The sequence below is a fragment of the Bombyx mandarina genome, chromosome 10 (assembly GCF_030267445.1).
Source record: "Bombyx mandarina strain Sakado chromosome 10, ASM3026744v2".
Taxonomy (NCBI): domain Eukaryota; kingdom Metazoa; phylum Arthropoda; class Insecta; order Lepidoptera; family Bombycidae; genus Bombyx; species Bombyx mandarina.
In genome coordinates, this window is record NC_143217.1 from 11,860,956 (window position 1) to 11,933,044 (window position 72,089).

General features: G+C 37.5%; 1 protein-coding gene across 1 annotated transcript; it reads left to right on the top strand.

Annotated features, from left to right (window-relative positions):
* Positions 1 to 19,017: 19,017 nt before the first annotated feature.
* LOC114243174 (dynein light chain Tctex-type protein 2B) lies at positions 19,018 to 22,088 on the top strand. The gene is made up of 3 exons (XM_028174567.2): positions 19,018 to 19,194; positions 20,586 to 20,738; positions 21,425 to 22,088. Exons 1-3 carry the CDS (start codon positions 19,018 to 19,020, stop codon positions 21,659 to 21,661), a joined length of 567 nt encoding a protein of 188 aa, XP_028030368.1. The 3' UTR covers positions 21,662 to 22,088.
* The last annotated feature ends 50,001 nt before the right edge of the window (positions 22,089 to 72,089 follow it).

The following is a 72,089-nucleotide window of genomic DNA, read 5'->3' on the forward strand; positions in this document are numbered from 1 at the left end:
TTCATATTTATTTCAGGCCTACGTCGTTTCAAAATTTAAACTTTAATACCATACACATATGGTCTTTAATAGTTTTCCGCTATGTTTGTACATTTTCAGCTTAAGTAACGTAACTATTTCTTCAGTTACAAAATCCTTTTGTGTTTACGCATGTAACAAACAACCAAATTTAACATTATTTTTGAATAAGACACAAAATCTATTATTTCGGTCTTGAAAATTTACAAGCATTCAGCCTCGCTGCACTAAACTAGCATTGGAGCCGAAGTTTTATGCGACCATAACGACTAGAACTTTACAACCTTCGAAGGAAGTAAATAATAATAATAAACATCCACAAAACGAGGTACGAATCTAATCGTCATTACTATTTCAGGGAGCCTGTCCAAATCCGCGCTTCGCCGGCTGAGTTGCAGCCCCGTTGGGATCAAATCTACTTCGCAATTCATTTATTATTCAACCTTTCCTCAGGTATGAATGTTCATTAGACCGAAAATAAATTCGATGGGTTTTTGTGTCCACAGACCTTTTTAGATGTAAGCGGAGATCCCTACGCTGCGTAATATTTTGGATGTGGACGACGAACTAGCTCGCACCGGTACACCGTGGTAGGAGTGTGATTTCTGGAAACACAAGCAAATCCGTAGCGTTCCGTGGTAGACATGTAAGGAGTGGTTGACTTCAGAGCGATGAGATGCAGTGCTGTCATCCATACAACCATCCATACATATGCAACTTAAAATAATTTCACTTTGATACAAAAAAATGCGATATTTTTGTTATATATACGAGTCTATATATTTTTTATTTTTTATTATATTATGTATGTTTTGTGTTTGTGAAAAATTTCATCCAAATCTCTTCAACGTGATTTTTACGTTATTTTATAACAACATACGAAATAGTAATATTTTTAGTATTTGCATGTATGTATGTTTTTTCGATTTTCACGAATCGTAGATATAAATTAAACTATTTTCACGCCTTACTGCGGTAGACGCTTCGAATAATTTACAGATTACACAGTTTATTTTTTACAATATAATCGACTAAACTGTAGAAAAGATATCTTGTCATCAAGATTTCTACATCATACTAGATGTATTGCTATGTCTATGTTGCTATGGTTGTAATTAGATAAGTCCCAAATAAATATTAGAACTGTATAGAAATTAATCAACAGCAGATGTTGCTGTAACTACTAGAATGACTAAAACGTAGATTATTTCAACAGTCCAAAGCTAAACACAGGTTAAATTAAATACAAACTTAACACAAAACTACGTGGATCAAAGCTTAGTACACGAGTTAAAGAGAAACAGACAGTCCAGTATTTATGTTGGATAAAAAATATGTAAAAAGGAGGAATGAGAGAGAGAGAGATAGAGAGAGAGAGAGTATTCTTTATTGTACACCAAAAAACAAACAGTGCGATACATTAAATACAAAAAAGTACGGGAATGTTGAAATAATGAAAAACATTTGAGACCAACACAGTTCGGGTCACGCGTTCTGCATTTATGAAAACTCGTTTCTTCATAATTGGTATTTTCAGTTCGTTCGCTGTTCGAACGATTGATTTATATTACGCTCGATTGAAATTGATTGCAAGCTTCAAAGTAAATTCGGGGAAATTATAGACCAAAATTAATCGGTTGTAGTTAAAAATTTTGGCAATTAAATGAAAACATGTTTTGATGAAATAAATCTATATCTATACATAATTTAATTTACTGTTACACTAATGTTAGCAAAACCTTCCGCAAATAATGAAGAAAATTGTGACTAATTTTATGTAACCATTTAGTGTTGTTTTACGTGAATATGACATTACGGCATTGACGTCCGGAACGTGATTAAACAAGAATAGTTTTATAAGACATTTTTAGTATTCTTGGTTGCGTGAAGGATAATGAGGCAGATGTATCCAAGAGATGATCCAAGGATGCAGGCAGGTGCACTAATTTTCCAAACACAACATCACTTTTTTTTATTAGGCAACAAAATGATATGGTCAAACAGAAGGACTTCTTGCGTCACTTACGATTTATATACACTGAACTGAAAACATGATTTAGACATAAACTGTCGCCATATATGGGCAAATGAAATGTCTACCCGGTGTTACGGCCTGGCCACGGGGATCGGCGGTGCGAACAGCGAAGCGGTGGACGAGGCGACCATTCGCGCAGCACCGTTTGCAGGCCACGGGTACTCACGTTCGCCGCCGCGACTAGTAAGGAAGTCCGACAGCGAAATGTCTATATCGAAATTATTTCGATATTGCTTACAAATTAATAGTTTTTTGGTTCAGGAAAAGATTGTGAAGTACATGATTTGAATAAGAATCGGAGTATACCTATAGATGGAGAATTCCACAAGAAGTACGAGAAATACTTTGGGTGGCTAGACTTCCAAATAGCTGGTCTAGCTAGTATTTCAGCAAATTTTTTTTTATTGCTTAGATGGGTGGATGAGCTCACAGTCCACCTTGTGTTAAGTGGTTACTGAAGCCCATAGACATCCACAACGTAAATGCGCCACCCACCTTGAGATATAAGTTCTAAGGTCTCAAGTATAGTTACAATGGCTGCCCCACCCTTCAAACCGAAACGCATTACTACTTCACGGCAGAAACAGGCAGGGTGGTGGTACCCACCCGCGCGGACTCACAAGAGGTCCTACCCCCAGTAATTACGCAAATTATAATTTTGAGGGTTTCATTTTTATTACACGATGTTATTCCTTCACTGTGGAAATCAATCGTGAACATTAAAATTTGTTGAGTACGTATTTCATTACAAAAATTGGTACCCGCCTGATATTCGACTACCGGTGCATCGCTCAACACCGGACGCCTTATCCGTTCGGCCACGAAGAGTTTAAAAATATAAAAAAAAAATTAATAAAAAATATAAAATATAAAAATTTCGGCGTTCATTTTTCGCGGCGAAAACAACTAAACTCATTTAATCACTGCACTATTCGCCGCGACTACCGCTCGACTCCGTGGCTTGCGCCGTCCTTATTCATGCATTTGTTTTGCTCGCCCGCCGCATCGTAAGTCGCCCGCGCGATTCGCTCGGTACATTCCGCCGGTCGCTTCGCCGGCCGCCGGTGCGCGTGGCTTGTTAGGTACATTTCTATGCTCTTATTTTAGTCGCTAGACGCTTCGCCGTTCGCACCGCGCGAATATTCGTATCGGCGAATGTCCCGTGGCCAGGCTGTTAAGTTAAGGCGGGTACCAATTTTTCTAATGAAACACGTACTCTACAAATATTCACGATTGACTTCCACGGTGAAGGAATAACATCGTGTAATAAAAATGAAACCCGCAAAATTATAATTTGCGTAATTACTGGTGGTAGGACCACTTGTGAGTCCGCGCGGGTAGGTACCACCACCCTGCCTATTTCTGCCGTGAAGCAGTAATGAGTTTCGGTTTGAAGGATGGGGCAGTCGCTGTAACTATATCTGAAACTTTATAACTTATATCTCAAAGTAGGTGGCGCATTTACATTGTAGATATCATGGGCTCCAGTAACCACTTAACACCAGGCAGGCTGTGAGCTCGTCCACTCATCTAAGCAATAAAAAAAAAGAGTTTCAATAGTACGAGTATTGTAATAACATCGTTTTTGTTCTTAAGTCGTATGCATGAAATTCGTGACAGACATAGGCGTGTTTGACGGTGCTTAGCCATGGAGGTTTACTTTAATTACTTCTGTAATTGAAAGTGTTTGACTTTCGCACTGAGACAAAATGGTAGTTGTCCCATAATTAAAACTTTTTATAGTTACTTCATTCGATGCAACTTTACCGAATAGATCCCGCTAATTTTACATATTAGTGCATCATTACATTTTATACTTAGAAGTGGAAATAAATTATTTTCGAATTCAGATAATCATTATAATTTAAATCAAAGGCGTTCGAAACGGCTGGACATAATTTGATTAACCGTTTTTAAACTTTCGTAACTGTTCAAATGAAGTTCTTAGAGAAACATTGTCCCCAAAAACTCGGAAAATACACTCATCGATAAAAATAAGTTGAAATCGTCCGTCGGTTTAGCCTGTAACAAATATAGAAATATGAAAGACTAGCTGTACCCGTCTGCTTCGCTGGCCATTTAAAATGAACATTATTTTTTCTCACCCCCACAAAGATTCTCATCATTAACGCCCCCGCAACTAGTGTAGGGAGTCCAACACTCATATAAATATTAGCCTATCCATTAAGTACATATATTTTCTACATGGATACCAAGTTTCAAGTCAATCGGATGCATGGCACAGTAGTTATAACGGAACTCCGTAAAAGTCGTTGTGGCCTAACGGATAAGACGTCCGGTGCATTCGTGTTGAGCGATGCACCGGTGTTCGAATCCCGCAGGCGGGTACCAATTTTTCTAATGAAATACGTACTCAACAAATGTTCACGATTGATTTCCACGGTGAAGAAATAACATCGTGTAATAAAAATGAAACCCGCAAAATTATAATTTGCGTAATTACTGGTGGTAGGACCTCTTGTGAGTCCGCACGGGTAGGTACCACCACCCTGCCTATTTCTGCCGTGAAGCAGTAATGCGTTTCGGTTTGAAGGGTGGGGCAGCCGTTGTAACTGTAACTATAATTGAGACCTTAGAACTTATATCTCAAGATGGGTGGCGCATTTACGTTGTAGATGTCTATGGGCTCCAGTAACCACTTAACACCAGGTGGGCTGTGAGCTCGTCTACTCATCTAAGCAATAAAAAAAAAACCATTGTAGATTTATATATTAGTAGTATAGATAAAGGTAACAATTAACCCTTCTGTAATTTTACTGGCTGTATTTCAGTCTAGAAAAGGTATTACAGTTGAATGCACCCTGGATAACATAATACGAGATGCACCGACCGCTGAACAGTGCAACTCAGTCATCGACCCTGAAACATTACGTCACAGAACTTTAAATAAGCTACCAACCAGCTAGTTCATTTCCACGACGCTCGTTATATTTCGAATTAAATTCTGATTAATATTATTATGACATTTAAGGACAAACCGAATCAATATTCCACTCGCTTATAGCTTATAGTATATAATAAGAGGGATCAGGATACATTTCATATGCACTTCCGACGTATTTGTGGTTATTTTAGTCATTGCCCGTACTGCACGCTAGCTCTGTGTCGAAAGACGACCACGCGTGTATTTTTCTTGGAAACCCCATCCCGTCTATTTGAATTTAAACTATAATAGCCGTGACGCAAAATTTACAGATATCATTACGGATCCTCCCGATCCATTAACGGTGCTTTTAGGTACCACAAGCACCGGTCGCCGCCCTTGTCGAATCCGTCGCTTGCGACGAAGGGCTTGACGAGCGATTAAGCCATAGACAGAGCCCACTGAGTTTCTCACCGGATCTTCTCAGTAGCTTGCATTTCCGATCTGGTGGTAGATTCTGCGAAACATTACTCTTACTAGGGCCAGTGTTAGCTAGTGTTAGTTAGTGTTAGGGGTTGGTGCTTCCCGCTGGGGGTTGGTGCTTCCCGCTTCCGTAGGTTTAACCCGCGATTCCCTACAAGTGACCCCTGGGTGGTGCTAAACGAGAGCCGAAAACATAACCGGTGGTAGGACTTAGTCCGACTGGCTGGCGACCACCCTCCAACTAGAGTCCGCCGCCAAATAGCCTAGCTGTGTTCCGACGTGTGGGTTGGAGAGCCAGTTCTATCCCTTCCCTTTCCCCTTCCTTGTTGGGGGTGAGTCCTGGTTACGCCTGGAACTTGCGGAGCAGGCGTGCGTGCGAACTCGTGGGGCGTGATTGTTTGACGGGGTATAGGGAGACCCAGTGAAACGGTATCCGCTGCCGCCCGCCGGTCAGTAGGGGACCTGAACCCGGGTGTCTCTACTAAACTCCGCCCCGGGAAGCTGTCCCGCCAACCGGTGTAAAATTCTGTCGTGCGGTCGTCGTGCCGGAGTCGGAGACCGGAGTGGATCCCGGCGATCGCACGCAGAGTGGACTGGGGGCCCTTCCATGCCCTGCGTCAGTCTCTCACGCAACCCGTGGTCGAGCACGTACTATGTTCCGCGCTTCATTCAGGTGTTGCCTCGATCTCACCTCTAACATCCTACCTCTCCTAATCCTACTCTCCCGAAATATAACAACTTAATTAATGAAGTCGAAAAAAAGAAAAGGGTTTTACAGGCGGCTCCCCATTCCACATTTAATGTGGATTTCAGCAATGTCAGGGGCCTACATAGCAACCTTGACGCCGTACACCACCACCTTGAGACGGCGCAGCCTGCCCTGCTTTTTTTAACGGAGACGCAGATATCTGCTCCGGATGATACCTCATACCTTGAATACCCCGGCTACGTATTGGAGCACAACTTCCTGCGTAAAGCCGGGGTGTGCGTATTCGTCCGGGCTGATGTCTGTTGTCCCCGTCTTCGGGGCCTCGAACAACGGGACCTGTCCCTCTTGTGGCTGCGCGTAGATCACGGGGGCCGTAGCCGAATCTACGCGTGCCTGTACAGGTCCCACAGCAGTGATGCAGGTTCAGCTCTGTTTGAGCATGTGCAAGAGGGGACTAACCGCGTGCTTGAGCAGTACCCATCTGCGGAGGTGGTGGTTCTTGGAGACTTTAACGCTCACCACCAAGAGTGGTTGGGGTCCAGAACCACTGACCTCCCGGGTCGGACTGCCTACGATTTCGCCTTGGCCTACGGCTTCTCCCAGCTGGTGACACAGCCCACCCGTGTCCCAGATATCGAGGGGCACGAGCCTTCTTTGTTGGACCTTCTGCTGACCACAGATCCGGCCGGATACAGTGTGGTGGTCGACGCTCCGCTTGGATCGTCTGATCACTGCCTTATTCGTGCTGCCGTTCCACTCTCTCGTCCTGATCGTCGAACGACGACCGGGTATCGAAGAGTTTGGCGGTATATGTCAGCAGATTGGGATGGATTGCGTGAATTTTACGCATCCTACCCATGGGGGCGGTTCTGCTTTTCCTCTGCTGATCCTGACGTCTGTGCGGACCGTCTTAAAGACGTGGTGCTCCAGGGGATGGAATTGTTTATTCCCTCCTCTGAAGTGCCCGTTGGGGGTCGCAGCAGACCCTGGTATAACAATGCCAGCAGGGATGCTGCACACCTCAAGCGGTCCGCATACGTGGCATGGGATAATGCCAGGAGACGTCAGGACCCTAACATCTCAGAGGAAAGGCGGAAATATAACGCCGCTTCCAGGTCCTACAAGAAGGTTATTGCCAAGGCGAAGTCGGAGCACGTTGCTAGAATTGGCGAGCGACTGAAGAGCTATCCCTCTGGGAGCCGTGCTTTTTGGTCGCTCGCCAAAGCTGCAGAAGGAAACTTTTGCACGTCTAGTCTCACACCACTACGCAAGTCCGATGACAGTCTGGCCCATAGTGCGAAAGAGAAGGCTGACCTTCTGGTCAAACTCTTCGCCTCGAACTCGACTGTGGACGACGGGGGTGCTACACCACCGAACATCCTCCGGTGTGATAGTTCCCTGCCAGAGATCGGCTTTACACAGTGTGCAGTCAGGCGGGAACTCCGACTCCTGGACGTCCATAAGTCGAGCGGGCCAGACGGCATCCCTGCAGTGGTTCTGAAAACGTGCGCCCCTGAGCTGACGCCTGCGCTAACGCGTTTGTATCGCCTCTCTTATTGCACTAACAGGGTTCCGTCTTCATGGAAGACTGCCCACGTCCACCCTATCCCCAAGAAGGGTGACCGGTCGGACCCATCGAGCTATAGGCCTATCGCGATAACTTCCTTGCTTTCCAAGGTGATGGAGCGAATAATTAATATACAACTCCTGAAGTATCTGGAGGATCGCCAGCTGATCAGTGACCGACAGTACGGTTTCCGTCACGGTCGCTCAGCTGGCGATCTTCTTGTATACCTTACTCACAGGTGGGCTGAAGCCTTGGAAAGCAAGGGCGAGGCTCTTGCTGTGAGCCTTGATATCGCGAAGGCCTTCGACAGGGTCTGGCATAGGGCACTTCTATCGAAGTTACCATCTTACGGAATCCCCGAGGGTCTCTGCAAGTGGATCGCTAGCTTTTTGGATGGGCGGAGCATCACGGTCGTTGTAGACGGTGACTGTTCTGATACCATGACCATTAACGCTGGCGTTCCACAAGGTTCGGTGCTCTCCCCCACGCTTTTCATCCTGTATATCAATGACAAGCTGTCTATTGATGGCATGCATTGCTATGCAGATGACAGCACGGGGGATGCGCGATATATCGGCCATCAGAGTCTCTCTCGGAGCGTGGTGCAAGAGAGACGATCAAAACTTGTGTCTGAAGTGGAGAACTCTCTGGGGCGAGTCTCCGAATGGGGTGAATTGAACTTGGTTAATTCAACCCGATAAAGACAAGTTTGCGCGTTCACTGCGAAGAAGGACCCCTTTGTCATGGCGCCGCAATTCCAAGGAGTATCCCTGCAACCTTCCGAGAGTATCGGGATACTTGGGGTCGACATTTCGAGCGATGTCCAGTTTCGGAGTCATTTGGAAGGCAAAGCCAAGTTGGCGTCCAAAATGCTGGGAGTCCTCAACAGAGCGAAGCGGTACTTCACGCCTGGACAAAGACTTTTGCTTTATAAAGCACAAGTCCGGCCTCGCATGGAGTACTGCTCCCATCTCTGGGCTGGGGCTCCCAAATACCAGCTTCTTCCATTTGACTCCATACAGAGGAGGGCCGTTCGGATTGTCGATAATCCCATTCTCTCGGATCGTTTGGAGCCTCTGGGTCTGCGGAGGGACTTCGGTTCCCTCTGTATTTTGTACCGTATGTTCCATGGGGAGTGCTCTGAGGAATTGTTCGAGATGATACCAGCATCTCGTTTTTACCATCGCACCGCCCGCCACCGGAGTAGAGTTCATCCATACTACCTGGAGCCACTGCGGTCATCCACAGTGCGTTTCCAGAGATCTTTTTTGCCACGTACCATCCGGCTATGGAATGAGCTCCCCTTCACGGTGTTTCCCGAGCGCTATGACATGTGCTTCTTCAAACGAGGCTTGTGGAGAGTATTAAGCGGTAGGCAGCGGCTTGGCTCTGCCCCTGGCATTGCTGAAGTCTATGGGCGACGGTAACCACTCACCATCAGGTGGGCCGTATGCCCGTCTGCTTACAAAGGCAATAAAAAAAAAAAAAAAAAAAACACCCGGTTTGAGCCCCGTGAGCTTACCTACACGTCAAGGAGGAACTGATATAGCCTTGAGAGTCTATCAGAATAGGTAGGGAAAAAAACACAGCTACGCACTTCTGAGGTATTTGTGGTTATTTTAATTTTTGCCCATACTGCACGTTAGCTCTGCGTCGAAAGACAACCAACCACGCGTGTATTTTTCTTGGAAACCCTATCCCATCTATTTGAATTTAAACTATAGTAGCTGTGACGTAAGAGTGACACAGAAAGGTTCATCAACTTATTCCTTTTGTGAAGAATCAATGAACTCTGGAGCTATCTAGAACTTATGCATTAAAGCTATGTTTATACTTTACAGTGCATTCGCGTGCAGTGCATTCGCTTTGCTGCTTTGAGTAATTTTACAAAGGTTGGATGTTCAAAGATGCATGAATATGTGATTGCTTAGAATTACCATCTCCGCAAGTAAATAGTTTCCACGAGTAATTTTCTAAGTACTCCAACTGAATATATATTTTTTATAAAATATGCTAGTAAAATCACGAATCTACTAACAAATTGTATCCAACCGAGAGTTTTCGTGTAGAAAACAAAAATGCTGCATGAGCGTGCTCGCAAATTCTGTTATACAAATAATAGGTTATATAAGAATAACTACATAATTTTATTTGAAGTCGTCGTGGCCTAAAGGATAAGACGTCCGGTGCATTCGTATATAACGATGCAACGGTGTTCGAATCCCGCAGGCAGGTACTAATTTTTCTAATGAAATACGTGCATAACAATTGTTCACGATTGACTTCCACGGTGAAGGAATAACATCGTGTAATAAAAATGAAACCTGCAAAATTATAATTTGCGTAATTACTGGTGGTAGGACCTCTTGCGAGTCCGCACGGGTAGGTACCACCGCCCCGCCTATTTCTGCCGTGAAGCAGTAATGCCTTTCGGTTTGAAGGGTGGGGCAGCCGTTGTAACCATAATGAGACCTTAGAACTTATATCTCAAGGTGTGTGGCGCATTTACGTTGTAGATGTCTATGGGTTCCAGTAACCACTTAACACCAGGTGGGCTGTGAGCTAGTCCACACAACTAGGCATTAAAAAAAAAAACTTATGAAGTTGCCGTAGTTACGATACTGGCCGTTTAAAACATAATCTATGTATGTATGGCTAAAAATAAATTCTAAATTCAAATAGATTTTATTTTAAAAATATGGAATATCATTTCCTATTTCTTTCATTTGTTTATTGATTAGTGTTTTGTTTTCACTAAAAATTTAAAATTGGAAAATTTGTCGAGAATAGACTTTTCATCTACCGTCTCATTCGTAATAATGACGTAACATTGGTAGGCTTTGGGTTGGGTGTGCCTCAGCCTTTGCTGATGTTCACCTCGTTTGCATTCAGTGGCAATGAAAAAGTACGATTCTGAATTCCCCTTAATATGTCAATTTTATTCTCTAAGTGTCTTTTTGTCTTATCCTTCCTAATTCTACTTAAAAATCAGACTAATCCAAGCTCTAAATTTGCCAAAAAGGGTCGATTTCTGACTAATCGAAGACAGAGTTTAGCGTATTGGGAGAGTCCGATTTCCGGAAATGGCCAGATATGCTTATTAATAATAAAAAAGTGGCTGATCGAAAACGCAAGACAAACTTCAAGTTTATATACATTAGAATTAGCTCTAACCGTGATTTTGAATATTATTAGGTTTTCCAATCCTCAGTGCTGTGTTATAAGATTTTCAATAACATGTGCTATGTTATCACCAATTACGGAATAATTACAAGAATAACAACTTTAGAGTAATTTAGATATATATATATTGTATTAAAATAACTAATAATAATAACTGGGAACAAATCACGCACGGCCATCCGCCCCCAATTATGGATACCCTGTCTTATGGGTACCAGAGACTGATAAATAAATGTATATATGTTTAAATTTATACATATATAGATAATAAACACCCAGACAAAGACCAAACAAACCTGTACATAACATAATGTTTGTTCGATGTGGGAATCGAGCTTACGACCCTCGACGCAACAGTCAGGACCGCTATCTACTACACCACCGAGTTAGTCGGTATTGAAAATATCATGTCGTTTCATATATTACAAAAATTACACATTACGTATTTATATTAGCAACGGCTTCTTAATTTCAAATGAGTCTGTGACTTTAGGTAAGCTGACACCGAGAGTCTGGTTTCCATTACGTTTTGCAAGAGACCGTACTTGTGAAGGCCAGAATCGTATAGCCAATTACTGTTCTGGAATTACACGCTTTCCTGCTATGTAATGGTCACTTAGCGTTTCATATGTTTAACGTATTTGGTGTGTTAATTTGACATGAGATTACTAGGTCAGATTATTTTGATTTAAATACCTTCGTTTTTGGCAGAAATGTAACTATACCGATACATAAATGATTTCTGGAAATGTGTGCAAATTTTAATTTTATTGTGAGTCATTATTTATCCTGTAAATTTAATTTAATTTAGTTAGAAAAAACTGAATCTGCAAGATTTGAAGTTTAGACAATGGTCATTGTGGAAAACCCTAGGTTGAGCCTATGACTAACGGTGAATACATTTTGGCTTATTAATTATAATAATTTAGATTAATTAAATAGACCAAATCATTAGATTTGGTCTATTCGATTTAATTAATCTAAATTTTATTATTTTCGTTTGCCTATTTTTTACTACAAGCAGAAGAACTGACAACCTCGCTGTTCAGAATAAAAGGCTATAAATATTACAAAATGCCCATCTTAAGCCTGCCTTTACGAAAGTGAAATCTCAATTGCATCGGAATAATTAATGGCAGTGCTTTCCTTCAAAAGCAAGTCTTTCCCACTGGTAGGCAGGTACGCTTAGCAGATTCGCATCAAAATAACCAACGGTGCTAAAAACAGGAAATAGAGGAATCTGTAATACATAAATCATTATTATTGGCTCAACAATACCGTCTGGACTATTTATTTACTTGATGTCGGATTTCATTAGACTAAAGCTTGCTGTATCAACATACTGTATTGTAGATTGGGTTTTAAACGGTGGGACAGTTGTTATAAAATACATTAAATACTTCAACCTCTTACATCCAGGTGAGGCAGTACTCCGGATCTATTATTGGCTTCAGTGACCACTCAACATCGCACCCTAAAAGACATTGAATGTACAAATTTGGGTTTTAGACGCTTGCTGTAATGCTTGTTACCTTATTCTGTCAAATTAGGTCCTTTTGCATGATGTTAAGTAATAAGAAAACCAATATGTTTAAACATGTAATGGAACGCAATGTGTCATTGACCTTAGTGTTGTCAAAGTATCGAAACTAGATATCAATGTAATAATAGTAAATATTTTTAAAGATTTACTTTAGTTGCTTACAAGCCTAGGCAGAATAGCTCACGGTCGTTAGTTTGGAGTCTCAGTTACATTGACATTGTGGCATCAAATCAGAATAGTGGCTCTATTTTGGGAGGCGTCACTTCATCCCCTACCACTGATCCTCAATTTAGGTATCAGGAGGAGAAATATAGGAAGTAAAGTGAAAACATATGACTTGACTTCATTCAACGACGAGATTTAGTTGACGATGGAGGCCGTGGTCATCTTCTGAAACGGTACAAACGGTAAAACCACTATTTTGTCTACTATTATACGAGATCCATGGCTACAACACAGAATGCTTTAAGGCAGGTCAGTTCGGTCGTAAATCTGTTAGCTCAATGAATGTACAGATAATAAAACTCAAGTAGTTTTATTCAAAATAGAAGAATTCCAATGTTATTACATTGGCAACACTATTTTTCGGTCAAAGCTCTGTGTTACGTAACTACGATTCATGTTTGCATCCACTCGCGTTGAATAACAAACACTTTTGTTTTCAATTTTAAAATATTGTAGTATGTATTTTACGTTATATTAAAATAAAGTAAAATACATAATGGAGCATGCGAAGTTTTGCATCATGCTATTCGAACTAAATTCAATCGAGACAGTAGATTAGAGTAAGATAGCTTAGGTATATGTAGTATAAGAATTTCCTACAAAAATACATATCGACGATTGAAAGGCTTTAAGTGACATTTTTGCAACTTTCCAGGAGAAAAACTCAGACATGTTTTTTTTTTAAATTGAAGCACCCAGCATGATTCTTTTTAACCATTATTCCTCGCTAATTTTATAGTCATTATCATATTAACTTCTTATCAATTCTTGATGCGATGGATTGAGAATTGATCACTAAACATAAAGATGCACTATTCAACAATGCAAATATAATTTCATGATTGCATATGACATTCTCACTTAAATCACTAACAGACTCACAGAGTGAACAGTGAACATAAAATGAATTCGTACAGAGTAGCTACGGAAACTTAAGTGATACTCCATGTTCGAAATAAAACTTTTACACGTGGATGGGTAAGTTATACAGGCTTACAAACTCTACTTTGCCGGTCAATGCAGAGTATCTCTAAAAGGTCAAAGGGGAACAAGAGAATTTCTAATCCCCGTTTCGATAAATCACCTACTGACGTCACGAAAACAACGCAATACTTTTTACGTAATGTATTTTATTTGACGATCGAATGCTTTAATTGTTATTTATATATTAATACGTGAAGCCGAAACTTTGTACCCTTTTTTACGAAAATTGCGCGGACGGAGAAGTATGAAATTTCGCACACTTATAGAGAATACAGAGAAGGTGTGCAGAATGTTAATTTTTTTTTTAATTATGCATAAAAATACATTAAATCAATAAAGAAAACATTACACACATTACCATGTATTTGACACACACACACACACACACATACTCTTTGTTTATTGTCAAACTTTTGTTATTGCTTATAGTCTGTAGTCAAATTGAGAATAAGTTAATATTGTTTATCTTTCTTGGCGAAATCTGTCACTATAGAAATGTAATAGTCTTTGACAGTAGAACCAGAATAATGTTCAAACTTATAATTTCAATTAATTATAGTCGAATCTCGACTACTGCGGGACCACTGGTGTTAATAATTCGAATTGTTCGGCGGTGTAGTTGTTAGTGCCCCTGGGTCAACGGTTGTCGCTTTCCACGTAAGGCAAATGTTCGTGTCACGAAAGATGGCATGCCGTCTTGTGAGCTCGCTCGGTTTTTTTTATTACCCTTGTAGGCGGACGAGTATACAGCCCACCTGATGGTGAGTGGTTACCGTCGCCCATGGACTTTAGCAATGCCAGGGGCAGAGCCAAGCCGCTGCCTACCATTAAGTACTCACAACAAGCCTCGTTTGAAGAAGAATATGTCATAGCGGTCGGGAAACACGGTGGAGGGGAGCTTATTCCAAAGCCGAATGGTACGTGGCAAAAAGGTCTCTGGAAATGCACTGTGAATGAAAGCAGTGGCCATCACCTGACCTCTATCTGCCGCGAAGTAGTAATCTGAACGATTTAAAGAGCGGGGCAGCCCTTGTACTATGTACTGAGTCTTAAATCTCATATCTCAAGATTGGCGACGACATTCGCGTTTATGTAATGGCTGCGGCAACCGCTTAAGACCGGATCAGCCGTAAAACGAACACTACTTACCAAAAAAAAAAAAAATCTCTTTGCCCCGATGTTTGCTATCGATACATATACGTATATAGATATGTATACATATAAGTTCTGGTTCCTTAGTAGAGGACATCTTAAGCCGGGGTCAGACGAGCATGATAAATTGGGTATTAATTATTTATTTACTTGAAGCACTGTGTATGTAAGCATTGCTTTTTGTTTAATTTTATTGCGTAGATGGGTGAAGAAGCTCACGGTTTCTACTGGTGGTAGGACCTCTTGTGAGTCCGCACGGGTAGGTACCACCACCCTGCCTATTTCTGCCGTGAAGCAGTAATGCGTTTCGGTTTGAAGGGTGGGGCAGCCGTTGTAACTATACTGAGACCTTAGAACTTATATCTCAAGGTGTGTGGCGCATTTACGTTGTAGATGTCTATGGGCTCCAGTAACCACTTAACACCAGATGGGCTGTGAGCTCGTCCACACATCTAGGCAATAAACAAAGAACTGATATGAAGTGATTACTGGAGTCCATAGACCAAACGACAATGATGTTCTCGACTCAACGGCTATTTTACATTTCAAGCCAAAACACATGACTGCTTCACGGCAGAAATATGCAGGATTGTATGTAGTGCTTATTTTCGTAGGCTTAGAGTACACATTACCATCAGTATGTTCTAGATGACGATCGCTGTACGTTAGTATAATATCAGGAAACGGTACTATACTTTCTCCGGTGAATCTATTAATCATCATTTATTAGATCTGTGGGAGCAAATGGAGTCGTGCTTGATCAATACCAAACACACAGCTGACGCTTCCAATTATATTATCAAAAATTAATCCGGTGGCGGGCACTGAATGCGACACTTGGTACTCAACTGTGCCCTTAGCTTTGCTGATGTCCATGAGCATCGGTGATTACTAACCACTATGCTGTACGCTCATCTGTTTTTAAGACAAAAACCGCCAATTAATGGGATACCAATCAGATCACGACAAGTAAAATGAATAAGTATGAAGAGAGACAGAGAGAGAGTGAGAGAGAGTATTCTTTATTGTACACCAAAAAACAAACAATGCGATACATTAAACACAAAAAAAGTACAATTGGCGGTCTTATCGCTAAGAGGGATCTCTTTCAGACAACCATCAGGTGGACAAGAATCATTTGGAAACGAATTACCCGCGGTGTACCAATCCAGTGAAATATAATTATATATTAATACATAATAGGTATATATACATACATACACATAAACATATATCCGTAAATATACCTACATACAATGAATACACAATGTATTAAAACAATAATTATTAAAATTTTAGTAGTAGTAGATTTGTTGATTTAAAGAATGTATCGCTTATAATAAAATCTTTAATATGCGATGTATTCGATTGAATTTTCACAGAAACAAAGAAACAAGATTCCGCCCTTATATTTATTAATTTATTGTAAAAAGCATCCTAGCGGCGAGACCTTGAGAATCGCTATCGGTCAAATCTGCCCCACCCTATACCGGGGGTGAACATTCGTTTAACTGACCTAAGAAAGCGGGTTTCTTTGACGTAGCATCGCCTGCATCTATGTAAGTGAATGCAACTAGAAATTCAATGTTTTATTTTCGCTATCGAGGTCGTTGCCCTTAGAACGACACATTGTTTTGATGGATTCAACTTAACAAGAGAAAATTGTGCGCTCGTTTATAAAAATGAGTTTCGAAGCTTACAGAAACGTATGGATGTTAAATTGAGGATTTGTATGCAAATCTTCCTGTTCGCTCGGTCATGTTTTTACGTAGCTATTCAGCGAGATGTATCACGATCAACATCTTCTGAGAGCGATATTTTTATGACACGTTACACGTAGGTACGTTTCATACTTATCTATATATTAATACGTGAAGCAAAAACTTTGTATCCCTTTTTACGAAAATTGCGCGGACGGAGGAGTATGAAATTTTCCACACTTATAGAGAATATAGAGAAGAAGTGCACAATTTTTTTTTTAATAATGCATAAAAGATACTTTAAATCAATAAAGAAAACATTACACACACTACATATCATGTATTTGACGCACACACGCATGCTTACTATTTATTGTCAAACTTTTGTTCTTGATGTCTGATGTCAAATTGAGTTTAAATATTGTTTGTCTTTGTTAAGATTTTTTATAGTGTAGTCTTGGCGAAATTTGTGATTATAGAAGTATAAAATACAATCATAAGAGGGTACAAACTTCCAATTCCAATTAATTATAGTCGAATTTCGACTACTGCGGGACCTCTAGTTTATATTATTCGCGCCGTAAACATGTACGAAAATGTTTACTTTAATTAATTAATGAAAGTAATCAGTGTGATTACTAAAGATATCACTATCACTACAAAGTATAAAATAAAGTCGCTTTCTCTGTCCCTATATCCCTATGTATGCTTAAATCTTTAAAACTACGCAACGGATTTTGATGCGGTTTTTTTTATAGATAGAGTGATTTAAGAGGAATGTTTGTATGTATAGTAACATCCATTAAATAGTGGAGAAATCAATAATAAATTACAGTTTCCGAAGCGAAGCGAGGGCGGGTCGCTAGTTTTATTATATTAATTCAACTGACGCAGCTCTTGGCCACCGCCACTGATGACTGATATTTAATACATTAAATTTCGTATTTTCTTTGATTTTCAAATAGACGCAATTCATACAACACCTAACGTTTGATTGCGCGTGTCCACGAAAACTATAAAATATTTGAAACATTAGTATGAATAAAATGATAATAATAATAAAGTCGAAATTAAAACAGTAAAAAGCAGTTTTAAATACATTAAAATTAGTAATTTAAAATTATACGTACAGGGTTATGTTAAATTTCAAATAATTTGGCACGATGCCTTTAGAAATAATAGGTTTGTAACAATGTACCAAAAGTCTAAATACAACGGAGCGAGACAGTAGACCTAACTTTAATTAATTATTTAATGTTAAACGAAAACCTGCTAAGGTTTTGGTTGGTAATTAAAGGAGGTAAATTTGTTGAGTACACTACATATATATACATTTAACACAAGAGTAAGTTTATGTGGGTTTGCAAACACGCTGTGGTTACTGTTCCGCGAAGGCCCTTAATTATGTGGAAATGTTTTGAGAAATTTCCTGCTTTGTTGTACTTTGGCGTATAAATAATATGAAAATACCATTGCTGTTTCTGAAGGTTTTAATACGAAATTGAAATAAAGGCAGCGTAAAAATAAATAATATACGAAGTGATACATCTATCTTCTTCTTCTATATATATAAAAATGAATTGCTGTTCATTAGTCTCGCTAAAACTCGAGAACGGCTGGACCGATTTGGCTAATTTTGGTCTTAAATTATTTGTCGAAGTCTAGAGATGGTTTAAAAGGTAGATAAATATGAAAATGCTTGGAAATAAATAAAAATAACAATTTTATTTTTCCTTTGATGTGACCTCCGTTGGACGGATTCATTTTGTTTGTTTAAAACATATGTATTTTATTTATCGATTGAGGCACTACGAAGTCTGCCGGGTCAGCTAGTATGTGATATAAATGACATGTTTCATTTTTAAGTTGAATAGTTTTCATATGGTACGGAAGTTCGCAAATACTACAGCTGTACATCTAGATGCGATTACTTTTATTTAAATTATTCAAATAATGTCATTTTTAACACATTGAAACGTAATTAATACATTTTTGGTCCTTACAAACAATAGTTACAAACTATAGTACTAAAATAAAATATATGTGTAGGTTCTATTAATTTGTCAACTATAAAATAAAATTTTATGTTTTCTATTATTTATTTTCATTATAAATTTATTTATACTTTTTATCTACGTATAGAACAATCTTTCAATAAACTCAATTATTACTTAGGTTCTATTTCTTCGTAACAACAGAGGTATTAGTTCGTTTTAATAGCAAAAAAAAAATTAGAGATAACAAATACAGTGTCTCGTTCACAGAATTTTAATTCTAATCGATTAGAGATTATAAAAGGAATGGTTAAATTCTCTTTGTCAAAAATTCTTCTTGATGTTTTTTGTCGTCTTTTTAAAACTACATTGACACCTTCAGTTTATGGGAATATAATCGGTGTAACCATTACATCTGAACATATTACTTTTTATACAAGTTTTTGTGTATCCATCTTATTACAAGTGCCCTGTGATTTTCTGTGTCGCAGTAAGTAAAATTTAGCCTTATTGGTTTGGGCAAAAAGACAGAAATTTGAAATGGCCGACCCGGAGCTTAAGAAAAGTAAAGTATCGATGATGGCTATGAAGAGTCAGTCGCATACGCGATCACATGCAGCATTCGGTTCTAAATCAATGAGTCGAATGAAAATGAGGAAGGGATCTTTTGGTTTCGCCAGTGTGCCCGGAATCAGACCTGTCGAAAGAACTTCTCAGGTGATAATTGTTAGGTATTTTTTTACTTGTGATAGGGCGCATTGTAAGTACGATCACGAGCAAGTACCAAGATGTATGATGTCGTGGCTTAGGTTTCAAAGGTCAAGACAGTCATTATGCAATGCAATTATAACTTCAACTTCATGCTTTGAGGTGGTGACGTTTACATTTCTATGGACTCTGGTTACCAAATATTAAAAGGGGGCTATCTCATGAAGTTAGTAATTTCACTTTGATTTAAATTTACATTGTAATTATTATACTGAGATTTAAGTCGGCTTATAAAAATCTACTACACTAAGAATCTTGGTGTTGCGAAGTTGTAAATATTACGTACTTAATTGTAAATTAGGTGTTTGTTAGATTTTATTCAACTCAATTGTGGGAGTAGCCTTACCGAAAGTAACTAATGGTGGTAAGAGCTCTTGTGAGTCCGCGCGGGTAGGTAACACCACTCTGCCTATTTCTGTCGTGAAGCAGTAATGCGTTTCGGTTTGGAGGGCGGGGCAGCCGTTGTAACTATACTGAGACCTTAGAAATCATATCTCAAGGTGGGTGGCGCATTTACGTCATAGATGTCTCTGGGCTCCAGTAACCACTTAAAACCAGTTGGGCTGTGAGCTCGTCCACCCATCTAAGCAATAAAAAAATAAAAACTATCTTCTTTTCAAGATTTTATTTAAATGTAGTCGAATTTTCGCGCGTTCTAAACAGACCTTCCACATACATGTCCACGGTTCGAACGAAATATGCTTCTAACTCTTTTGTCCGTAGATCTTGTAGGTTGTATGATACTAAGTTCTCTAATGCTAACAACATCTTTTGTTTGTCGCTTGTAGCATATAGAAATGCTATTTTGGAATATTTATAAGGTGATTTAGTCCAATGAGTATTATTTAGTTTTATAGTGTACTAGCGACCCGCCCTCGCTTCGCTTCGGAAACTGTAATTTATTATTGATTTCTCCACTATTTATTATACATATAAACCTTCCTCTTCAACCACTCTATCTATTAAAAAAACCGCATCAAAATCCGTTGCGTAGTTTTAAAGATTTAAGCATACATAGGGATATAGGGACAGAGAAAGCGACTTTGTTTTATACTACGTAGTGAAGTTGATGTACATAATAATTATGTGCGTATTGTATTGCTTTTGTTTTTTTGGGTAAACTGCCTCTTTTTTTTCTTCTTTTGTTCACTTTCTACTTTTAAGTGATTCTGATGGTGGAAACATGTTTGGTTATTGTTTTAACTATTTTTTTTTAAATTATATGTTTGTATTGTACTGTTGGTTTCCTAGATACATAAACATTTTAATGTATGTGATATTGCAAGTTTTATCGCTAATCAGTAATATAATTTGATAAATCATTTACCGGCTTGTTACAGCTGGCCATAGAGTTTAAGCGTCCACCGTTACTATTCCTGAACACGTACCAACTAGATCCGCACCCGGATGGTATATTTAATGTTCCAAAAGTTAGAAAAATTACAGAAGAAACATTAAATGAAAACTTCACTGGTCATCGCTACAATATGCAGGTATATTTGCAAGATAAAATAGAAACGTAACCTCTCTGATTAATCCATTTCGGTGCAAACTAATTTAAAGACGTGGCCTAAAAATAAGATGTCCCGGTGCCCTCATGTAAGGCGATTCGTATACGTCCGTGGACAGATCATATCTCCGGGTAATCAATTTTAACCAAATACGTACGTTACTTGTGTTCACGAATGATTCCCATGTTCATTAAAAATCGAACTCATGTAATGTATGCAAATGTCTAGTTAGTGGTAGCAGCCTGTTTGTAAGAAAAACCGCACGACGTAGGGTTTGATGTGGGGAACAAACTTTGTATATAACTAAGTCTTACGTTGGACCTCAAGGTAATTTATAATTAACGCCCATTAATTAACACCAGACGGTCTGTGAGCTCGCAAGAGCTGGGCTAAAGCGATATAAAAGAAAACAAAAAATACAGTGGTATTTATGTCCTTTTTTGAATAGGTTATTTTTAGCGACTACCTATTTAATCAAGGTGAGAAAAATAAAGATGTGTTGGTATAAGAAATTTTTATTTTTATTTTAAGCCACGTTTAGCATTCAACAAAACGTATAAATTAGATTTTTATTATAATATCACTGCGTTTAGTTTTATTATAAGATAGTTTTCAAATAATTTTGAAATGTCTTTGAAAGTGTGAGGAATATTTTTTTCTTGTCCTAGGAATCACCAGCGGTCGCATTGAAAATAGCAGGTGAAGTAATGCGTAAAGTCAAAGCTTTGCAATTTAATCGATACAGAATATGTACTGTCGTCACTATTGGACAAAAGCGAGCTCAAAGCTACAATAACGCAGTGTCGTTCCTGTGGGACCACGAAAGGGATAATTACTTCGATGCTCAGAGAGAAGAGAGCACTGCGTTCATACAAGTTACCACGTTCGGGGTTTATCTTGATTAGTTCCATAATAGTTTGCTATGTAGTATTTTTAGTATATTATTAATCTATCTATATATATAAAAATGAATTGCTGTTCGTTAGTCTCGCTAAAACTCGAGAAGGGCTGAACCGATTTGACTAATTTTGGTCTTGAATTATTTGTCGAAGTCCAGAGAAGGTTTAAAAGGTAGCTAAATATGAAAATGCTCGGAATTAAATAAACATAACAATTTTGTTTTTCTTATGATGTGTCCCCCGTCGGACGGATTCCTTTTGTTTGTTTTAAGTTTATTTTATACAAAAGTTTAGGTCTTTTATTTATCGATTGAGGCGCTAAAAAGTCTGCCGGATAGTACGAAATAAATAAATTATTCCAGGAGCTATTATTATTGCTATCGAGTCGTTTTCGTTGTAGATAAACGTTTGGTGTTTGTCTTACTTGTTTTTGCACTTGTAACGCAGCTCTATATGTTAGCAAACAAATAAAATTTATGTATTTTTTTAATATCAATATAATAGCTATTAGATGCTTATGAAAATATGTACGGCACTTTTATTTTGTCTGTGTGTCAGCTTATTCCCGATAATCGCCGAAACGATTTTGACCCAAGTTTCACTGATAGAAAGTTTGTGGTAGAAAAAGTAGCTTAGGCTAAGTGTGTCCTAAAAAAAAAGTTAGGTCTCTTCACAACAAAAAATAATGTTATTAAAGTCATGAAATTGTGAACAAAATCGGTTTTATCCGTCATTCTGGATTACTGTCCTTGTTGTTGAAAATTTCACATTTTTCATTATTCTCATTTGAACAAGAATAGCCGTCGGCAGTTGTCTTAGAAAAATGTCTTATTATAAATGTGTTTAAATTTTTTTAGAAGGTTTTAGGCATAACATTCTTCATTTGTATAATAAATAAGGTTAAAGTCAGAAAGACAAGACATTTTTCCTGCTAATCTCATTTATTGATAATATTATATGTCTCGTGTAATAAAATTTGATTAAACGTTAAAAATCAAGAGCGTTAAAAATCAGGAACGAACATGGTTATAATTGAATAGTCACAGACTAAGACTAGGACTCAACAAAATAAAGAGCCGTTCCATCAGTGCGCAAATAACGTGTGTTGAAAGCTATGGAAGAAGAGAAGAATCTTTGAGAAGTCCTTTAAAGATTTCTTTCATTCATTATCCGATGTGCAAGTGAAAGTAACTGACTTTGATACTAAAGTTATTATCGATAAAATTAAGTATTTTTTAATTTTAGTCAACAGTTATGGTGTTTTTAACGTCCCATGATACAAAAGTATATAAATTGATAGGCAAGTGCCTAGAATCGAGAAATATAAATGTGAGCTATCCACGTTAATGTAGGTTGCTTGCAGCAGCGAAGGCACTTGCTTGACCTAAAATGATACGAAATCTCATGACAGTAAAGTGACTTTTGATTTGATTCGAATTTAAATTTTACTAGACGCCAAATGTTGACTATTACTATAAAAAAATATGCTTATATCTGTCCAATTTGCGGATTGCACCTGTGTACCTGGGGACTATCCATTGTGTAAATAATCCTACTAATAGTAATGCGAATATTTGCGAGAATAGAGAGATGTCAGTTGCTTTTTTATGAAAAACCCAATACATTTTGATGAAATTTCATATCGCTATACATTAGTATAAGGCTTAACAATTATAATACAATGTGATCAAACTATAATAAAGCGCGAATAGTTTAGTTTTTTATAGTGTAGTCTAGTCTAGTCTTTGGCTTAGAATAGTCACAGCGAAGCTTGGTCTGGTTTCACTCATTAAAAAATAAATTAATATTTTAAATTCAAAAAGCTCACGTTTATTTTAAGAAGCTGTAGTCAACCTTATATATACAATGTTAGAGGGAACGGATAATGACAACTATTAAAGTACGTATTGTTTGCATTTAATTTAGGCGCTTTTTAGATACGATCACACATTGTACATATAATATATCGACTTCGTCACGAACGATAAAAAAATGAAAGCGTTGCAATACGTGTCTTCGCATACCGACTTTGTAATGTAAACATGAACCGCGGCTGCACGACTAATTCATGATTCTAACACATTCTAATTAACATAATTTTTTTGTTAACGTTAAATACAGATTTATAAATGCAAATTATTTTGGGGTCAAAATTAGGCAAGCAGTCAAAAACATTATTGTGTTGGTATAAAAGTTATTCTATCTATGGTAAAGGTCAACTGTACGGTACTTGATCAAGATAGAAATTAGACCGAGGTTTAAGACAATATAAGGTATATTATTACCACGGAGCATGGTCGACTAGAGGGATCGTGATACCTGGAGATACTTGAAATTAATATCGGAAAACTATTATTATTGCTTCTTATACCTGGTATCAACTTTTTATCGGATCTCATAGACATTTCAACGCAGATACGCATTTTGAGATATGATATCCAATTCTCAATTTTACGTGTTTTTTTAATCTTTTTGCAACTGGAATGCAAAATTGCTGCGCGCCAGTTATAGCCACGATGCTTGCATCTACCTGGGTGGACTAATTCCTGCTAAGATTTGAATCATGGAATAAATAGGTGCATTGCACTGTACGAATAAATGGGACCTTTAAACCATATTTTTTAAGGACAACAATCCTCTTTATTATTTCTTGAATAATTTACATTTTCGAGTAGTATTATACTATTGCCATGGCGAACGGTTCTCACTAGTATAATATAGATAGAAATTGAAACTAAGCCATTCAAGCGAAAGCAGAATTGGTAACTGTTTAAGATTTTATATGATGCGATAGCAATCAGAGTCTGGTCGTTCGGGATGAGGTTATGAATTTTAAAACGTACAGAATTGAAACAGTATTTTCACTCTTGGATTAAAATTGATTCAACAAGGCTGCTTGCTTAGAAGATGTCTGGTATAGTTTGGTAATAAGTATAATACGTAGTGAACTTCACTGTACCTACACAAAAGAAACACATGAAACCGAAAATAAATACATATGCGAAGGTACAATTGTCAGCGCTGTTATTAAAAGGTACATATGTAAATGTATGTATGTATATGTATGTAATATCACATTAATCCTATCTGAGAGGAAGACATGGTCATGGCGCGGCTTGTGTGCAAGTTGATGAGTACGCAGTGTGAACACCATTGCGGTTCCTTCAAGAAGGCCCTAACCTCATCGGCTTCCTAAAAGTCTCTGGAGGTGTGTGGTAAGTAGCTGTGATGGTTTGATGAGTGAATTCCGCTACCATTATGAAAAATGAAGTATCAGTCTCAGTAGTTTGGGATGACGGCTATTTCACTCTTCAAATCGAAAGGCAAGTCTATTTCATATCAAAAAATGGTTTACTAGTATTAGGACGTTTTCTGAGTCCGCACGGGTAGGTACCACCACCGTGCCTATTTCTGCCGTGAAGCAGTAATGCGTTTCGGTTTGAAAGATGGGACAGTCCTTGTATTGTAAAAGCTGAGACCTTAGAACTCATATCTCAAGGTAGATGGCGGCATTTACGTTCTAGATGTCTATGGGCTCCGGTGACCACTTAATATCAGATGGGCTGTGAGCTAGTGCCCACAACGAAGCAATGAAAAACAGAAAGGCATAGGTGGTACTTTACCAATTATCAATTGCATTATTCCCATCTACTGGCTATACAATAACGCATTATTAATTTTGTTGAACTTGTTTTTAGTTCAATAAATCGGGTTTTGTTTTTTTTACTAATACTCATAATATCTATAATAAAAGTTAATAATTCCAAAATAAAACAGAAACGAATTAAAAGCAACATTGCATTCAACTCATACTAAAATAATAACAAATAACAAAACGGTTGGATCCCGTGCGCGCATCTAGATATCGCTGCACAAAAGCATTTGCATCGAAAACATTCAGACAGAAACAATACAGGCTAGACAACGAAACGACTGTGTAAAATATCGTTGGAACTTAATAACAATAAATAAACGAGAACCGATTAACATTAATATTTAAAACGTGCGCTGTCGATGAACGAATTGAATTTTAGAAGCAATACAAAATTACATAGCGGTACGCAGCGGCTTGGCTCTGCCCCTGGCATTGCTGAAGTCCATGGGCGACAGTAACCACTCACCATCAGGTGGGCCGTATGCTCGTCTGCCTACAAAGGCAATAAAAAAGAAAAACATACACAATTTGCGTATTAATAGTATTTGAAGTTGTATAAAGTACCAGACGTATACAAGAAATACAAAATTACATATATGATTTGCAGATTAATAGTACTTGAAAGGGACCAGAGGTATACTGTTATTCTTTAAATATGTATGTAAAAGCTTGAATATGAAGTTATTTGCAATATTCCAAGATCTTTTATAACGTACAAGATGCCAATTAGAAGACCGACGTCAGCGAAGAATCTAGAATTTTGTTTGTTTTTTTTGACTAACAGGTTACGAACTATTAGGATCCTTTTGTACAAAAATTACGTAGTTCTATTGTAACTTAATACGTATTTATTATACTGAATACACTAATAAATAATAGAAAGATACAATTAGCTAGTGGTTGAATTGATGTACTTAACTTAAATTGAATTGTATTACTTAAATGGCAGTTCTTTTCTTATCAAAACAATGTTTGAGAATAGTGAATTATTGTGAGTTCGCCGAAGTAGTTCTCGCCGGCATTTGTAGAGAAGTGTTTCTTTTGGATGAAAAGATAGATAGGGCACCTGATATAAGACTTCGATCTATTTATTTTATTTATTTATTTAAAAAAGTACTGCCACATCACAAACATTTAACAGTGAAAATAACTATTTAATTTATGGCCTGATGCATGTGACAATAATGGCGTACATAGCATTGGCAATTAATGTATGATCTATGTATGTATGTCTCTAAGTGTGCGGTGGGGGTCGTGGTGAGGACCGGGTATGGACTGCGGTGATCTGCTAGGGCGACGTGTTACGACAGCTCTTCTATGGCAAAACATACACAACTTTATACTTTAGTTCGACGTTTTGATTTTATTACATGCATTATGTAATTGCATTGACTACTTATCTTATCACCCCACAGACGTCCACTTCTGGACATAGACATCCCCAAGCCTCGCCACAAAAACCGGTCCTACGCTGCCTAATAATCCTCACATAATCTACGTTTGAGAAATACTGATCACGAATCTCGATTTGTTTAAGTTTAATTAACACGACAGCCAAGACAAGTACCTTTTTCTACACGCAAGCACTGACACGTACTGCCTGAATTCTATTAAATTAATTGGGTTGTATTTAAACTAATATATTTTACAATCAGTACTTATTTATTTTATTATTATTTGTGATCATAGGTTAAGAAAGATTAATAAGTTAATATTAATAAATGTATCACTATGTCCTGCTAGTAAAGCGTACAAATATTAGGTGTAAGTATAATCTACAATATTGTTTTTATTATTTAAAATAAAACAACATTTAAATCAATAAATAAGCATTGTTGTTTCAATGTCGAATAGTTTCAATGTCGTATCGCTTAGAGTTCGTCTTCAGATAACAAGTTCAATGCTAACCGCTGACCTAATATAAAAACTACTTGGGACCACGAATAGGCACTAGACTCAGAATGTAGGTCAACCACGGTGCTAGTAGGTACACTAGACGGTCATGTTGATGTTTGGCTCTATTAAGTATAATTAAAGTAAGGTACAAATAATAAATACTATTTTTAAAGTTGAAACTCGGGTTTATTTGATACACTTTAAAATGTTAGAATTTTCGCAGGCTGGAAATGAAATAAATATATTTCTTGATATTTACGTATCTTTATAGAAAATTTGACGGTAGTTAGCGCAATACCGAAATGTCCATGAATAACAAACAACACCGATGACTAAGGAGTTGTTATTCACATTGGAAAAATCATTATAATATACTCGTAGTAATATTAAATTGTTTTATAATAGGCAAACTCAAACACAATATGAGATGTGGTGCTGGAGTAGAATGCTCCGGATACCTTGGACAGCGAAGAGAAGCAATCTATCTTAGACTAACTGCAGATCAAGACTAGACTGTCCACACTCTGCCTTAGCCGCGCACTCGAGTACTTCGGTCATATTGCTCGGAAAACACCGTTTAGGAAATATGTTGTCAACTGTCGTCGCTGCGGACTGAACTCAAACTGCAGTATAGGAAGCACTTATTTATTCCACACGCACCTTAAAATCGTATACATTAACGATCAACTGGCTTTTTATCTTTGAACCTTTTAAAAACGTAGATCACAATTTTTTATCATGACATTTATCCCTCAATCTGACAGCCTGTCTTTTTTGTTAGGGATGTCTCCCGTTGCTAGTGCTGTGTTTGTAAAAACCATTCACCACAACCGGATAGCTTAGAGAGACTATTCGTAACTGGGAAGATCGAGGGAAAGAAACAGCGAGGGCGCAGTCCGACAAGGTGGCTCGACCAAATCAGCACCACACTAGAGATCCCATTCCACGACGCCTTTCAGGGGGCCAATGATCGGAGGCGCTGGCGGGACATTACAAGGAGTAAAATCATGTCGAAGTATAATGGTCACGACCCTCAGCAGTGAGGAAACGACGCGAAGAGGATAAAATAGGCATGTGAGTTTGTGTTTTTTGTTATTTAAGGATATGACAGCGGCTGTACTAATGCAATAAAGGCTTCTCATTCACTTCATATATAAAAGCTATTTACGTTGTAATGGCTATTATAGCCTTTATCGTTAATCGGCTGCTAGCTAAGCGCCGGTCTTAGCTATTAAATAAGAATAAGACACTTGATGTATTGACTGCTGTATAAATATAAATGCTGCTGTAATTATTACAGACAAATCTATTTGCGCTAACATTTTAATTTGTTGAAAAAAGTTAAGCATGAAAGAGGAGTGCATGCGGCAGAGATGCGAATGTTGAGATGGATGTGTGGAGTGACAAGAATGGATAAGATAAAGAATGAGTATATCAGAGGAAGTTTGAAAGTGGCCCCGGTAAACAACAAATTAAGGAGCAGACGGTTAGCGTGGTATGGACATGTGATGCGTAGAGAGAAGATGCATGTGACTAGGAGATGTATGGAAATGGTAGTGCAAGGTAGAGGGGGAAGAGGTCGACCGAAGAAGACATGGATGGAGTGTGTGAATGACGATATGAGAGAGAGAGGAGTGAGTGTTGAGATGACGGCTGATAGAAGAGAATGGAAGAGAAAAATTAGCTGTGCCGACCCCACATAGTGGGATAAGGTGGAGAAAAAGAAGATTTTAATTTGTTGAAAACTTCGTCATAAAACTATATATTACATATTATATACATATACTTGATTCCTCCTTTAGGAACAATTTCAAAGTCTGGACTTGATGGCGCTTGTAACTAGAAAACATCTCTCAGTACTAAAATATCTTAGACGTAAGACAGTTATTAATGTACATATTTACCTTCTACGATTACTATACTACTACCACCACTACTACTACCACCACTACTACTGCCACCGTCACTACTACTACTACTACCACCACTACTACTACCACCACTACTACTGCTACTACCAACACCACTACTACTACTACCACCACTACTACTACCACTACTACCACTACTATACTACTACTACTACTATTCATTATATTATTTTGCATACATTATATTATTATCATGTCTCGACGAATGCGTTAGCATTAATTTAGTCGTTCGTGAGCATGAAAATTGAAAAGTATTTGAAACATCTGTAATACGATTATGATAATAATAAAGGCGAAGTTACACCTAAAAGTAGGCTTAATGATAATATGCAAACTCTTTTAAGAGCAATATGGAAAGATCTCTAATAATACTATAGACGGATGACATTTGTACTCATACTTTATTTTGCAATGTGACATGTCCAAACTAATGTCAATGAAAGGTCGGTCTCGGGTTAATTACGTTTAATTTTGCCTCAGAACTTTGTTTTTAACAACTATGAAAAATTTACGTTCCATTACATGGTAATGTCACAATTCGTTTATTTGATAGAAGTTTCTATCGCAGTTGTTTATCGACGATTACATAAATTCAATTATTTGCATCAAGTTGAGAGGTAGGCAGCGGCTTGGCTCTGCCCCTGGCATTGCTGAAGTCCATGGGCGACGGTAACCACTCACCATCAGGTGGGCCGTATGCTCGTCTGCCTACACGGGCTATAAATAAAAAGGCTTGGAAGCTGCGCTTTATGTTTGGAGTTAGCCGATCGCTATTGACACACGAAAAGAGGATGACTAGTTTGTCGAAGCTTTGCAGATTTGACAAGATACCAATTTTCTTGCCTCCAAAAACGGTACTGTAAAGGAAAATAATAGGTTGGTCAAAAAATAGAGTTCAAAATCATGTTCAAAAATTCCGTTACATACTAACATACGTATGTAGCTAATAAAAACTTATTAATATGATATTTGGTTTTGATTGTGTTCTTATTAATAACGCTGCTGTATTTTCCAATATTTACGTTTGTTTTCATTCGATTTACCGAGAACTATCTGTAGAAGATTTCAATAAACCCTTCTATGAAATGAAAACCTGTGAAGCTTGGATAAACTCGAATAACCATTGTAAAAGCAACTCTATTCTTCGTTGCAGACGGATTTATTATTGATAAGAAAAATAACGAATGCGATTTTTTGTAACCTAATAAAAATATTTATATTAATATTTTTCGTATTTACCTGAACACGCCGAGTAACTTTAGGCGGGACCCTATTTGCGAGTAGCTTCTCGAAAACGCTAAATTCTTGTAGATAATTCGAGTATTCGTTTACTCAGAGTATTTTTTATTGAGCAGCAATCGCAATGTGAATGCTGCTTTGTACTTGAGGTCTAGGCAATTTTGTTAATGGTGATATAATTTTTCACTGGTGGTAGGACCTCTTGGGAGCAAGGGCGGATCCAGCTTTGGCGCCAGGAGGGGGTCACATAGTCAAATTTAGATGCGTTCGTTCCCAGACGTTTTCCATTATACAAAGTTATTATATTATATTAAATTAATTAAATATTGAAGGTATGTAGTTACATAAAATCTGTAAGGTGACAAAATATATAAATAAAATCATTATATTCAATTAGTGGTCCACCTAAGTCCTGGAACCAGCTCGGGGGGTGGTCATGACCCCCATGACCCCCCCCCCCCCTGGATCCGCCATTGCTTGGGAGTCCGCACGGGTAGGTACCATCACCCCGCCTATTTCCGCCGTGAAGCAGTAATGCGTTTCGGTTCGAAGGGTGGAGTAGCCGTCGTAACTATACTGAGACCTTAGAACTTATATCTCGAGGTGGGTGGCGCATTTACGTTGTAGATGTCTATGGGCTCCAGTAACCACTTAACATCAGGTGGGCTGTGAGCTCGTAAATCCATCTAAGTAAAAAAAAAAACTCCCATTGGGGAAACAGAGAAAAAGAATACATTACTACTACGTAATAGTAGCACTAGTACGTTTTACGTTTTTTTCTAACTCATAGTTTCTCTTCAAATATATGAAACAAGTTTTTCGAACAATCCCTTTTCGGATAAATTTCACAAACAGAAATCCTAGTCATGCAGACACATTCCATCGGATCGCGTCCGACGTATTCCGGCGTTTTATTTGTTTTAAAATTGGAATACACGTCTTGATAGTTTTTTGTTCACATTTTTTTTTGTAAATTGAAACATACGTACGTTTCTTAGTGTCGGTCTAGTATTAACATTACTTGAATTTTAGTTTACGTAAAATTATAGTAATGTTAAAAATAAGTTTACACAATATGTTAAGAAAAATTATTAGTCGGAGAAGCCACAATTATTAACACCATCGTCAGAAATCATAGGGGCGAAGGTGATCGAGCTAAGAGAAATATCAAGTACACCAATCACGTTTGCTGCCTTACAACAATTTAAAAATCTTCTCTTGACGTTAGCAAACGAAAACGAATGACAGCTCTTAGGACGGAGGCACCGCTCTTCAAGAAGGATGGTTGGTAAGTGTGATGGTGTCTACACGCCTCCATCGGCTAGGTTCTGTCGAAGCACGAAGTTCCATAGTAGCCGTGTTCCGACGATACCGCAATCGTGCTGCGTTTCGTTTAGCTACCAAACTAATGACCGTCTCCTACATATTAATATCTTATACTCAAATTCAGGCTTAATGTTTGGTAACGGATATAGGTTTTAATAAATAATCGGTTTTAAAAAAATTAAAATAAAACCACTTTAAAAGATGAATATGGAAGTACCACGGAATGTTAAAAAAAATAAATGTAATAACTGTCGGTAAGCGCATAATTTGAGAATGACGATTGAATTTCGGTATGAAAGTCAGGACCAATATTATACAGCTGCGACTTAGATTTCGCGCCTCACATTCACGTCAGCAGCCAATGGACTCTGATAACTACTTAATCCAGAAATACTGTGAACCTATCTGCATAAGGAACGATTTGGCTATGTTGAAAAATGTTCTCTCGGAAATTAGAGAAAAAGAAATGAGTTAAAGAAACTACGGAATAAAGGGTGTACACAGAATATCTAATAGGAAAAACGTTTTCACATGATATATACTCAATACTCCGATATTTTTACATCCTATTCGTAAAGTCGAATGAATACATTTGGAACGAAAAGAATTATTTGTGCCGCCACATTCATTCTTCACGTTCAGAAAATTAATGGGCACATGAAACAAAAATAATTTATCGAACTTCATAAGGCTCACAAGAAAAATTACTCTGAAATATGATTTTGATATTACTCTGAAATTATTCAAGTTTTGAATTAAACTAATTGAAACGTTTTTTGTATATTTTTTCGACGTTCGAAGGATAAGCTGGTACACGACACAGCTCGCTGCAAATAACTAAAGCTACTGCAACTTATTGTACCTTTTTATACGTTCCTATCGTTTCGAATAATTTATAATCATCGAATTATTACGGTAAGCTTGGATCTGTGCAGGGTGGCTGGCAGGAATTCGATGAGAGAAGCCGAGGATCGTGTTCAGTGGCGAACAATTGGAGAGGCCTATCTCCAGAAGTGGACTGCTATAGGCTGATGATCATGATGATGTTGATCCCTCATAGTGCTTACATATCTAATAGCATCTCATATTAACTCAACTCTTATTGAACAGTATATACGGTAAGCCTGGAAGAAAATTTTAATGCCTTGCGATTCATTAAGTTTCATATTCAATGGACTACATATTTGTGGGTTGTTAGTAGATACATTCGTATATGGTTCTGTATTTGGTTGTATATTTAATATTTATAAAATATTAAAAACATTGACAAATAAAGAACATTACAACTTTGACCGTTGTGGTGTTTCTAATAATTTCAAGTTCCAATAAGTTGATACATAATCCATCTAATCCTTCGTAGTTTTATTCGAACGGACAAGATGTCCTCGCAGTACTTATCTCGAACATCAGCAAAAGCCACGGTCAATGGCTAAAACTTCAACCACAGAATAGTTGCACGAGAGAGTCTAACAAAGTTTGTCGAGAGTAACGGTAAAGGTCACTTAAATGCTGAAGCTATTTGGAATTAGCAAAATAGTCGATTACAAAAAAAAAAATCTGTAACAGTTAAAGATAAAAGTGCTATATTGTTTCATTATATCTGCTTGATCCTCAGTCTGACTTACTGGTGGTATGACCTCTTGGGAGTCCGCACGGTAGGTACCGCCACCCTGCCTATTTCTGCCGTGAAGCAGTAATGTGTTTCGGTTTAAATGGTGGGGCAGCTGCTGTAACTATACTGAGACCTTAAAACTTATATCTCAAGGTGGGTGGCGCATTTACGTTGTAGATGTCTATGGGCTCCAGTAACCACTTAACACCAGGTTGGCTGTGAGGTCGTCCACCCAATTAAGCAATAAAAAAAAATAAAAAAACTTGGATAAGTCCGAAATCCTCAAGAATCGAACGCAGGTGGTGGTTGGTGAGCGACAGTGAGTTTAAATCGGTTCGTTTCCAACATGCCGGCTTACCGCCCCCCACGCGCAAGTGGAAGTCCGGCGAAGCCCTCTGACCCAATAAAAATGTATTTATGTATGTCTAAATGGAAAATATATTTCACTCCACTGTCATTGTTTCTGCAGATGCCAAATGTAAATAATATACGAGTATCCCTCACAGTGCTTACATATCCGATAGCATCTCATATTAATTCAACTCATATTGAAATTCGAAAAGTATATTTATGGGTACAGAGCGCGGTAAAGATATGGTCAAACATAAATAAAAAAAATAGTTCATTTTTATTCATTTTTATCTTAATAAATTTTATTACACTAAATTTAACACAGATTTTATAAGCTGTGGAAATTATGTTACCACGAAAGCTGTTAAGTCTTCAAATAATTTGTGTTGATTGTGGTATATAAGCTTATTTTTATATGGCGATGACGACAGTAACGTGACATAACTTCTTCTTCTATATAGGTATATATAAAAATGAATTGCTGTTCGTTAGTCTCGCTAAAACTCGAGAACGAGTGGACCGATTTGGCTAATTTTGGTCTTGAATTATTTGTGTTACTCCAGAGAAGGTTTAAAAGGTAGATAAATATGAAAATGCTCGGAATTAAATAAAAATAACAATTTTCTTTTTCCTTTGATGTGTCCCCCGTCGTGCCGTTTATTTTATACTAGCGACCCGCCCTCGCTTCGCTTCGGAAACATTAAAACACACATGAAACCAAAAAAATAAAATAAAATAAAATAAAAAAAAAGTAGCCTATGTTCATCAGGGACAATGTCGACTTCTAATGGAAAAAGAATTTTTCAAATCGGTCCAGTAGTTTCGGAGCCTATTCGAAACAAACAAACAAACAAATCTTTCCTCTTTATAATATTAGTATAGACAAAAGCTTAGGTTTTTTATTTATCGATTGAGACACTACGAAGTCTGCCGGGTCAGCTAGTCATGAATAAATATTAAAAAAATTGCTATTCATTTCATACCACCATGTAAAACGCCTTGATGGAAAATTCATTCATAATAACTTTTAGACATTTGTCGACGAGTAAGAAGTGTTCATTTATTATTTTAAAATATTTGCACATTCTGCATTGATTCATTCTACACCAAATAAGTAAAGATCTCAAAAGTATTAAGCTCTCCGATGAGCTGTAAATTCCATCCCGCAGCGGATCGTTCGATCCTCGCTAATGGATTTCAACAAAGAATAAAAAAGACGAATGCACGGACGCGAGTGCTCTTTGAATAATTTAATTCAAAATACATTCAAAGGTGGTGTACTTTAAGAATTTTAAATTCCTTCAATCCTTGTAATTACATTTTATTTCATGTTCGATTATTTTGATTTATTATTAAGCCTAACGAGATTCTGGAATAAAAATTAGATGATAATTCACAAACAATTTTTGGCCATTCATTGTATATACAATTTTGCGAGACGTAAAGTAATCGTAAAAATAGTTTAATTTTAAGTTTTTACATGAATAAAATATGTAAATTCCGAAAACCATTTCAACGTTTCCTGTTTCCAAACCGATGATACAGAAATCTCTTTGAATATGTATATAATAAATACGAGATTTTAGTGCACATCTCAATTTGGAGTGAAAATCACGCAAGCAAAATTATTTCGTAGCTAAGCTCTTAAACCCCCATATATCCTTATTTAACAGCTAACGCTAACGTGTTAATGTTCCCTATACTAAATAAACGTATTAAAAGTTTCATGAGCTTTAAACGTAGTGAAACATAAACTGCAAGCAAGGATAACAAAGAACGGGCGACGGGTTCCGCGTGACGTCATGAACGGCTCTGACGTCAGCGCTGCGTGCATATAGGTCAACAGAACGGGCCCGGGTATCCGGCAGCTCGATATAGGTCAGCCTAGGGTTAACGCTGTTCGAGCTATGCGTCTGAAACCTATACCGAATGTTTCAGCGCTCTTTGTTACAAAAGAATCGAGGCTGCTCTATGCGGTAATTGAGAGATTTGATGCCCGCACTGATTGATGACCTTGATTCCTCCGGTATATAGAATTCTTTGTTTATTACAATGATAAATTATAAATGAACAACTTTCTGTTTTGTAAGCGTGCTTGAACTTGTTTTTGCATATTATTTATTTCAAGCAATAGGTCAATCGGCGTTATTATTATTATTTTTATGTTGTTCCAATTCCCAGGAAAAAAACCGTGACAAGTATAAGACTAGGCAGTGCACTCGTATCTAGCGATGCGAATACTGATGAAATACTGTACCCAGGGACCAATTTATCTAAGGGAATACGAACTTAGCTTATGTTCACTGATAGCATCCACGATGAAGGAATAGCATCATGTATTAAATTCCAATCCGTAAAATGAGCTCGATAGAACATCCTTAACTAATAATTAGCACTTATTGTTTTTAAACGATTTATAAGAATAAAATATTTTCTTCGGTCTTCGCTAGTCGTAGGTATAATTTAAACTATTTTTACATTTTAATTGTATTTGTTATTGTCATTATACTATTAATGACGAATCTTTTACACTTTTCGTAGTCATCCGTAACGGTTCAGACGATTTTCATTCAATATAACCAGATAAACACATATGAATAGTTTCATTTTCAAGGAAAACAAATGCCAAGTAATTTTGGTACACGATGGAAGGTCGAAATGCATTTCTACGTTGGCAACTAGCCTTAGTTCGTCATTACCCAATTTGTACAGATGTCATTTTAGTTTAAACTTGGCATATTTTGTATGTAGCATATTTTGTATGTATTTTGTTTTTTGTATTACTTTTTTTATTGCTTAGATGGGTGGACGAGCTCACAGCCCACCTGGTGTTAACCGATTACTGGAGCCCATAGACATCTACAACGTAAATCCGCCACCCACCTTGAGATATAAGTTCTAAGATCTCAGTATAGTTACTACGGCTGCCCTACCCTTCAAACCGAAATGCATTACTGCTTCACGGCAGAAATAGGCAGGGTGATGGTACCTACCCGGACCCGGACTCACAAGACGTCCTACCCACCAGTACGCTATTCCGTCCGTCACCGTAGACATCGTTTGGGAACATGGCTACGAAAATATTCAGACAAACGAATACAGAATCCGCTAACGAATCACGGTACTGTCGCATGACAATTCGCTGTGAATTTTATTCATAGCCACATTAAAATCAATAGATATCCCATGCGATGCTATCAGAAGTGACGTAATGAATAATTACCTCTTTTTTTTTTCTACTTAAACTGATAGCCTTGAGACGCTATTTCAGCGTAACCTTAACTAGTAGGTGAGCTCACGGGGCTCAAACCTGACGACGTTGCTAACACGAACCCTAGCAAGAGCCGTGCTTCGCAGAATCTACCACCGAATCGGAAACGCGACCCACTGAGAAGATCCGGCGAGAAACTCAGTGGGCTGTGTCTGTGGGTTAATTTACTCGTCGAGCATTTCGTCGCAAGCGACGGGTTCAGCGAGAACGATGACCGGTGCTTGAGGTACCTAAAAGCACCGTTAGTGGATCGGGAGGATCCGAAATGACGTGTAATAATCAATAAAGCGTTACTACACTAACAAGAACTGTACACTTAACGCTTTTACTGCTGGGTATATTGTGAGCCCACAGCAGTAGCTATCAGTACGCATCATAAGAAAAACAAACGTATTGTGAATTTGAATTGAGATATATATTATAAAATTTATATTTCGAACTGAGATGTGAAAACGGGTATGGGGAACCATCAAGAGCCGTGAGCTTTTTTTACTTACTAAAAATATTAAAAACAAACAAAATACATTATAAGACTTGATCAACAAAAACAGGAACCAACAGAAACTTAGAGTGCAAACTGGCTTATTCAGAACCTAATTACCTTCTTATACTAGGAAGTTAGTGAACTGGAGCTAATCTTGTAAAGTACCAACTAAGTTTTGTTAAGAACTCTACTAAACGACTTACGTAGTTACTTAATTATCTTAATGTGTAAATATCCCTTACAAGTTAATACTGAGTGGATTAAATTTGCTTCTTCAAAGTAATCACAAGACAACGCTTCAGGGTTTACTGACATACTCGTAATGTAATTAAAATTCAAAATACTAATTTTATTTGTTTTTTTTTTTACTTATTTTCTATACTAATATTATAAAGAGGAAAGATATGTTTGTTTGTTTATATTGAATAGGCTCCGAAACTACTGAACCGATTTGAAAAATTCTTTCACTGTTTGAAAACAGTATTCCCGCGTAACATAGGCTATTATAATATTTAAAAAAAATTTAGGGATCCTTACTAAAACTCCAATAATGTTTTTTTTTTTTTTTTTTTTTATTGCCTTTGTAGGCAGACGGGCATACGGCCCACCTGATGGTGAGTGGTTACCGTCGCCCATGGACTTCAGCAATGCAAGGGGCAGAGCCAAGCCGCTGCCTACCGCAGATGTAACCCAAGATGTAAAAAAAAATACTTAAAATATTCTTTACATCCCGTGCACTGCGAAAACTATTGATGATAGAATAAAATAATGTACTACGACTTAGTAGAACACATTATTATTTATAAAAAGCGTCGCGACAGCTTATGTCTATAGTAAAGCCGCAAAAGTGTTATTTTATTTAAAAAAATAAAACAACGTCAAACGTGTAGGCAGCGGCTTAGCTCTGCCCCTGGCATTGCTGAAGTCCATGGGCGACGGTAACCACTCACCATCAGGTGGGCCGTATGCTCGTCTGCCTACAAGGGCAATAAAAAAAAAAAAAACATCGTTGAAATTTTTGTTAAAGACTCGAGCGGAGCCGGAGTTTCACTAAAATAATGTCTGACAGAATTGCTCCTCTATAGAAAATATAAAAAAAGTCCGCAACAGCATATGTATATATGTTAAGGTTGGCTCACTATAACGTTTTTTATGCTAACCAAATTTGTTCTAAAATTAAACATTATGCGTGAACTATTCCACGCGGACGAAGTCTCGAGCAAAAGCTAGTTATATAATAAATAGCTACCGCTAAAATGCAGTTCAATTGAGATTTGGACCTCGTGTCGCTCGATGAGATTCACGTCAGCCTCTGGTACCAGCTTGACACCAGATTCGCCATGCGATTGTTCAACTTAATCAAGCTCACTTTAATTAAAAAAAAATAGTCTTTATTCTATCTAGGCAAGTATGTTTGTAACAACTATGCTGGAATATCAGGAACTCGATAAGTTTAAGACTTATTTTTTTAATTTAATTTATTTCAATAATTATGTATATACTTATTTAGAAATTTATTAAATTCAAAATAATTCTACTAGTTATTCTAAGACCACTCGAACAACTTGAACACATAACGGAGATAGAAAATTCGTAAAGTCATGACTTGCTAAGTTTTTGTTTGATAGCTTTATTACCACAATACATTGTGCGAACCAAGTCATGGCCTAGAACATTAAAGTAAAAATTAACATTATTTTTCAAAAAGACTGATTTGTATGTGAAAAGACCTTCAAGCAATGAGGATAGATTACATTAACGAAAATTTCATGTTTTCATTCAACTTGCGACAGAGTCGTTTCCCTAAAATGTACTTTGACTATTACAGCTTAGCGCTGAAAATAGAGTAGCGCGTTCAATGATACCTACTAAAAGAATATTTTGATACAATTCATATATTTTTTTCGCTAGAAGGAAAAAAGTAAGATTAATGCTATGAAATTACTCGTGAGGCTTTATCGTGCGTAAGTACCGTGGAACGTAAATTAACATATTTGTTCCATTACCACGATGAACCATGGCTTATCAACGTTTTGAAGACAATTCCTGGATCACAGTTGTCTGACGACAATGCGAACATTATAATACCCTTCATTCAAGGGGTTGGATTTGGAACAGGCGGCAAGTTTAAATACAAATTTATCCTAATTAAAACAGTCAATCTTTAAATCGCTTTTAATATAAGACAAATTTTAAGTAAATACTTTTCAAATCGACTACGTCGCATAAAAAGCCGGGATATGAAAAAGATCGATGCCTTTGAAATGTGGGTGTGGCGGAGGATGCTACGTCTACCGTGGACTACCATGAGAACAAACGAGTCTATTCTAAGGCAGCTAGACATCCGAAAAAGGCTCTCTTCCACCAGTTCCATCTGCTGGGAACGTGTTATGAGCTTCTTCGGACACATCATGCGGTCTCCCAGACATGAATTAGAGAAGCTAATAAATACGGGTCGCATAGAGAGCAAGGGTGCCGTGGGCAGAACACAAGCCAGATGGTCAGATCTAGCAAGAGAAGCACTCGGTGGTAGTTTGTACCATGCAGTCCATGCAGTCCATGCCACCCATGATCGAGCACATTGGAAGTACGTCGCACGTGGTCGCGATCCTCAGTAGTGAGGGAACGATACGAAGAACGTCGCTGGAAGTTCTTAGTTTAATAGTTTCTTTGGTTTTTGGTGAATCGTAGATGTAATCCTTGTACTGTTATACTGTTATAATGCTTCTACTGTTTGATGTCGCGTTCTTAGTTTCATTTAATAGATTTAGAATTAGTTAATAACAATGTCTCGTCACAAATAAATTAACAACAATAAAAATTCTCTGAACTAAAGTAAATTTTAATTATATTTCTAATTCTGGTCAAAGTTTGTGAATTCGACACGGTTTACTTGATTTATTTTAAAGGCTCGTGATAAAACAACAAAAGTATACTTACGAACAAGTTTTCTCGGAGTAGCGTGAACTTACTAACGAAATTAAAACAGATTACTTTATTATTGAACGCAATTTTTATAGGAAATAATGAATCTAGACTGTGATGTTACACCAGACTAAGGCCTATGGATCGTTTACAACCCTTTTAAAAAAGGAAATTCATATTTTATTTCAATAAAAAATCTGTTTCGTCCTTGCATTTATAAATTTCCATGAATTACTTCCAATTAGTTTTGAGTCGTTTTTATTGATGTTGACCGACATTTTTCTTATTAAACTTGTCATAGCTACACCACATAGCCATTTCAAAACAAAAACCAAATCCTCTTGGGTCGTAAACGGTTCAAACTGTAATTTATAATACGTCCCCGTCTCGACCCAAATGTCTGTAATGGGTACACCCCGCCCCCTTTCTATATTTATAATCCTTTGCCCTTTTGTTAATCTGTTACTCATTAGAACAGGCTTTCATAGCATATATTGGTCATTGACGTTTATAAAATATCACTGCCCTTTTTACTTTCATATGAGATTACAACGTCTAAGTTTGATATGTTTAGATGTAAATTCACAGCTTACTAAAGCTTCATCATCTTAAAGGTTTTTGTTCTTGCTAATTTAGCATGGGACCAAACGCAGCTACAAGTATCTACAATCAAATTAATCACTAAGTCGACATACACCTACTTGTCTATTCGATCTTCCGGAAGCTACTATTCATTACGAATAGATATCCATCGAATTGTATTGTGATCGGATGACTGGCACGAAGTATGAATATTATCCGTAGACGTGTAGTAAAATCAAAACGCTAAATTAGTTTGGTTACTATTTTCATATCTTTTAGATTATCCTAATTTACTCTTAATTATTGTTATATTTAATGTTGCGTAGTAAGTTCGCACGAGTTACGAATACCTTTTTACCAAGAAACACATTTGCTTTTCCATAATTCATTTTACGAGTAGATTTCAACGTCATATTTCAAAAAAGAGATAGGTGTTAATGTAATAAATATGTTTAGTTGTGCCTCCAAGGAGCACGTCAATAATGGAATACTAAGGATTTTATTAGAATAATAATTTTATTATAATGATGAAGGGGCCACCTTATTCCAATATCGATAGGAAGTATATTCCTATCGATATTGGAAAAAATGGTTTTTGAATACTGAAGACGTAACTAAGTGTTATTATTGTGAAATCATAGAATGACTCATAAACTCGGATCAGAATTATAAAACTAACATTTATACCGGTTACATTATCACAACAGCGAGCATCGAAAGCTGCACAAAACGAAGTTCTGTGAAATAGTTTTACCATCAATCTTTCGCGTTAATTGAAATAGCGAGATTCACGAAAAAATCCGATGAAAAAGACGTTTTCTTCATGGCTCAAAAATGTTACACTTTATAAATTTACGGCCGGGGCGCGAGGCCTATAAAAATGATTCAGCGTTATAAACCACTTCTGCTCGAGAGGAGTCTGCACAATATACGCGACGGAAGCGGGGGCTCGTAAATTGACGTTTTCAGACATTTACATAGAATATGTACAAGTAAAATACCTGTTTTGTTTGAGGTGAAGCCTCATAATATCTCCACGTTTCAAGATCGAGACAAAATAACCGGTGAAATATGTTATATTACCTACCCGGGAATATGGTTGTGGTAAGTGCCTTCTGTCTTTGGGCTTAGATTATTGATTATACTGGGCGTGAACCCATCTGCCATTTGTGGTGATAAAAATATAGGGTTCTTTAATTAAGAATTTGGTTTACATTTGCATTAGCATTTTATGGTCACCGAAACACGCTGCCACGCATTTTGAGGTATGAGATCAGTCTTTAATTTATTATTTATCAGTTGTTAAGCTACTGTGTGTGTTTACTGATAATGTCTACTGTATTTATTTAGGGCAGTGCTTCCCAACCTTTTCTGTGCCATGCCCCACTGTAACATTTGTGTAACATTTGTAACGGCCGTCTGGTGTAGTGGTAAGTGACATGGTCACTACACAAGGGGGTCGCGGGTTCGAATCCCGCCAAGGGAAGATATTTGTATGATAAATATAAATGTCTTTTCCAGGGTTATGGATGTATATTAAATATATGTATGTGTATAAAAAAAATCTTACATTTATTTCCGTTATCTGGTACCTGTAACACAAGTTCTTTACGAACTTATCATGGGACCAGTTAACGTGTAATAATAAGCCGATACCATTCTCACGGTATATATCCTGTACATCTTGACTCATTGATTTCTCGCTATGACTTAATAAGAGATTTAATGAAATTAATGTCAGATATGACGGATATTTATAAAGCATGTGTAAAGTCTAGAGTGATGACTCCTAAGATAATTTCTCAATATTAGAAGTTATATAAAAAAACATTTCGAAAATTTTTATACTCCCCATACATAATTTTAACATTAAAAATTGATTTGTTCACTTAAGAAACATAAATGATAGGTTTAAGGAAGAAATCACTATGAAATTGTTATCAAAACATAGTAAGTAATATTTTAAAACATACAATAAAAGAAATGAAATTCAAATTCAAAATAATTTTAATATAAGTTTTCTGTATTAATTTAGTGCGTTTGGCCCCCTTAATTATCAAATTGCAACTAATGGGGCGTAGGCCCCACGTTGGGAAACACCGGCTTAGAGCGTTCTGAGAGCCCGTATGGGTAGGAACCACTACCGTCCCTTTTTTGCCGTGAACTAGTAATACGTTTCGGTAGCATGATATTATCATGAGGCGACGAGCTCGTCCACCCATTTAAGCATAAATGAGCAAATTGATAATTATCTAAAGGTTGATATAAGCTCAAGTGAGCTCACAATACACCAACACACAAGTGATTTCCACATTTTTTTATTTTTTTATTATTCCTTTACAGTAAAGGTCATAAAAATGTAATAGGATTTATTTCGTGATTGATTTTCCTTCTGTTCAACCAATTAATTAAGGTGACAAAGAAAAAGTGGGCCACAACAGACCGTAGCGCACTCCAATAAGGTACAATTACAGTTACACAAACTGTAACAGATACAAGTAATAACAAAACGCAAACAAAAGACGTTCTAATCTAAAAGGACGGCGTAACAAAAACAAAAGGAATCTGTCCCGAGATTTGAATGAGACAATCCGGCTGAAGCATTCACATCAAGAAAACTTTCAGCTGTTCCACTTCTGCTCAGTGTTAACTGTTATTACGAAACTTGGGGCCAGGGCCGGCACGGCATAAGAACCTTTTTTTTAGATGCAATTTATTGTATCATATTAAATTTAATCTATATATAACCTAACTAACTAACGAACAGCAATTCATTTATATAAGTATATATAAATGAATTGCTGTTCGTTAGTCTCGCTAAAACTCGAGAACGGCTGGACCGATTTGGCTAATTTTGGTCTTGAATTATTCGTGGAAGTCCAGAAAAGGTTTAAAAGATAGATAAATATGAAAATGCTCGGAATTAAATAAAAATAACAATTTTGTTTTTCCTTTGATGTGTCCCCGTCGGACGGTTTCCTTTTTTTTGTTTTAAGTTTATTTTATACAAAAGCTTAGGTCTTTTATTTATCGATTGAGGCACTACGAAGTCTGCCGGGTCAGCTAGTTATTTAATAATTATTAACATTTTTTAAAACAATAAAACATCATTAGAAAATGCTTGTAACTATATATTGGTAGTGTTAACATATAATGCGCATGTAAAACGAAATATGTCTTTGTAATATGGAAATTAAGTAGAGTCTACTAAAAACAACACAAACCACCCTGCCTATTTCTTCCGTGAAGCAGTAATGCGTTTCGGTTTGAAGGGTGGGGCAGCCGTCGTTACTATAAATGAGACCTTAGAACTTGTATCTCAAGGTGGGTGGTGCATTTACGTTGTGGATGTCTATGGGCTCCAGTTACCACTTAACACCAGGTGGGCTGTGAGCTCGTCCACCCACCTAAGCAATAAAAAAAAAAAATATATATAATTTCGAGACAGCTATGCCGATGATGAACTTTTGTCGATACAAATAGGGGTTGAATTGCAACAACTGCTGCAATGCGGTGCAATAGGAAAATTATTGATGAAATTACTTATTTCGTATGTATGTACTTATATCCGGGGGAGGCGTAAGGAGTCTAATATCGAAAAGAAAAACAACTATTTCAACTCCAAACCTTAGCTAGCTAAGGTTCAATGTTGGCGTTTTATTATTGAATTCCTATTTTGTAAGCCAAAAATATTAAAAATATAAACTAAAGGTAGCTCGCGTGGTACCTCCCGTGTTTCCATTCCATCCCGAACTAATCAGTTTTGTTTTTGCTACATTGCGTGCTATCCAAACTTACATTATTAAATTAGTTTGTTGGTAGTAATATTTTTATGTAAATGATACTCATAGTTTTTGTTTAAGAATTAGCAGTTGTCAAAAATACAGTGGTGCCTGTCTCGACGATGGCCCTTCATATATTATATATAAACACGTACGATTGACCAAAATACCAATACATTAATTTCCTCTAAGATATTTTCATTAACATTTCGTGTTTATTATTTTCATTGTGTTATTCAACAAATAAACAACTAAGCCATCAGTGCTCGCGACAATTGTGACAATATATTCGAATCGTCAGTAATAATGATAATATTAATTATGATAATAACAAATGTGAAATGAGTCGTCAAGGTAGTCGAATTTTCTCAAAGTAAGTCAAATCTCGAAATTATTACATTGTAGGCATCATGATAGGCAGCGGCTTGGCCATGGTCGGCAGCGGCTTGGCTCTGCTCCTGGTATTGTTGACGTCCATGAGCGACGGTGACAACTTACCATCAGATGGGCCGTATGCTCGTCTGCCTACAATGACAATAAAAAAAAAGTGTGGCACTCGGGAACTGCCGCGGTAAAGCTATTGCATAGCATTTTTTATCAACTTATGCAATTATAATTAAACAATGATAATTTAATATTAAAACAATAATAAAACAAAACCACGCTATATTAAACATTAATAAAAGCAAAACCTTAACTGTCCCCTTCACACTCATAAGCTAGACCGTGCGAGAGAGAGATGGGCAGACTTTTCATGATGCGCATGCAGTGTGACGTAACGCCACGCGCTTATTCACAAACACTACACAAGCGCAACGTGTGAATGTGTTGAACGCGAGATATATGGTAGGCGGAGTGAGGGGTGTTAGGTTTTTTTCGTTACGGAATTTCATGATTCGGTCGCCGCGCTCAAGGCCCGCGATAAAACCTATGCAATAGCTTAAAAAAAAATCACATTCACATATCACAAACGCTTAAAGTAACTTTAACGCCAACCCTACACAACAATGGACGAATTTTATTTAGTAAGCCGTCTTTATGAATCGCAGCCTCACAAGGCCCGAGTTTGCTTATATGGGTCGCGAAACTCACGAAGCAATTCTGGGCAAACTTCCTATTTAGGACATTTGAGATTTTCTCGGAATATTTGAAAGGGTCCTTTGATCCCCCTAAGTGGTTCGCTTTGAGTAAATAATACGTAGTACTTTTTCGTAATGACGTATGTCTTCTTTCCATTACAGCACTTTAAAGAGGTTTAGTTGACGCACATCACATCACGTTTCTTGAATAGATTACCATTTTATTATTTGTGATTTGACCCAGTGTATTTAAGAAATTTTTGTAACGCACAAAAATTTGTCTTTTCTGTTACCTAATTTAAATTACTCAAAGTCAATTCAATCACCACCAATTTGATTCAAATTACGGAAAATTTGACCTGATTACTTCGATTTTTCCACGGATATCCATTCTGTGTCGGTTGTGGACTTGCTACCTTGACCTAGATTCACCCCTAATATCACCTCTCGACGACTTTCTGCGACATTTTCTCCCCGTAAATATTTATGTGCACACATGCTTAACTGTACTTTAGTGAGATTTATAGCCTCTTCAAGTTATTATTATTATTACTTTTAATTTGTAAATTCTAATAACGTCTTAAGTCGTAAATCTCGTTCGCGATACACGGCCGTGTACAAAAGGAGAGAAAATCCGCTGCTCAGCCTCGTTATTACTACCGTACCTGTACCGGCTATTCCTGATTAGTAGAATTGATAAATAATGAATTAGGATAGTAAAAGACTAAGATCATATATTTTATTGAGAGTATAAAGCTATAACTAAATATTGTTGAAGGCCATGAAACAGAGAGCAATTTTTTATTATATCCGCGTTGAATGAACTTGCAAAATTATAGGCCACGAAAAAGTTTTAAGCGATATTTACGTAATGATTCTGGAAGACGAAGTTGTTCTCGGCGTACTTACTGGCTTACTCGAAATTTTATGACTTTTAGATATTCAGCTATTAATTCGTCAGTGTGTCTCAGTTCGTCAGTGACTTAACATTGGATGAACAAACTTGAAATCCGTATAGTTTGTTGTTACTCTAGTAGCTATTTTAATTGTGTTTCATTGGTCTGAAAATGTTGAGCATGCTTTACTGCGGGGCGTGTTTTATCAATGCCAAAATAGTTACAACAATTTTCGGTATTCGCAAGTTTACGTTTTAAACTAACAAAACAATAGTAAATTTTCTAACAAATATGAACACAATAGAACAGAAACTCGATTACGGGTATTGTTTTACAAGGCTTTAGAGGAATTCGGAGGGTACGGATGCTGTTTATCGAGTAGGTAAATAAGGCCGTTGGTACATCGACCACAATAATTAATGAATTAGCCAAAAAAGATTTTACTGTAGAATGGCGATTAATGTTTTTTTGTTATTGCTTAGGTGCGTGGACGAACTCACAGCCCACCTGGTGTTAAGTGGTTACTGGGGCCCATAGACATCTACAATATAAATGCCGCCACCCACCTTGAGATATAAGTTCTACATGCATTAAAATAGCAAATGTAAAACAATTATCGTAAATGATGCACGTAAACTTTTCTTCACGAGCCGTTATGTAATTAAACCTTTAATAAACAACACCGAAACAGCTTTCGAAGTGACTGCACGTGATCTCACCACACTGGGCTCTCTCTAATTTCGTTAATAGCCCTTTCTCGGCTGTTAATTTCCGTAATAAATTAAAATTATCAGCTAAACAACGAGACGTTATTCAAGTGAAATTGTTTTAATAAGTATTAAGAAGAATAACGAAGGCTTATAGTATAAGCCCAATAAAACCACCCGGTTTTATGCAAATAACGTAAGGTAAATCCTCTTGGTAATTTTTTTACGGTTTTTTACTGAGAAATTTCGGCTTATTTGAGGCGTTAATTTTTGATTACATAGTGTTGTTACCTTGAATTTTTTTTCATAGAATATTTGAGCAGACGCTTTCATGTCCCCTAATATCAAGTAAGTAACGGACTTGATAGAAATTACAATTGGAACATTCTGCTAGCTCTGACCAAAAATATTACAAGTATACTAGTCGTACTCGCCCGCTTCGCTGGGCATTTAAAATTAACATTATTATTTATTGGCATTACTATTAGGGAGTCCAACACTCATATAAATATTAGCCTATCCATTAAGTACATATTGTATTTTCTACATGGATACCAAGTTTCAAGTCAATCCGAAGCATGGTTCAGTAGTTATAACCGAACATCCGTAAAAACCACTGTAGATTTATATATATAGATGATACATAATGCTAAAACTAGTATCAATCCATACGAACTAATATGAACCGTTACCATTTACCGTTACCATTATTTTGCTCATTACTGCCGCAAGCCGGTTATCCGGCTCGTAGGATGGGACAGCCGTTATACGATACTTTGACCTCGCGGCTCAAAGTGGCTGGGCCGTGAGCTCATTTACTTATCAAATGCAATGAAAATGTGATTCGTCTGTTCGAGAATGTGTAAATTTCTTATCATCGAAGAGTGAACCGTTCCATCTCCATCAATAAAGAGGACGAGCGTTGATAAACTTCAGTTTCGATCACGTCTAGACGGGACGTCGGGTAACGACCATCAAATATTTTATTCAGACACATACATTACTGGGTATTGCTTTTAGGCTTTTGTTACTAAACAATTTGTCAGGAGAGTAGGCTCCGCGTCAATGGCGGCGAACTATTTTATGTTTGTACGTAAATAAAATTTGCTGCCACGAACAAAGGCGGCCCGATTTCGGAAACGTAACTTGTAGGTTAGATTATTTATTGAATTTTTGCTAATCGTGTTGTCTGTTTGCTTTGTTTTGTTCAATGCTCAGAAAAAATTGTGAGATCAGTTCATTCCAAGCCCAGGTGGTGCGTGGCAAAAAGATCCCTGGAAACGAACCGTGGAGTAGTACTTCCCACAAAAAGATTACGTAGTCTTCAATTGTTATATATCTGTGTGATATCTTTAACTAAAACTTAAATGTACATATTATCCAATTCCATTCGAAACATAATGATATAATATGTACTCTCTGTCTTATTTTTCTAGGAACAAAATGCAAACGCGATATTAGAATATACCTAGTCAGGTCATAAATTCTGTCACATGTTTAATGTAAAATAATTGAAACAAGTTTATTCATTATGTAACCATTCATACACCAAAATGAACTTAACAAAACATAGATTCTTATGACACTAAAGTTTATTCAAAATGACCTCCGTGATTTTGAATACAGGCCTTCAATCTGCGCGGCCAGTCGTCTATCGCAGCACGAACGAGGTCCATTTCGATGCAACGCAATAACTGCAACACGGTCTTCTTTAAGCGTCCACTCCATATTTAAAAATGAGTAAAATTCTAAAAGTATACATTTTTATTTTCATGAACAATTCGAAATTCGAATTCAATAAGCTTTTTTGTGGCCAGCATTCTAAAAGAAAAGTTTTTACTGTGTGACAATACTTATGACCTGACTAGGTATTATGTCGATATTCAATATAACTCCGTAACTCATCTCGAACTATTTACATTGTGTAAACGTTATTGATCGATTGCAATGCGATGAAGGGTTTCGCAACAGGTCCAGTGCATTGAGCTGAAATTTACGACATTATCTTTTCATCTTTATTCCAGGTATTTAAAGTTCAATTTTTCATAACATTTTATTTAGGTCCTAGGAATCTAGGTTTCCCCGGGACTAAAGAGAGAGATACGGATTGCACAAACAACATCCTTCCTTGTTCGGTTGGGGATATAGGCACGTCATAAATGATACGTTAAAATTTAAAAATGGAATCTAGAACATTCTTTATTGTTACATTTATTTTATGTCAAGAGTTTTACTGTTGCATTTATTTTATTTGTACCTATATCAAGGTTTTGCTATTTTTGTTTATTAATGCTTACTTGAAGTTCAACGAAAACCTATGGCCTTAGGGGAGTATTGTATTTCATTAAAATTGATACTATGTGTAAAAATTTTATTCTCTATTTCATTAATTATCTTTCCCTTGTATATAGAACGGTGTAATGACTTAAATTTGGGGCTCTTACTTACATTACTTCATAACTTGGCGAAAAATTATGAATATAATTAAAACAAGTTTTTTTTTTTAATTTCTTTAAAAATGTTGTTTTACTATGAATATAGAATTTCTTATAGCCTCCGCCATTTAAATTATATATCTCGCTGAGGTTTTTTTTTCAAAATTATCAATGTAATCATTTAAATGATAGAAAAAATATCTTTGAGGTTAGAACCGCACGGAGATTTTTAATATAAATTTGATACTTTATCGTATTTTCAGCCATTAAACAGTTCGTTAAAAATCCACTAATGTCTCGTGAATAAGCAAAAAAAAAACCGTACTATATTATCAAGCCCCAACTATATGTTTCCGGAAGTTGGAGTATTTCGTTTCGATTGATTCGAGTTTTAAATATCGTAGTAGGGGTCGATCCGGGCAGGCTAAAAATAGATTCGCAAGCTGCATTCACCTCTGCACTTTGCGTAGCTGTAGTAAATCCTGGACGAGCGTATTGATTTTCTGTACTCTGACACAGATAACATGAAGTATAGGAAACAGCGAGCTTTTAACTTATTTGACCTGTATTCTTTGAAGTTAGGACGGAAAGAAAGTAATTGCAACGCGAATTTACACACAGCACTTTGACGTAGATTTAAACTTCTTTGTTTGTGTCGTAACTTTGATGTAGAAGTACATATTAGGATCCGGTCTTACGAAGACTTTTGCGAAAAAATGGTATTCGCATTTTTGCTTCTGCGAAAATTATTCCGCGTTTGTTTTCAATGAAGAGATTTCATTTTGTATAAAGCAAGTTAAAACTAAAAGAACCTAGTATATATTAATTATAATCAGTGTTTGTCAGCTTTGGGTTCGTTTAACCGACAGAGGTAAAACTTTCTATATCCAATGGCACTTTTGTGTGAAAAGTTCTGGCATAGAACTATATCTTAGAGAAGATCCTCCTCCTCATCAACAGAGGCTTGGCTGTGCCCATAATATTGTTATCGTCCATGGATGGCACTAACTACTCATACTAAGGCGGCCGTATGCTACTATCTGCAAATGCAATATAAAATCCATACAATAGAAGAATATTGCAAATAACTAAATAATTTTAACGGTAGGCAGCAGGCTTACTCAGCACCTGGCATTGACGATCTGCAAGGTGTTGGGAGCAGACCGTGGGCCCAAGGAATTTTAGGGCCGACGTCAATCCCACATACCCTGCGCGCCCCCTAGGCGCGGGGACCTCGTAGGAGGTTCGGCGCCCGGCCAGGAAAAAAAAAGGCCCCTGGCATTGCTGACGTCCATGGGCGACGGTAACCACTCACCATCAGGTAGGCCGTATGCTCGTCTATCTACAAAGACAATAAAAAAAACTTGTTATAAAAACTGGGCTTTTCCATAACAGATATAGTATAGTTGATGATCACAATTGACAGTCGATAGTAAAAGAATGTAAAGCAATAGATAACAAAGAAGGAAAATAAAGAACTTCCAGAGAACTCTAATTGTGATGAAATCGAGGTGTACCTTCTTACCCCTGACTCGCTCGTGTGGAAACTGATGACATTAAACCTCTGTACTAAATAAAACAACACAGTTTCGCGTTATAACCGTTGTTTGCAACGTTCGTTTAATTCGTATAGTAAAGTTTTAAATAGAGTAAAACCAACGAATCGTAACCTAAGTTGTTTGGTTGTACCTGACATGCGACAAAAACGAATAAAGTTTTTGAATCCCGTTCATTGTTTCGTGAGGCGAAAATTTCGTAACAAACTGATTCGTTTTTTATTTATATATTATGTAATTCGTAAACAGAACGAGTAGCTTTATTGTGTATGTTTTACGAGTCCATACGGATAGACGTTTTTGGCAAGCATACATATATTCTGATTTGAAATCTGACCCGTTTTTAACACAACTGTGAACCTGTGAAGGATTAGGTTAATGATCCTGGTATAATAACTAAAATAAATTTATTCATTTTAAGTGGTAAGCGAGTGATACACTGTGTGTGTGTCTTTGGAAATTTGCTGAGCTCTTTTATTGCACTTATACGTGCTTGTGCACATAAACTAGTTAGTGTGCGTGTGTGCGTGTGCGTGTGCGTGTGTGTTTGTAAATAAAACAACAGTTTTGAATCTATAGATTCCAGAACTGTTTATCGAAAACTGGTTCATAAAACGAAATTTTAGTCAAGTAAGGACTATGCTGATGTGTGGTTTGTATGTATGTGTGCAGCTCACATTACATTACTCTGTATTTCCTATCTAGTACCGCAGATAATTTTCCGACACAGTGAATGAATGAGCTTACGTTCCGGCTGAGTGATTGTTATTTTATCGAATACGAATAAGGTTAGGGGGAAAGTATTTTTATTTTCATATTCCTATATTAAGAAAGATAGGACTGGTAAGGTTGAACGTTGGAACAAAACTTTTTTCTATTATATGTTAGCGCAACGCTCCTATGAGGTTAGGAAACTTAAGTTAACTGTTATAAGTCCAAATTAATAACAATTGTTGAAAACGGTGTTCAGAATAACCCCACACAAACAAACAACCCGTCTTGAACAAACTATTCCCAGTGTTCTACTATGTATAAGTACGAGTTACTATTGTCGCACAACACAGCCCTAAGCACGTCATTACGGATCCTCCCGATCCATTAACGGTGCTTTTAGGTACCTCAAGCACCGGTCACCGTCTTCGGCGAACCTGTCGCTTACGACGAAAGGCTCGACGAGTAAATTAACCCATAGACACAGCTCACCGAGTTTCTCGCCAGATCTTCTCAGTCGGTCGCGTTGCCGATCCGGTGCTCTTGCTAGGGTCAGTGTTAGCAACACTCTCGTTTGAGCCCCGTGAGCTCACCTACATGTCAAGGAGAAGCTGAAATAGCCTCTCAAGGCTCAGCATAGGTAGGAAAAAAAAACGCTCAACACATTCCGGCTCGAGCAGCCAAACGGTGTGGAGCTCTATGTTGTACACTTGAAATTCAATAGAAGGAATGTTTGGAAAAGTAAGTTTTAATTATTGTCACTATGGAAGGTAATGATAATAATGAAGAGAATGGCGTCAGCGTTGCTGACGTCATCATTTGTAATAACAAACGGGCGAGTCCCTGCGTCATATACTTTCGCATCTACTACGATACTGCTACGACAAAACAAAGAACAGCGTGGTATAAAATAATAGATATTTCTTGTTCTTATTTATTTAAGATGGGCGACTACGTTTGGTATGTTATATCTGTGTACTCCCCGAACTAATACCAACTATGGCCCAACTATTATTAAGCAGTTCCAGTCAGTGTGTGAACTTCAAACCGTTGATTGGCGACTAATCTCAAGAAACCGGTCTTTACAGCGACCGCAATTGTCCAAAAGAAAAAACTAAAAAAAATAATGTATTTAAAATGGTAATAAAACTACATTAGTCCGCTTCGTGAAACACAGAACTGAAATTTTCCAGAAATTTACTAAATATATAACGAAATTAAATTAATGACACTGCGGTTATATATACTTTGATTTCACTGAAAATATCCGTTGAAGTTCTAAAATAGTTTAAGTCAACAAGTTCGTAACAAGTGGGTAGGGTAGAGCAACAATCTGAAATTCGGAAACAAGGTTCTAGAAACACAGAGCTTATTATTACAAGAAACCTCCCCGAATATTGATTTTAACTTAACAGTGCATCAGAGTTTGAACTAAATTATTAACTGTGCCTTAATCAGTAGTGCTTTTCGTATCTTATACCTTTAAACGAGCAATTCTTGTATATATATAATCTGAATCTCGCAAACGGCTCCAACGATTTTCATAAAATTTAGTATACAGGGGATTTCGAGGGCGATAAATCGATCTAGCTACGATTTATTTTCAGAAAATGTTGTTTTATTCGTGTTTTCAATAATCAACTCTTATATTGACGAATATTATTACTATTTTTCATAATTGAGGGCAACTAACCGCTTTAAAGACAAGATGGAGATGTAACAAGATGGCGTTATCAAAAAAAAAAAATACCGGTCATCATCTAGTGGGTAATAAAGAAATAAGATTACTTTTAGGTATTAGTACAAATACATTTAAATTAATCACGACAGTTGCATGTATAGGCTACATCCAAATGTCACGCAGAATACGATAACGATTTGTGTTTCAAAGTGTGTGCACTCTATACTTTAAATTTACTTTCAGATTATCCAAATTATTATTACAAGTAATAAACTAGGTGTATTCAGGAATATTTCTTCAAGCACACTCTAAACTAAGCGAGTAGGTTTAATTTAAAATATCGGTATACTAATTAGAAGAGCCCTTTATAAGTAGATCTGAATCAGAGAAACAAATTAATTAGGTAAAAATTGCTTAGAAACGTTTGACGTCAGAAGAGTTGAACATGTAATATTTCAGTTGCTGCCGTGAATACCGAACCGAGCCTTCGAAATCGAAGTTTTAATTACATTTTTTTTAGTCTTCTCTTGAAACTGGAACGCAAGAATACTTTGTAACAGAATTTGCATGATTTTGGTATACGCGGGGGATAAAAATACGCCCTAGGAGCAGATATAACAATAACAAACTTGAATCAACTGAGAACTGCATGTAATATGTATTTTTATTGTAGTTTTACTGTACTTAGGCTTAAGGAAGCAAATGTACATTAGTTTGAACGTGTCACGCATGCTCCAGTTTCCGTTCCTTATATTATTTATTCTACGTTTACTACGGAACCCGTCCCTCACCGTGAACAGAGTACTGTCTTTCATTTAATGTCAGGGGTCGTGCGATCGATGTAGCCACCGCCTACGCCGCCCGCGTTCGCATCGCGTACTTTATTGTAAATGTAATTGATAGACTTTAGCGGAAGAGTTTTATGAAAAATATTATCAACGACTAAAATGATACATAAATCAATAAATAAATATTCGCGGACAAATCACACACGGCCACCTGGACGCAAACTAGGATTCCTTGTACAAAGGGAACTACTGACTAAATACATACTTATAAATTTATGTACGTAGATATTAAAGACCAACATGTTTTGTCGTTTAATATTTATTTTAGTGCTCTAAATAACTTAAATCGGTGATTCGGTGACTTTTAAATATGGATACAGTACTTTTAAGCATAGTAAGCAAGATTAGTAAGCTGAAGTGGTAATGGGCTGGCAATATTAGCTGGAGAACCAATACCGTTGGGGTAATCTTGTTATTGAGTGGAAACCGTGAATTGGTAAAGGTAGTGTAGGACCTCCTCAGCCTCAGTGTAGTGATGATCTATGCAGACTGGCTGGCAAGAGATAGATGAGAGAAACCGAGGATCGTGCTCAATGACGCGCTGAGGGAGAGGCCTATTTATAGCAGTGGACTACAAACTGAAAATGATGATGATAAAGAGCCATACTTTTGACAAGATTTTTTAAAACGCGTTCGCCTACAAATTGAGACGCATTCCAATGAGCTAGCACCCGGTACAGGCATAGCTGAATGGGTCAAATAGCTGTAGAGCTAGAGCTTGGCGTGTGCGTTGAAGGCATTTGAACATGAACGGAGTTGAAGGAACATTGTATTCCAGATGTCCGCGATTGAACAAAGCTCACATATCTCGTGATGCGCGAAATCTGTTTGAAGCAGATTTCCTTTCACGAAAACGTTTTTATTGATTTCAGGAATGTAAGAAACGTGTGTTTATCTGAAGAAATGAAGATGATATCAGAAATCGAATATTACTTATATACTTATTCTTTTTTTTTTTGTAAGTTTTTTTATTGGATTAGTTTTTAAACTTAGTTTCAAGTAGCAAAGTTTTTCACTTTTTCCAATAATATTGTAAATAAGTGTAATTTTAAAACTTCCAAACTTTTCACTTACCAATTGCTATGGTGAAATATTACCTCAAATTCATTTTTAGCCTTTTAATTAGGAGGAATTTATGGTGAATTTTATATGAATCAACCTTGCGAATATTGAGAAAAGACGAGTGAGTCGCGACCATAATAAATCAATTCCCAATAGTTGACAGAACTTACAAATTATATACTGCCACTCACCTCTGAATATCGAGGTAGAAGATTACTTGCCAGAATTTAAAATGCGCTCAGTAATTTAAATTCACCTAAAAATTCTAAGAAGTGGCGATTATTCGCGAGGCACATAAACATCTGCCCACAGCAATGATACTGAATAACGACCACGAACACTGACAAGAGTGGTATGATAAAGAATAAAAATTCTAAATCTTAGTTTTGTTTTAGACATGTATCAGAAATATCAGTTTTATTCAGAGTTATTCATTGGATAGACAGGCGAAAGTGCTCATTCCCAGATTGTTAGTAATTTTTTGCCAGAGCCCATAACCGTCGGAACTTATCTCTGAACCTAAATCCTTATTTGATGTCACTTCGTTGATTTTCGTTTTAGCTTATCCTACAAATGTACTTAATAATTCTTTATTTTTTGTCCATTCGGCTATTGACAGATAAATCGTAATTCATTCATCCAGAATTCATTATTGAGTTTTGCCTAAATCTTTTTTGTGCTCATAAGCCACAGCGTTACTCAGGAATCTATTTCTGTCTCACACCATCGTGGTCTAGAATGTTCTACCTTTTTTTGTGTTCCATGCTTTGGAGATGCGAATATCTGTAAGCACTGGGCTATAAGCTTTTCTACCTTCCTTACCAATAAAGAAACTTTAACTGTTACGTATTTTTGTCTATTTAAATACTTAAATTTATAGCTCGGTATGAATTTTCGACAAGCATTTCAAAAGTTCTGGAGTAATAGAAATCTGCGTATTTCCCAAGAATAGAATAACCACTAGGGCGATGATAAGCACTTTAAATTGTGTGAGCTATTCGTTAGTCTGTCTTCAATAGCAATAATGATGATAAAACATATACATAGATATAAGATAAGACACCCCACCTCCACCTGGTGTTAAATTCACCCGAGCGCTCAGACATCATTGTGAATGTCTGATATCGATAACTAATTATTCAACATCAGAACTTACAATTAAATTTAAAGGGCAAAGGTACTTACTACTCGTAAGTGTGGAACGGAGGAATTCAAAATAGCATATTAAAGAACGTAAACATCGGTTGGATAGCATAAAAGTGTCGTGTACCCGGTGGATTTTATGCTTTAAGCAGCTTGTGGAGGCAATAAAGCTTGGGTACCTGTCGTCCCAGTTTATCCGAGTTATAGACCCGGACTTTTTAGAATAATTTTAGGAGATATAATATTAAGTTTAAGTCGAGGAAAGTACTTTAAAAAGTGTTTTACGTTTCTGTTTTTTTTTTGTGTCCCCTTTATAAAAATAAAATATTATGTGGCTCTGTTTTCTTCCATTTGAAATGTTGCATACTGTTATTATATATTAATTGAGGCTTATAGATATTACAAAGTGGGTGCCGCTTCTGAAATTGAAATGAATGAAACTGCGATCGTGATTGTGGTCCAAACCGAAACATATTAGTGCTTAGATAAGCAGGGTCTATCTACTCATACGGTCTCACATGTTTTTTTTTTTACTAGATGTGTGGACGAGCTCATACCCCACCTGGTGTTAAGTGGTTACTGGAGCTCATAGACACCTACAACGTAAATGCCGCCAACCACCTTGAGATATAAGTTCTAAGGTCTCAAGTATAGTTACAACGGCTGCCCCACCTTTGAAACTGAAACGCATTACTGCTTCACGGCAGGAATAGGCGGAGTGGTGGTACCTACCCGTGCGGGCTCACAAGAGATCCTACCACCAGTCAATATATGCACAGTCGACCACCAGTTATATAAAGTAATTTCAAGGCGTTGTAGACTGAAGAGCTTATCCTTTAGACTCGGTGTACTCGAGCGATGCGACATTACCAGCGTTAAAATCCCACTTTCAGGTGCATGCAATCCTTAGAAAAAAAGACGTGGACCGCGGGTCTTTCTTTTTTTAGGAGGAACTTGTAGCCCGGAGGTTTTTCCAGTAGTTTCAACAGGAAGAGGGGGTCAGTGATTTATTTCTAGTCATAGTTAAATATATTTGTTAACTGGTCTCTGTGTGTACATGATTTTGTCTCACACGGTATATCAGGTAACTACAACCACATACAATAACTGATTTTTTTTATCTGCAAATATAATCATTGAAACTAAAATTTAAGAATCTCTTGAATTTGGAAAGTCTTCGATTTCGGTTTATGTATGCACGATGCCTAGACGGTGAAGAGTTATTAATTAAAACTATATGAAAGGAGCCGACGGGTTTGAATCTTGAGTTTTCCACGCTAACTGGGTTAACAAGCGACAGACTCAGTCCGCACTAATTACTCGCGGAACTGTGTACCGAGATGTACGCAAAAACGATGTAAAATAAAACTAAAGTTGATAGAGTTTATGCCATTTAAAATTTAATGAATTACTAGAATATAAAACTAGCGAAAAATAAAATACAGGTCGGTAATGAACATTTTTGGAATTCGTTTTTAATCTCCTATAACATTATGCATAATATGAATGAATGAATCTCGAGGAGCCGTTTTTTTCCAAATTAGTGACTACGACGTAATTAGTGGAGTACTTCTATAGGACATAGAAAAACAGACATGGCAAATACCGCGCATATAATATGTATTATGGCATATAATCCCCTTATCTTTAAAATATAAACTCGCATACATACCAGTGTGCTTAGTGCGAGTTTTCTAACGCTCTCGATAGCGTGAAAGTTGGAACAGCGCCTCTAGCGGCAAACGTAGGCATACGTTCCAACTTCATACAAATTTGAGTTAACTTTAACGCTATCGAGAACGTTAAAAAACTCGCACTAAGCACACAGAACTGAATAATAACATTGAGTCTGTCGAGTCATTTTCGATTTCTCGGTAGAAATAAGTCAAATGGTGGTTCGACCTACGACCTCCTAATAACCTTTGACAATTGAAATATATCATACAATAACTACCTAAAAAACTGATTTAGGCTTATCAATTGGCAATCAGATAGTTTCAAGGCAGTTAATCCGAAAAGTCATTAAACAAAAAAGGCCTAACAAAGTTTTCTTTCTACATAATTCAACGAAGCATTATAAAAAATGGTCCAAAAACTTCTCAGAACTCATTAATTTACGTCTCCCGTTTTTAATTGGATGTCTTTTAAGAGTTTGCTCTTTCTGCCCCAGTTCCGCTGCGAGTCCTGTGGGCGTAAACAAATAAATCACAATCAAACAGCTGAGGCCGATTATAACTAGTGCGAATAATGTGAATTTGTTTGTTCTATCTATCTTATTAAAATTGGGGTTGGCATTTAGCGGTAGGCAGCGGCTTGGCTCTGCCCCTGGCATTGCTGAAGTCCATGGGCGACGGTAACCACTCACCATCAGGTGGGCCTGTATGCCGTATGCTCGTCTACCTACAAGGGATATAAAAAAATTCTGATTCTGAGAGTTCTGATTAGGAAACTTTTTTAAGCTCTTATAATTTTTACGCCATATCTATGTCCCGATTACGGTCATCTCGCCCGGGATTGTAGAGGCAGAGGTGCTGGCTGGTCATTAACAGTGTCGAGTAACTTATTGTGGGCAACAAATTAAAAATTTATATTAAGAATATTTTTTAAGGGATTTTATGAATACTAAGCATATACTGATAGTGTGTAGTATTGTTACTCTACTGTCACTATATTGTTATCTACTGTCTACTGTCACTATAGTGTTGGGTTGAACATCAAATTAATTAATTTTGGGGCAAAAAAAAAAACTTTTAAAGTTCAAACGATTTCAAAACAAAAGAGCAAAGCAAAACAAATTAAACCACCAGTCCATAATTTCTGAGTTTCCTCTTGAGACATAAATAACATTTTATCTCGAATGCTATTGAATTCTATTACATTATCTTTAAGGTCGTAAATACAGCAAAATGTGAAAATGTCAGTTACCAGGTGCGAGAGCCATTGTATAAAAAACAGGAGATATCAGCGACAACAGTTCATTTATCTCAGCTTTTGTTCTCAAATCTGGGACAAAGGGAAATGTACTTGTCCTATATAACACCGGCTCGGTTACAGCCTACTTCCTTATGGTACTCAGTAAACAAACTAATCTCCATCTAGATAATGAATTTGCGTCATAAAAGTGTTATAGAATTAAGTACAATTTTTTTTTCGTGTTTTTCCTGCCTCTAGAACCTACTGTAATCTGAAGTTATGGTCGTAGTTATGACTTTGTTTATGTACAAACATTTTGTCACGTATTAAAACAAAAACGAATCGTGTAGGTTTAATTCACCAGGGATGAGTTTCACGCTGTTTCACCATACTATATTATTATCGACCAGAAGTGAGGTAGTTAACAAAAAGAAATAAATAACACAGAACTGGCCTAATTATATTTCACTGAATTAACAAAACTTCTAACAAAATGGTTTCAATTTACTATTAACGAAAACTGTTAAAATTACACAAGTCCCAAACAAGTTTCAACAAGAACCGCACACGCGAACGCCATGCACAAAAAAGAGACAAAGGCGCAGCGAGGGATCGTTTTTATAGTTTTAGCGCTGGCTCTCGGTCGGGGGTTGCCTGGATTCGGTAACACGGCCGTTCCTGATGGCGAGGCGTCCTCGACCGCTTCATCTCTCAGCAGAAGCATATCTCTTCCAGCTACGTCAGAGCTTGCATCAACAAGGTCACCCTCTGTAACGTAACAAAAAAAAATTACACCCAGACCTTAATGCTCTAAAACTTTCTAAAATTTAGAATCCCTACTACAGATGCAAGCGTGCACTCTTACATATGCAGCGAGGACGAGCCAAAAATAAACATTTGAAGTGAGAAGAATGGATATCGCACAACTGTCCCAAACTGCGCAATTTGAAACACCTGCACGATTCCTTTACTGAGTTAGCCCGTACAGGAAACGTCTAAAACAGTAGCGCGCTGTTGTCTGCAATATTCACCGATACAGATACTGAACATTACAGACACAACACAGCTAAACAGTAGGGACGCAAAATCCGGCCGAATCCGCATCTAACCATACTGCTCAAAAAATAAACGGGAAGTAAAGCACCGTCGTGCCCACCTCAACCTCAAAAATGGGAAGTAAAGCACCGTCGTGCCCACCTCAACCTCAAAAATGGGAAGTAAAGCACCGAAGTGCCCACCTCAACCTTCACATATTAATTTCGAAGAAAAGGCTGCATGTCACCGGGGTCCACTCGTAAGGATGATGTGGAAGCAGGGCAGCCGTCCCAGCTCCAGTCTGCTCCCACGATGCGAGGCTGCACCACGTGTGGCGGACGTCCCGCTCGACCGTCCTGATAGATAATCCGTTGGGTAGTCCGCAGCAGCAGGCCGCAGACTAAGCGACATCGCCCTCTGCGTCACTGCCAGTCGTACAGCACGGTGCAGTCGGCGGCATGCGAGCAACACGTGCAGTATGCACGTCAGAAGTAGGTGAGCGCGCGCATGCAGCGGCACGCGAGCAACACGTGCAGTATGCACGTCTGAAGCAGGCGAGCGCGCGCAGTTACGGCACGCGAGCAGTGCGCGCAGTCTGCACGCCAGAAGTGAGAGAGCGCGCGCAGCCAGTGGCACGCGAGCAGTGCGCGCAGTATGCACGCCAGAAGTAGATGAGCGCGCGCAGGCAGCAGCACGCGAGCAACACGTGCAGTATGCACGTCTGAAGCAGGCGAGCGCGCGCAGTTACGGCACGCGAGCAGTGCGCGCAGTCTGCACGTCAGAAGTAAGAGAGTGCGCGCAGCCAGCGGCACGCGAGCAGTGCGCGCAGTATGCACGCCAGAAGTAGATGAGCGCGCGCAGGCAGCAGCACGCGAGCAACACGTGCAGTATGCACGTCTGAAGCAGGCGAGCGCGCGCAGTTACGGCACGCGAGCAGTGCGCGCAGTCTGCACGCCAGAAGTAAGAGAGCGTGCGCAGCCAGCGGCACGCGAGCAGCACGTGCAGTGTGCACGCCAGAAGCAGGCGAGCGCGCGCAGGTAGCGGCACGCGAGCAGTGCGCGCAGCCAGCGGCACGCGAGCAGTGTGCGCAGCCAGCGGCACGCGAGCAGTGCGCGCAGCCAGCGGTACGCGAGCAGTACGCGCAGTATGCGCGCTAGAAGTAGATGAGCGCGCACAGCCAGCGGCACGCGAGCAGTGTGCGCAGCCAGCGGCACGCGAGCAGTGTGCGCAGCCAGCGGTACGCAGGCAGTGCGCGCAGCCAGCGGCACGCGAGCAATGTGCGCAGTCTGCACGGCTCTGCGCTCTCCTGCTGGAGCACGGCGCCGACTCGCTACTGACCTCACACGTCGGCGACAACGCCCTGCGTCTGGGAACAAATCAGACAGAAGGCGCCTCCATTGTCAAAGTTTAGATAGTACCTGCAATGCTCCAATAACCCTGTTCGTCACGCCTTCCATCTGCTGACCAGCACTGCTACACACACCCGCCGATTTGCATGACGCTGTTCCAGGGTACTCAAGTGCACATGCGTCACCCCCTTCGACGGAAACCGTTGCTGCTGGTGGCAAAAATAACTGCGCTTGGCGTTCGGTACAAGAGTGCGACAGCGTATTGCGATTAGACGGTACCGGTAAAGTGGTCCCTAATCTCACGATCTCACGAGTATAATTATGTTCTAAACAACGGTTCCACGGAACTATGCCAGGAGAAATCCTGCGGCGTAGGTGTCTTGCTCTTCCTACACACAGCACGATCGCGACGATAATAATTGCAACAAACTCCTAAATCAAGAATTCGAGCGGTCATGACAGCGTCAATGAGAATGATCACGCTTGTATTTTCTAGATCGACGTCCCGTCATATTTCAAAAGCACGTGGATTTATCCCAATTCTGATATTATCGACCAGAAGTGAGGTAGTTAACAAAAAGAAATAAATAACACAGAACTGGCCTAATTATATTTCACTGAATTAACAAAACTTCTAACAAAATGGTTTCAATTTACTATTAACGAAAACTGTTAAAATTACACAAGTCCCAAACAAGTTTCAACAAGAACCGCACACGCGAACGCCATGCACAAAAAAGAGACAAAGGCGCAGCGAGGGATCGTTTTTATAGTTTTAGCGCTGGCTCTCGGTCGGGGGTTGCCTGGATTCGGTAACAATATTCTATTTTACTAGAACAAAGGTTTGGGGACACAAAATGTCGAAAATATAATTACCTCATTGTCTATAAGGTTGTGTTGTTTATTATTATGTATCAATGTTACATCGATGATTAAGACAAATGTGTGATTTCGACAAATGTGAAAACGGTATTATACAAAAATGTATTTTATTCTTGCTACCTGCTTTGGTGCTCAATGACACTGTAATTTCAGAAATAATTTCTGCTAGTGAAACAAAAGAAAATCCACTACGGTGTTACCTTAGAGTTTTGACATGTTATTATTTAAGACAAGTTTGAGGAGAGTTATTAGAGGTAAACATCGACTATTTAAAATACTCGTTCAATTTAGTTAATCCATTTAAGTTGAAATACTTCGACCAACTTTCTCAAGACGTACTCTGATGTTGACTTAAAACCATATCTTCTATATTTTAGTGTTCTATTTCGAACACAGTATAAAATATTTGAGGGGAGAATTTACTTTAATGTTTCTCGGCAGCAAAAATATTAACAGGGTAGATGTTTTTTGAGAAAATTGCTTTCAAAAATTTTCAACGTAAATAATTGAGGAAATAATCCCTTTGAAACAATGAGAATCAAAGTAGGTAACAAAAGCTTTTGTGGAGTTCCTAAAGCGGATCTCCTTGGAAAAAGCAGTCCTTTTTCGACAACAAAAGATATTTTTGTAAGGTCAATTAAACTTCTTGAAATCGTTACGAAGAGTTCTTTTTAATTATAAAAGGTTATCGTTATATTTATGAAGTTTTTTAATGGGTTTCAAATTTTTAATATATTTTCTGCTGTTGCTGAATATTTGCACTACAAAGTGTTAATAAAGTAATATGTAAAAGATATTAACATTACAGAGACATAAAAATGTCTTTATACATATATTCCTACAACCGTATTGTATTGGCTATTTACAATATTTTATCTTTCAGAATGGAAGGAAAGCCGTAGTAGTCTCAAGTCGATTTTCCTCAAACCTCCTTTTACACAAATAATAAAGTTACTGTGTGTAGGAAAAGATTTCTTTGGTTGGCTTTCTTCCGTAAAGGTGAAATGTCAGTAAATTCAATAAAGTGGTAATAAGTAGATTTCTCGAGCGGAATCATATTTTCTTCAATTCGAGAAATGAAGACTTTTATTAAATAATATTTCGAGATATATTCTCGTGCGGCGAAGAAAGTAAAACGTTTTATAGCGGTTTTAAGGCATAGCTGTTTGAAGCTAATCTACACAAAATTACCGGCTTGTAATTTTGTTGGTTTGATCAAGTAATACGAGTATACGAGGGCTCAAATCCTCTGGCAGGTACATATTTCTTAAATGATAACAGAATCTAAAAAAAAATGTTATATAATATAATGTAAGGTAATGTAAGGTTATTATGTGAAAATATCGACCATTTGAAAAATAAAACAGAATCTAACACTTGTCCAGACACAACATTCAAGATGAAAAACAAACAATATAAACATCATGTAACAAAGTGGAAATAACCATATTTATTAATTTGCGTGGTTACTGGTCGCAGCATTTTGTAAGCCTGCAGGTACCCTATTCGCTACCGTTTTCCATATTTTTATAAATTCATCAACTTTCACATGTGCCGGACCCATGATGGCTAACTTTTTTTGTTAATTGGCACTGTTCCTATTTTAAAATCTCGTGTGATGTACTCATTACTGAAAACAGCAATAATTCAGAGTCATTTAAATATCAACGTCTTGAAGATTCTAAGCACGTGTTGTTTCTTCTTCTTCTTTGTCTCCACCTTATTCCACTAGATGGGCTCGGCACAGCTAATTTTTCTCTTCCATTCTCTTCTATCAGCCGTCTTCTCAACACTCACTCCTCTCTTTCTCCCTATCTTCATTCACACACTCCATCCATGTCTTCTTCGGTCGACCTCTTCCTCCTCTACCTTTCACTACAATTTTCATGCATATCCTAGCCACAAGCATCTTCTCTCTACGCATTACATGTCCATACCACGCTAACCATAATATACCATTCTAAACTAGTGTTTATCTAAAACTACTGGTGGTAGGACCTCTTATGATTACTGGTGGTAGGACCTCTTATGAGTCCGCACGGGTAGGTACCACCGCCCTGCCTATTTCTGCCGTGAAGCAGTAATGCGTTTCGGTTTGAAGGGTAGGGCAGCCGTTGTAACTATACTGAGATCTTAGAACTTATATCTCAAGGTGGGTGGCGCATTTACGTTGTAAATGTCTATGGGCTCCAGTAACCACTTAACACCAGGTGGGCTGTGAGCTCGTCTACCCATATAAGCAATAAATAAAAAATAAAAAAAAACTAATCAAAACTCCGGAATTTCTTAACACCATTACATGCATGTGAAGCCATTTCCTATATACATCGTTGCGGGAATAAAGCCACGTAACATTTGGCACTCGGCCAAAGATTCACTCAGTAAGTACGAAACTTGTGAGTGTCGCCTTGCTGTGTTTTTTTTTTATTTTAGACGCTTTTTTGTGCATTTTATGTATATTTAGACACACGGTGCATCTGGTATTAGTGAATACTAAAGCAAATAGTTGCCACAGTGTGAATAAAGGCCTTGACATATTGGTTTGAAATCTCAAATATATTGCATTATAGCTACTCTACCGTTCTAATAAAAACTCATAATTGCATTAATATCCAGAATAGTACGTGACTATGACGGCTCAACGACTTTTTTTTGTACGAGTCACAAGAATTGGAATTCCATACCCAAATTTATTTATTATAATTTAAAATCTACTGATGTATGCAAATCTTGGAAAACTTTCACGTATTTCTATGTGCATTATCTTGTTTAATGATTTCATTTATATTCCGGCATAACGCCAATGATTGCAGCACCACTATCGACGAAAAGCTTTATGCGTAGGCTATTTTACTGCATATTGGGAACATGAATTCATTAATGATAATGATGATGTATATCATCAATTTTTAGCTGTGGATCGAAGCCAAGCTGGACAAGTTTCTTAAACAAAGGCAGAGCACTAATCACAATTAAGAATATAGGATCCTGAGTGTATGGTCATAAAAGTAAATAAATAAAGATGAGTTGAATAGTTCTCGGCTTATATGAGTAACGAGAAAGTAGTTTTTTTATTGCTTAGATGGGTGGACGAGCTCACAGCCCACCTGCTGTTAAGTTGTTACTGGAGCCCATAGACATCTACGACGTAAATGCGCCACCCACCTCGAGATATAAGTTCTAAGGTCTCAAGTATAGTTACAACAGCTGCCCCACCCTTCAAACCGAAACGCATTACTGCTTCACGGCAGAAATAGGCAGGGCGGTGGTGCCTACCCGCGCGGACTCACAAGAGGTCCTACCACTAGTTATTGTCGTTTCTTGACAGCAATTTCAGTGGTACTGTCCAGTCGGCGTCTAGTGCCACTTGGGCTCGGCATATAAATTAGCATAATAACAAACACAATACGACTGTTATGTAAAAAATCGTATAACTTTCCTGCAACACGTCTGAATCCCACAGTTAGTACTTTGTTAAATGTAGTATTCAGTAAAAGGTAGGCGTCGGGAAAAGGTCAGGTGTTAGCAATAAAATGGAAAACAAACGAAGCGTACCTACATTGAGAACGTCGCAGTAAAACTATTGGAAGAAAACAGTGGACCGACGTGTCAATCGGATATGTAGCAACGAGATTTTTAAATTGGGTACACTATTAATGTATTATAAGTGTAACTAGAGCTTTTTTGCTGTTGCGTACTATGTTAGCTATTGAATTTTTTATTTCCATACATGGGCAGATAATTTTGAAACATGACATGGCTGTATAAATAGGATTGCGATATAACCTACCATTCCGAATAAAACCCAAAAATGCGACAGAAATGATCAAGATGATAGATACTCATTATAAGAAGATTTCGAGAAAATAAGTATTTTTAGCGTTGGATACTTTACTGTGTGCGAGTTGAGAGAATTTACTGGTGGTAGGACCTCTTGCGAGTCCGCGCGGGTAGGTACCACCACTCTACCTATTTCTGCCGTAAAGCAGTAATGCGTTTCGGTTTGAAGGGCGGGGCAGCCGTTGTAACTATACTGAAACCTTAGAACTGATATCTCAAGGTGGGTGGCGCAGTTACGTCGTAGATGTCTATGGGCTCCAGTAACCACTTAATATCAGGTGGGCTGTAAGCTCGTCCACCGATCCAAGCAATAAAAAAAGCCTCTTATCTTCCAATGAACAATCCAGCAAACGTGTATATTTACAACTGTCACTAGCTTGTTTTGGTGTAAATTATTGGTGTAAGTATATTAAATGGTTCAGTAAACAACTATTATGACTAGTGCTGTAGTAATGTACAAAATTGACCAGAACCAGAATCTTACTTTATGACCTGAAGACTTCTGTTTCCTAAGTCTGTCAGTAACCTCTCAGTACGTAATCTTCTTGTTATTGGGGTATTACAATGTTTTACATTTGACAAAATAGAGATAAAAATTTTTCGGGTTTTGTCCCAAATAAAATTCCGTGGCCTCTGGGAGAAATTAGTTCATTTCCCAGGATAGGCTATAAAAACGAACTAGTGTTGGGAACGTCGTAATAAAACTTTCATTTAAAAGCATGCGGTTCTGTACAGTTTTCATAACGTGCTTGCGATCGACATTATATGCGATTCCAAGCCGAATACAATGCAATAACAATTGGCCATGTTCCAAATGTTCCCATGTAGGCAAATCGATTGGGCCGCGGTCGCTACTCACGGATGAAAACACACGCTTATACTATCTTTTTAGATATTTAGACTAATAAAATGTCTCTGTACCTTTTTATTGGTGTTGTTGGTATAAGTAAGTAAGGAGAATTATTGCCGAAGCCCATAGATATGATATGACATGGGTTAATTACTATTATTAAAACTGGTAGGAGATAATATTAAGGTACTCCTGCTGAGATGTTTATAGACTCCATCATCCGATATGTGAATTGGTCTGTAATATCCAGAAGATGGAGGAAGAGACCTGGTCGCACTGTACACACTTGGCCACGAGCCGTAAGAGCGAGATGAGGACTTCTAAAGTTTTTTGACATCTTACGTGAAAGCTTCTTTTAATGCACTGAGATTATGTCTAAGTCCGAATTACCATTCCAAACATGTCGATTTTATAAATAGCCGCAGGGTGACATCGTTAAGATATTTACTCTTCGATTTTTCCTGGAAATACCAAAGGTTGTTCCAGTTGAGATGAAATTGAACAAATTATTACGTATATCCATGCCCGACGACGTGTTCTACACGCACGGACTGTTTCACGGCATAATAAATTCTGGCATCGACCCAAATAACATCAGCCTAATGTACACAAAATTTGTCAACATCCATGAAAGAGTTGTTGATTTTTGCATACTACGCTTATTCTAAGCATGTACGTCATAGGGTGTTTTCGAATTCAATAATATGTTTATGAAACAAAATTATGCTTGTACTTGTATAACATGGAAAATAGTGGAATAATTCTCATGTTTCTTCTAACAGCTGTGTGTACAAAATATATTCAATAATTAAAAAAACAACACAGTACACAAACTTCTAAGTATCGGTAATCAAGTTTACAATAACTTAGGACTTCGTAGCAGTAGCTCAGAAGTTTTTTTTTTATTGCTTATATGGGTGGACGAGCTTACAGCCCACCTGGTATTAAGTGGTTACTGAAGCCCCATACATCTACAACGTAAATGCGCCACCCATCTTGAGATATAAGTTCTAAGGTCTCAGTATAGTTACAACGGCTGCCCCACCCTTCAAACCGAAACGCATTACTGCTTCACGGCAGAAATAAGCAGGGTGGTAGTACCTACCCGTGCGGACTAACAAGAGGTCCTACTACCAGTAAAAAATCCAGAGATATGATCCATCAAAAAGAATGGAAGATACAATTTAGATTATTACTAACAACACAAAAATTCAATTGAATGTCAACGACGGCTCCTAAAATTTAATTAAAACGTTGAACAAAAATACACATGCTCTTCTCATACAGCGCTGCGAGGGAACGTTTCGTCCATTATATATTTCAATTAAACCCTTTCATGTTTGTGGACTCGCCTGCAGTATAAGCCTCGCATTCCTCATATGTTTTACATGTGCCGCGCTCTGAATTCTAACATCTATAAAATTCAGTTACACGAATTCAGATAGTACTATGTGTATGTTTGGAATTCAAAGTCTATTTATCCACTGACATTCACAAACATTTTGAATAATTTTCTTTACGAAATTGCTGAATTCCACACATCGTTTTTCTTCAAAACCCGTCTTATGTTATAAAATATTTGCTTTAGATTACTTGGTTAAGTATCGTTTACATTGAGGTAGTTACCTAACCCAAAAAAAAAGGGTCATAGTAACTGGTTGTGATTGCGACTAGTTTTTACGATTTTTACTAGAAGCTAGAGCATCTTCGAACTCTTGTCTCGAGGCAAGTGGTGATAGTTTATGGGTTACGGTAACCAATTCATACCACGTGTGTCAATAACTAGTGTACATCAAGTGTGGTAAAAATTAAACTCATCTCATTGTCGTATAGGACGCATGCTTAATGCCACATGCTGTTACAGTCTACTTTTGTCCATCGCCATATTCATTAGGTAGCTGTCAAAATGACTACTATCGTATTGAAATTAAATTGTTAGCAAAGCCATACGAATAAATAATAAGTCAAAGCCCTAAGTAATAGGTAAGATAGCAATATAATAAGAATGTGTGACGAACATAACGAGTAACGCAATGACTAATGGATTATATCTTTGAAAATAATGCGCCTACAATATTTAAGTTGAAATTGAGAACATTCATGCCAAAGAGTATTGTTACGCCACACTGCTATAGGCATATGTATCTAAGCCGTTGGGCGTAAATTTTGTACCTTTTTGTTTGTAAAACAGTCGCGTACTTAATCGATTTGTTTTGTGACAGTAATACGAGAGTTGTAGTAAGTAACTGTATCAGTCTCTCTTGAAAAATGTTACTCATTTAATCCTAATGCTGTCTCAGCTAACTGACTCTTTGTTACACGCCTAACTTCTGTTAATAGATTTCAATAATGATCTGATTTATATTAGTAGCTCTATTTATGACAATTTTAAAAGAAACTCAACTTGAAGCTAATGGTCGTTATTGGCCACAAAAACGATGAATCTAGTATTAAGTGGTTATTGAAACCCATAAATACCACAAGGGGAATTCTACTATAACGTTTTGGTCACACTTCGCTGTCAAGAAATTAGATCTTATTCCTAAACTACCTTTTGCCTTCGTCATCGGAGTAATTAAATTTTGTTATCTTACTCATGCACATACTGAAGTGCATATATAAATAATTACCGACCAAATATTGTTATGAGAAAAGAGCATATCTGCTAATACATTGGAGGGAAGCTCTTTTTATTCAGATTAAATGACTCAATGAGGCTGAGTTAAAAAAATGAGTTGTCGTACACAAAAAGATAAACACAAAATGACCGGTTCCAAATGATGTGGCTATGTTCGATTTCAATCCATCCGACTTTTTCAACAACCACGATTTTATGTCTCGAAGTGGGTAACAGCATTGATGTCGTGGTTAATGATCACTCAACACATTTCAGTGAACTCATACGTATATGACAAAATAAAACCATATTCGATTTGTATTTAACTCATATTTTTGTAACAATGTAGCGAGCACATAATTGAAAATCAACTGATCCGGTGCTGAGAGAAACCTATGAAACATTGAAAATTTAAATATACGAAACAGCGAAACGAGATCAAATTACTACGAAAGCTTAATTACATGAACAGTGAATTGAGTTTTGTTAATTACGTTTGTTATAAACAGTATCTCTATTTTAACGTAGCGGTATTTTTTGCTATTCTCAAACTTTCACAAAGTTATAAAATATAGGCGTTCTCTATCCTAGTCATCGACGTAGGCTAAAGCCTTTATGGAGTCGTAGCATGAATGGTCGTTCGCGCCTAGAATCGATACAGATTTACGTGTCCCACTTTTGCTAGACATTCGTTTCTGGATTTAATAGTAAATTTATTATATAATTTATTATTTTATTATATAGCCGTACTCGCAGCTTCGCTGGGCATTTAAAATTAACATTATTATTGTCATTATTATTAGGGAGTCCAACACTCATATAAATATTAACCTATCCATCAAGCACATGTATTTTCTACATGGATACCAAGTTTCAAGTAAACCGGATGCATGGTTTAGTAGTTATAACGGAACATCCGTAAAAACCATTGTAGATTTATACATGAGTATAGATGTAGGATATCTTATTGTAATTTTTTTTGCAATCCATTGTATAGACAAAGCCACTGCGAACGTTACGATGTGATGTGGAATTTTAAACAGTAACTTCTGTAATACGGGTTTTCTCATTTTCAATACGGAATATTTGCTTTGCAGTAAAACTGAGTAAGATTGGTTAGTGATCCGTGTGGATCGTACCTCCAGTAAAATCAGGGACGGATGAATTGCTTCCTCTCGTCTAATAAAAGTTGATTAAGGATAAGACTACTGCTATTACGAATAAGTTATAAGAATATATTTGCGATGGTATGGACATGTGATGAGACGAAATGAAAATGAGGTTGGTAAGAGAATGTTAATTATAAATGTGGAAGGATATAGAGAAAGAGGTAGACCTAAGAAGATATGGATGGATTGCGTGAAATACGATATAGGTAAGGGGGGAGTGAGCGAAGAAATGGTATATGATAGAAGAGTATGGAAGGAGAAAACATGTTGCGCCGACCCCAATTGACTGGGAGAAGGGCAGGATAATGATAGTCAGCCAAGGTAATTTACTCGAGCCCTCTGATTAATACACCCATATTCATGTTATAACGCAAAAAATTTTATACTTTGAATTATAAAAGAATAAATTTAAAACCCCGTTTATTTAAACGTGTATATAGTATGTAATAAATATTATTAGAAAGAATAAAAAATGTATGCTAGAATCGCAAGCCGAACTTTAAATTGTTTTTTTTTTCATCTTGCTGATAGTGGCTAGGTTATTCAAGAAAAGTAATAAAAATATTGTCTTGTCATCGGTCCTTAAATCATGTGCTCAAAGCTGATC

Coding starts and splice junctions, on each gene's coding strand:
- LOC114243174 (XM_028174567.2), top strand. CDS start 19,018: ATGGCCGACCCGGAGCTTAAGAAAAGTAAAGTATCGATGATGGCTATG. Junction 19,195..20,585: donor CTGTCGAAAGAACTTCTCAG/GTGATAATTGTT, acceptor GGCTTGTTACAG/CTGGCCATAGAGTTTAAGCG. Junction 20,739..21,424: donor GTCATCGCTACAATATGCAG/GTATATTTGCAA, acceptor TTCTTGTCCTAG/GAATCACCAGCGGTCGCATT.